Source organism: Moschus berezovskii, chromosome Y, assembly GCF_049115385.1.
Source record: "Moschus berezovskii isolate FMDL1 chromosome Y, NW_MosBer_1.0, whole genome shotgun sequence".
NCBI lineage: Eukaryota > Metazoa > Chordata > Mammalia > Artiodactyla > Moschidae > Moschus > Moschus berezovskii.
The window spans coordinates 3,258,610-3,330,698 of record NC_142489.1 but is presented as its reverse complement, the minus strand read 5'-3'; positions in this window follow the sequence as shown (position 1 = coordinate 3,330,698).

Sequence of the window (72,089 nt, the reverse complement as noted above, 5' to 3'; positions counted from 1 at the left end):
AGGATAAGGAGCGTCACAGTATCGCCCCCAGCAGCCCTCACAGTTTTTCTCTGCCTTCTCTGCAGGTCCCAACCACGGTGGCATTGCCGGGTCCACGCACACCTGGGTTTTTTGTCCTCCAGCCTGTTTTAAGAACGCAGCCTTATCTTTGCAACCATCCCCCCTCCAGCAGCCTCAGGAAGTAGGGAAGCGGAAAGCAAGAGAGGGAAGCTTCGGATTTCCCCAGCAGAGGGCATGCCACGAACGCGCATCCGGGTTTCCTGACCGTCGTGCGGAAGCTGACCCAGCGTGCATAGGCGACCGCTTCCAGGGCCTGGGAACCTGGCTCTGAGCTCAAGGACAAAAACCACAGTCTCTCTATTGAAATAAAAAGAATGAAGGCATTGCTGCATTCCCCAACGTCCACAAGCAGCCAGGTCATCAACTTCCCAAAGTTCTGAGATGCTGTCTGCAAAGATGATAAAAAAAATGAAATGAATAAGCAAAGTCTGTTAAATTTGTACTGTCATGGAGACCTGAGACAGTGAGCCAGGATTCCCAGGCTCAGATGTTAACACTCACAGGCGGTTCTGAATGATGACTAGTGCAGGAATTTCGGTGGGGGCATCAGAGTGTCTGGGCATGAGGTCTCTAGAACCACAGGGCTTCTTGGAAGTGTTGTGGTTGGTGGTTTAGTCATTGTCATGTCCAACTATTGCGACCCCCACGGACTGCAGTCCACCAGGCTCCTCTGTCCATGGGATTCTCCAGGCAAGAATACCAGAGTGGGTTGCTATTGTCTTCTGCAGGGGATCTTCATGACCCAGGGATCGAACCCTGGGCTCCTGCATTGCAGGTGGATTCTTTCCTGACTGAGGCATCGGGGAAGTCCCAAGATGACTCAGCTTTGCAGCTTGGAGAGCCACATGGCAGCTGAGGCTTGTGCTCCAAATGCATGGAGATGGTCGTCGTCCTGTGGTTGCGCTGGGGACGACGGTGGGGGCGGTGACGGTGGTGACGACGGTGGTGAGGATGAAGGTGGTGGTGACGGTGGTGACAGGGATGACGGCGGTGAGGATGCTGGGGAAAATAATGATGATGATGCTGGTGATAATTCATAATGCTAACGGTGGCGATGGTAATGCTGGTGAACGTGATGGTGGTGGCGATGGGGATGCTGACGATGGTGGTGATGGTGATAATTAAGAATGGTGATGGTGACGAGCTGCTGATGGTGGTGCGAGTGATGGTGATGATGCTATGATGGTGCTGACGGCGATGATGCTGACGGTGGAGGTGATGGTGGAGGTGATGGTGGAGGTGATGGTGGAGGTGATGGTGGTTCTGATGGTGGAGGTGACGGCCGTGCTGGGGAACATGATGGTGATGCTGCTAATGGTGGAGGTGATGGTGGAGGTGACGGGGGAGGTGATGGTGGAGGTGATGGTGGTGCTGACGGTGGTGATGCTGCTAACAGTGGAGGTGATGGTGGTGCTGGGGAACATGATGGTGATGCTGTTGATGGTGGTGCGAGTGATGGTGATGATGCTATGATGGTGCTGACGGCGATGATGCTGACAGTGGAGGTGATGGTGGAGGCGATGGTGGTGCTGACGGTGGTTCTGGGGAACATGATGGTGGTGCTTCTAACAGTGGAGGTGATGGTGGAGGTGATGGTGGTGCTGGGGAACATGATGGTGCTGTCGGCGATGATGCTGACGGTGGAGGTGACGGTGGAGGTGATGGTGGAGGTGATGGTGGAGGTGATGGTGGTGCTGATGGTGGTACTGGGGAACATGATGGTGGTGCTTCTAACAGTGGAGGTGATGGTGGAGGTGATGGTGGTGCTGGGGAACATGATGGTGCTGTCGGCGATGATGCTGACGGTGGAGGTGACGGTGGAGGTGATGGTGGAGGTGATGGTGGAGGTGATGGTGGAGGTGATGGTGGTGCTGATGGTGGTACTGGGGAACATGATGGTGGTGCTTCTAACAGTGGAGGTGATGGTGGAGGTGATGGTGGTGCTGGGGAACATGATGGTGCTGTCAGCGATGATGCTGACGGTGGAGGTGATGGTGGAGGTGATGGTGGTGCTGGGGAACATGATGGAGAAGCTGCTGATGGTGGTGCGAGTGATGGACTCATGGTGCAGACGGTGGAGGTGACGGTGGAGGTGATGGTGGAGGTGATGGTGGTGCTGATGGTGGTGCTGGGGAACATGATGAAGAAGCTGCTGATGGTGATGTGAGTGATGGACTCATGGTGCAGACGGTGGAGGTGATGGTGGAGGTGATGGTGGAGGTGATGGTGGTGCTGATGGTGGTACTGGGGAACATGATGGAGAAGCTGCTGATGGTGGTGCGAGTGATGGACTCATGGTGCAGACGGTGGAGGTGACGGTGGAGGTGACGGTGGAGGTGATGGTGGAGGTGATGGTGGAGCTGATGGTGGAGGTGATGGTGGTGCTGATGGTGGAGGTGATGGTGGTGCTGATGGTGGTGCTGGGGAACATGATGAAGAAGCTGCTGATGGTGGTGTGAGTGATGGACTCATGGTGCAGACGGTGGAGGTGACGGTGGAGGTGATGGTGGAGGTGATGGTGGAGGTGACGGTGGAGGTGATGGTGGAGGTGATGGTGGTGCTGATGGTGGTGCTGGGGAACATGATGAAGAAGCTGCTGATGGTGGTGTGAGTGATGGACTCATGGTGCAGACGGTGGAGGTGACGGTGGAGGTGATGGTGGAGGTGATGGTGGAGGTGACGGTGGAGGTGATGGTGGAGGTGATGGTGGTGCTGATGGTGGTGCTGGGGAACATGATGAAGAAGCTGCTGATGGTGGTGTGAGTGATGGACTCATGGTGCAGACGGTGGAGGTGATGGTGGAGGTGATGGTGGAGGTGATGGTGGAGGTGATGGTGGTGCTGATGGTGGTACTGGGGAACATGATGAAGAAGCTGCTGATGGTGGTGTGAGTGATGGACTCATGGTGCAGACGGTGGAGGTGACGGTGGAGGTGATGGTGGAGGTGATGGTGGAGGTGATGGTGGAGGTGATGGTGGTGCTGATGATGGAGGTGACGGTGGAGGTGATGGTGGAGGTGATGGTGGAGCTGATGGTGGAGGTGATGGTGGTGCTGATGGTGGAGGTGATGGTGGAGGTGATGGTGGTGCTGGGGAACATGATGAAGAAGCTGCTGATGGTGGTGCGAGTGATGGTGATGATGCTATAATGGTGCAGATGGCGTTGATGCAGACAGTGGAGGTGATGGTGGAGGTGACGGTCGAGGTGATGGTGGTGCCGGTGGTGATGGTGACGAATGTGTTGAAGATGCTGGTGGTGGTGACAATGGTTTTGGTGACGGAGTTGCGGCTGATGGTGGTGAAGATGCTGGTGGTGCTGGTGGTGGTGATGATGGCGTTGGGGCTGATACTGATGATGATGAAGGCGGGATGGTCCTGGAAGACTTGTATCTCCACGAGCTGTCCCATTAGTTTACTTCTTCTCCTACTGCTGCTTCCCTTGCGCTAAAGGACATAATTTCCATCTTTATCCCTCACTTTTTTCAACACTCTGTCTTAGGGCTCACGCATCTTCCCTAGTCAGAAGAAAAGTATCCACAGAGAATGTCCAATGGGTCAGCTCATCCACATGAAATGAAAAAAAACAAGACATGCCTTCTTGTACCACGGTTAGGAAAACTTCACTTGCCAACACTGTGTTGGGAATTAGGAGCAAAGAGGGAAGCAAGCCCAGAGCAGGAGGAAGAAAAAGAGACAGGAGGGGAGAGACAGAGAAAAGAAGGAAGGAAGGAACAGAGAAAGAAGAAAGAAAAAAGAAGGAGGGAAGCGAAAAAAAAAATAAATACACAGAAAGCAAGCAAGCAAAAACTCAGGCTGAATGCAGGAACAACGCTGAAGGGAAGTCATAAAACCCAAAGTTATAAAACAGCAGAGCTTTTATCAAGGCGTCCAACAAAATCTCACAAGAAAATATTATGAAGCCAGAACGAACATGAAAACTCATCCCAGACTCTCTCATCCTCACACACTGAAGAAATCAACAGAATATCAGATCTGCAAGAGGGAGAGAGAGAGGGAAAAAAAATAGCCATGGTACTTAAAGAAAGAGAGAGACAGCGATCCAGGAGGGGAAATGTTTATTTTTATTACCTAATATCCAATTTTAAGCATTAACGGTTACGCTCCCATCAAACAGCACGGCTGAAGCCTCTTTCGAGACTGGGGTGAGCGCGGGGAGAATCACTGCAGCCGTTTCCGAGTGGCTTCTTGCACAGCCCGAGCGTGGTTCGGTCTCTCTGCGTGTGCAAAGAATATTTCACTAGTGTCATTTTGAAACCCACAGACAAGCTCGCTTTTCTTCACCTATCCCCGGAATTGGGCAATCTGTTTTGGTGGCAAGGGAGAACACGGTATCCATGTCCTACAGCCTTCCGTAATCCGGAGAAACTTAAAGTTAACCTGATAGCTATTTAGGTTAGTCAAAGACAGAGTACTCCGGGCCCTTTTAATTACACTTCTGCCACCTTCATTCCTTAGGAGATAAAGTAACATCAGCACTTTGGCTGGAAGAGCCCTATTTTTAGGAGCTTTATCTCTCAGCCGTGCAAACTGCTGAAGGCTGAAATGAGGCGTAGAATTTCAGCCCGGGAGCAAAAGACACAATTAAACAAAAATCAAGGCGGTGTACAGAAAAATAAATGTAGTCATTCCGAGGGCCCATCACAGTGAATTTCCAGGGCGTTTCGACTGGGAGGAGTTGGAGTTTCATCGTCTGGGGGCTGGATGCGTTTTCTGGCGGCCGTCATTCTGGACAACCGAACAAGGTACCGTTGTCTGGGATTGTGTGTCCTGGGTCGCAGGATAAGAATGTCGTGTGACCAGAGGCTCGTGGATGTAACCACTGAGGTGCTAATCTGGCCAGACCGCTGTCTTCCTGGGTCACCCAAAGGCTGGGTTCAGAAGCTGTGTCCTCTCCAGTCCCCATCATGGCAGCTCCTCCTTTTATAAAGTCTCTCAGCTTCCAAGGGTAGCAAATCTCAAGCTTCTTTAGACAAAACCCTGTGAGATGCTTGAAAAGTCGAACCTCCTCTTAGAAAGACACACGTAAAAAATATCCCCCCTTATAACGTCAGGGCTTCCCTTGTAGCTCAGTTGCTACAGAATCTGCCTGCAGTGCAGGAGACCCAGGTTCGATTCCTGGGTTGGGAAGATCCCCTGGAGAAGGAAATGGCAACCCACTCCAGTATCCTTGCCTGGAAAATCTCATGGACAGAGGAGCCTGATGGGCTGCAGTCCGCGGGGTTGCAAAGAGTCGGGCACGGCTGAGTGACTAACACTCACTTATAACATCAGGATGCCCTTGATGTTTCTGGGCAATGCTGGACTCGGGTGAAGACCCCCCACGTTTAAGGCATTCCTTTCAGAAGATTCTCTACCCATGAAGCTTTCCAACTAATGACACACTGGGGATTGGGTCAGCTAGGGGACCAGTAGGAGCAGACGTGCCCTTTGGGTCCACGTGTCGGGGCCAGTTATGGGACCATCCCAAGGAAATGTGCCCACTGCGTCTACGTGGTTGGGTCACTATCAGCTGTGGGACCACCCCAAGCAGATGTGTCCACTGGGTCTGTATGGTTGGGGTCAGCTAGGGGACTACCCTGTGAGGTTGTGTCTTACCTGTGCTCCTGATCGGGTTCAATTCTGGTGTCACCCTGGTCTGTTGTGTGGCCCCCACTCCCCACCTGGCGAGCTGGAGTAAGATAGAGTTGTCTGGATGGCCTGTGCATTGGACATTCTCAGCCTACACGAATTCACATTGACTTCAGGAGTGTTTTAGTCCAGGGCTATTTCGAACCCAAGGTACAAGGATTGACCATCACCTGCAGACTGACTTTTGTCCTTCACCAAGGTCTGCTTGTCTCCTCCCAGCTCCATCCTCCTGGCTGCATTGCCACCATCAATGTTGACTCTCCATGGCCAAGCAACAAGGGAGTCAGAGATGGGAGGGAGGTGGCCACAAGCCCAGGGACACACTTGGAGCCCCCAGAAGCTGGAAGGGGCGGGAAGGACCCTCTCCTGGAACCTCTGGAGGGAGCCCAGCCTCGCCAACAACTTGATTTCCAAGTTCTAGTCTCCAGAAACGGCAAAAAACAAATTTTTGTTTTCCAAAGATCTCCTGGCCATCCACCCCACCTGATAAATAACCAACTAAAGCCACACAACTGTCTTAGGACATTGATTCGACATGGGCTTCCCTGGTGGCTCAGATGATAAGAGAATCCACCTGCAACGCAAGAGACTTGGGTTTGATCCCTGGGTTGGGAAGATCCCCAGGAGGAGGGCATGGCAACCCACTCCAGTCTTCTTGCCTGGAGAATCCCACAGACAGAGGAGCCTGGCGGGCTACAGTCCGTGGGGTCGCAAAGAGTCAGACGCGACTGCGTGACTTATCACAACACACAGCACGCACAATGGAAGAACTCTTTCATCTCCAGTTGTCCAGAAGAGCATGTTCAGAGACTTTTAAAAATGACCCTGAATTTTATTTTTTACTATGTTTTGGGGTTAAGCTCTCATCACGCCCAGTGATATACAGGCCATTTTGTCAAATGCCATTTCAAAGACGCCTTCAGTCACACAGCTGTTGTACACTTCAAATGGCTTTTGATTACCTTTCGATTTCTGGATAAAGAAAGTAGAAAAGTATTCGTTGCTCAGTCATGTCCCGCTCTTTGCGACCCCCTGGACTGTAGCCCGCCAGGCTCCTTTGTCCATGGGATTCTCCAGGCAAGAATGCTGGAGTGGATTTGCCACGTCCTTCTCCAGGGAAACTTCTTGACCAAGGGATTGAACCCAGGTCCCCCTCATCGTAGGCAGATTCTTTACCATCTGAGCCACCAGGGAAGCCCCCATTTCTGGATGATCTTCCCCAAAATCCACTTTTGGTGCTGCCATTTCACGACACCCTCCTAACTGCTTTAAACAGGGAGTTAAAAGCAAGTCGGGGACGTCCCTGGTTGTCCAGAGGTTAAGACTTCACCTTTCAATGCAAGGAATGTGGATTCGATCCCTGGTCAGGGAGCTAAGAGTCCCACATGCCTCATGGCCAAAAAAATCAAAGCATAAAGCAGAAATAATACTGTAGTAAATTCAAGAAAGGCTTTTAAAACAGTCCACATCAAAAAAAAAAAAAAAACACCTTAAAAAAAAAAAAAGCAAATCAGTATTTGTGAGCATTCAGGGTTTAACACGAGGCCCTACATTTCAATCCCATGCCAACAAGTTCGGTCTGCAGGGATTCTGGTTGCATGTCCGCCAACCTTCACTCCAGCACACAGAAGTCCATTGAAATATCCCCTCAACTTCCAAAGACCCCATCTCTCATCACCCTAACCATCTCACAGCAGGGGCTGTTCTCTTCCTGGTCTCCCAGAGTTGCTTCCTGAGAAAACTGCGGGCAGGACAAATAGCAACAGTTAGAACCGTACCCGGAACAAAGGACTGGTTCAAAATCGGGAGAGGAGGACGTGAAGGCTGTGTATTGTCACCCTGCTTATTTAACTTGTATGCAGAGTACATCATGAGAAAGGCTGGGCTGGAAGAAGCACAAGCTGGAATCAAGATTGCCGGGAGAAATATCAACCACCTCAGATACGCAGATGACACCACCCTTATGGCAGAAAGTGAAGAGGAACTAAAGAGCCTCTTGATGAAAGTGAAAGAGGAGAGTGAAAAGGTTGGCTTAAAGCTCAACATTCAGAAAACTGAGATCATGGCACCTGGTCCCATCACTTCATGGGAAATAGATGGGGAAACAGTGGAAACAGTGTCAGACTATTTTTTTGGACTCCAAAATCACTGCGGATGCTGATTGCAGCCATGAAATTAAAAAACGCTTGCCACTTGGAAGAAAAGTTATGGCCAACCTAGACAGCATATTTGGAGAAGGCAATGGCACCCCACTCCAGTACTCTTGCCTGGAAAATCCCGTGGATGGAGGAGCCTGGTGGGCTACAGTCCAGGGGTCGCTAAGAGTCGGACACGACTGAGCAACTTCACTTTCACTTTTCACTTTCATGCATTGGAGAAGGAAATGGCAACCCACTCCAGTGTTCTTGCCTGGAGAATCCCAGGGACGAGGGAGCTGGGTGGGCTGCCGTCTATGGGGTCGCTCAGAGTCAGACACGACTGAAGTGACGTAGCAGACAGCACATTAAAAAGCAGAGACATTACTTTGCTGACAGAGGTATGTCTAGTCAAGGCTATGGTTCTTCTAGTAGTCATTATGGATGTGAGAGTTGGACCATAAAGAAAGCTGAGCTACGAAGAATTGATGCTTTTGAACTGCAGTGTTGGAGAAGACTCTTGAGAGTCCCTTGGACAGCAAGGAGATCCGACCAGTTCATCCTAAAGGAGATCCGTTCTGAGTGTTCATTGCAGGGACTGATGTTGAAGCTGAAGCTCCAATACTTTGACCACCTGAAATGAAGAGCTGACACACTGGAAAAGAGCCTGATGTTGGGAAAGATTGAAGGCGGGAGGAGAAGGGGACGACAGGGGATGCGATGGTTGGATGGCATCCCCAGCTCGATGGACATGAGTTTGAGCAAGCTCTGGGAGTTGACGATGGACAGGGAGGCCTGGCGTGCTGCAGTCCACGGGGTCGCAAAGAGTCGGACACGACTGAACCACTGGAGAAGCACACAGTTGCTTTCTAGTTCTGCTTAGATTGCACAGTCCGCTGACGGATCCTGCGAATTTGGCGCCTCAACCTCAAAAATCATTGGGAGGCGGCCCTGACTTGCAGGTTTGAGGGTGCACGCTCGGGTCTGGAGGTAACAGGTGGACGCCTCGCCCGGCGACTCTAGCACTCGAATCCCAGTCGTTACCGACACTTCATAGAGCAACGGTGCGTTTTCTGGGAAGGAACCTCATTTTCTTCTCTGGTTGATGAGCTGGTGGTGGTGGGGAGGAGTCTATTTGTTATTGCAGGGTTTTATACTTTATTCCCTCTCTCTTCCCCATTCCACCCCCCCGTCTGTCTCCATGTTCCTCTTTAATCGCCGTCTCTGCTTGTTGAGTTTCAAATTGAAATATCCTGAACAGATGTAAAAACACATGCGGGGCTGCAGACGCAAGCTGTGGTTGCCTTTGTTTCATCTGCTGATGATCTGAGCCTAAAGGAGATGTTTTTAAAATTTCATCACTATTCAAAAGGATAATTAATACGTACCCTGAGGCTTTGATTATGCTGTGCTCGGTTAGCGATGCCGTTACACAGATAATGAGGCTCCTCCGGCCCGGTTTCAATATGTGCGGAGCGCCGCTCGGATGCGCCGGGCCATTGAACATGCAGAGGAGGTACCGTGTAGGTGGCTTAATCTAATTTTAATTTGTAACACAATACAATGGATAAGATCATTTGTTTGTCACCGGCACAGGCATTTTTGTTTACACGCAACCCGCCCCCCCTGCACCGTCATCGGTCGGCAGATGGTCTTTTTTTTTTTTTTTTTGGAAAGGCTTAATTGAAGTTTTCTAATTTAACCTCGCCACGATGCTCTCTATTATGGACGAGAAAATAGCTCACGCGCGCGCACGCACACACACACGCATGCAAGCCTCTTTTCTTGGACTCCCAGAAGGGCCTCACCTCCCCCCCACCCCCCACACCCCGGGATGGAGGGAGGGGGTCTGCCTTTGTCAGGACCCCCGACTCCCCGCACCCTCCTGGGGCAGGTCAACCTGTCAGAGTTCCCGGGGTGGGGTGGCGGCCTGCCCTGATGCCCAACAGGGCAGCCTGGAAGGCTTCCAGCTGGAGCCGGAGATGACAGCCCTTCGGAAATGCGGAAACCCGGCTGCTCCTCCAGACGCAGGTGGGTTTCCCACAAAAGGAAATACGAGATTTTCTGTTGTTGCTGTTGTTTTTGTGTAAACAGAGGTCGCAGAAGGCACACGGCCCCTTCCAGCCCTGCATTTGGAGGCTGGCTGCCTCCTGCTTTCAGGCTTCTGCTTGAAATAAGCAACCCCCTCGAAGGGCCATGGTGTCACTGTCCACAGGGTGGTGTCCCTTGAGCCACGTGCCTGCTCCCCTGGGCGGTTGTCATAACAGTCACTTGGTTATGTTCAACTCTGCGACCCACGGACCGCAGCCTTACAGGCCTCCCTGTCCATCACCAACTCCCGGAGCTCGCTCAGACTCACCTCCGTCGAGTCAGTGATGCCATCCAACCATCTCGTCCTCTGTCGTCCCCTTCTTCTCCCGCCTTCAATCTTTCCCAGCATCAGGGTTTCTTCCAGTGAGTCAGCTCTTCGCATCAGGTGGCCAAAGGTTTGGAATGAAGACTCACTGGGCAGATAATGCTGGCCGGACGCTTGGCACCGCCAGGAACGTGGCTGGCACTCTGCCCGTGGCCCCTGCGCAACAAGGCTGCAGGCCACCTTTGAGAGGGAATCTCTTGCCTTGAAAGCAAGGAGGCGCTCTTGGTCATCAGCTCCCTCAGCCCCCTTCCGCCCGTCCCTTCATTCACGCTGGGTCAGCCTGGCTCCAAATGAATCCGAGTGGCCCAACCTCCGCTGTGACAGCGACGTTAAAAGCCAAAGCACAACCCCCAGGCGGGAGGGCCACAGCGTGCAGACGATGAACCAGGGGACTAACAGCGCGTTTCCTCTGCTTGGGGAATCGGCGTGCTCGCTGGGTTCTAACTGCTGACAGGTAACGGCCTCAACAGGCTTCCCAGGTGGCTCAGTGGTAAAGAAATCGCCTGCCAACGTAGGCAATGCAGATTCTACCCCTGGGTGGGGAAGATCCCCTGGAGGAGGGCATGGCAACCCACTCCAGTGTTCTTGCCTGGAGAATCCCATGGACACAGCAGCCTGGCGGGCTACAGTCCACCGGGTTGCAGAGACCCAGACGAGACTGAGCTGTTAACATTTTTATTTCTCCCTGGTGGCTCAGTGGTAAAGCACCCGCCTGCCAATACAGGAGACAAAAGTTTCATCCCTGTGTTGGGAAGATCCCCTGGAGGAGAGCATGGCAACCCACTCCAATATTCTTGCCTGGAGAATCCCACGGACAGAGGAGCCTGGCGGTCTACAGTCCTTGGACTCGCAAAAGAGTCAGACACAGCTTAGCGACTAAAAATCAACAACAAGATTGTCTTCAGTTCACGCGCTTGCTGAAGTCAGACAAGACTTTACTGCAGTCCCGCTGTAACACACACCTAGGCAAAGACTGTGTCCCTCAGAAATTCTTGCCTTTGTGGGTTGCATGAAAATCGCTCAGCTGTGTCCGACTCTGCAGCGCTGTGGACTGCAGCCTGCCAGGTCCTCGGTCCACGGGATTCTCCAGGGGAGAACACTGGAGTGGGTTGCCGTGCCCTCCTCCAGGGGAATTGCCGGACCCAGGGATCGAACCCAGACTCTTGCATCACAGGCGGATTCTTTGACCATCTGAGCCACTGGGGAAGCCCGTGGCTTCCTGGCTTTCTGGAGCCTTCCTGGAGGAGGCGGGGGAAGCACAGTTTCCAAATAGCCAGGTGCTTGGGGCTGCTCGAGGATTTTCCTCCACTGCAGCCCGCTCACACTCTGCGTTTGTCACAGCTTACCCACTTATGCAAATCGACACCAGCGGGGCAGCTTCAGACATAGATGTTGATTCATTTATGCAACACCTTCAACTCTGTGGATTCAACAAATCGGAACGGCAGAAGTTACTGATGAGATCGTTTCTGCTCTGGCTGCCACCCCTGTGTTTATGGAACAGGCAGGAGGAGTGGGTTATTAATGCAGTCAAGTCAGGGGGTGTGCCTGGGCGCTCAGTCGTGTCCAACCCTTTGGAACCCCATGGACTGTAGCCCTGCCAGGCTCCTCTGTCCGTGGGATTCTCCAGGCAAGAACACTGGAGTGGGTTGCCATGCCCTCCTCCAGAGGATCTTCCCAACGCAGGGATCAAACCCAGGTCTCCTGCATTGGCAGGTGGGTTCTTAACCCCTGAGCGACCTGGGCAACCCTAGTCAAGCCAGCCGGTTTCTCTAAAACTGATCCATCCACTTGGCACTCTGGAGTCAGCTGGCCATGCCTCCCCAGGGTCCACACAGGGAGGTGCCCGTGGTGGTCTCAAGTCTCTTTTTCTGCACATATGAACAGAAACAGCTTCTCCAAGGCCATTTCTCTGTGAACAGCCCTCCGTCTAGAAGGATCAGAGTTTTGCAGGAAAGTCTCAGGGAGTCTTATCACAGATGGGGTCCCAGGATCTCCCTCCTTCAGTGGCCCCTTGATCTGGCAGGGTGTTCCTGGTTCCCCCACTGGAGACGACCTGCTTCACTCTTATTTTTCAGACTTTAAACTTTTTGTGCTGTGTCGGGATACAGCTGATTAACGGCCTTCCCAGATGGCTCTGGTGGCAAAGAACCCGCCTGCCGATACAGGAGACGCAAGAGACGTGGGTTCCACCTCTGGGCCGATAAGACCTCCTGGAGGATGGAATGTCAGCCCCCTCCAGTATTCTTGCATGGAGACTCCCAAGGACAGAGGAGCCTGGCGGGCTACAGCCCGTGGGTTCGCGAATGACTGAAGACACAGCACACACACAGCTTCAGTTTTATATCCATCTGTATATCTGTACCATATGGACATCCACATGTGCTCACCTGTATATCTGTACCATCTATAATCTATTTACCCAGTCTATATCATGATATGTCTGTACCATCTATAATCTATTTATCAAGTCTATATCATCATATCTGTGTACCATCTATAATCTATTTATCAAGTCTATATCATCATATCTGTGTACCATCTATAATATATTTATCATGTCTATATCATCATATATCTCTACCATCTATAATATATTTATCATGTCTATATCATCATATATCTCTACCATCTATAATGTATTTATCATGTCTATATCATCATATATCTCTACCATCTATAATGTATTTATCATGTCTATATCATCATATATCTCTACCATCTATAATGTATTTATCATGTCTATATCATCATATATCTCTACCATCTATAATGTATTTATCATGTCTATATCATCATATATCTCTACCATCTATAATATATTTATCATGTCTACATCATCATATATCTCTACCATCTACAATCTATTTATCATGTCAACATCATCATATATCTATACCATCTATAATCTATTTATCATCTCTGGTATTAGTATTAGTCGCTCAGTTGTGTCTGACTCTTTGCGACCCCATGGACTGTAGCCCGCCAGGCTCCCCTGTCCATGGAATTTTCCAGGCGAGAAAACTGGAGTGGGTTGCCATTCCCTTCTCCATCTATAATCTATTTATCATGTCTATATACTTACATGCAGACTACATCATGAGAAACGCTGGGCTGAATGAACCACATGCTGGAATCAAGATTGCCGGGAGAAATATCAATAACCTCAGATACGCAGATGACACCACCCTCATGGCAGAAAGTGAAGAGGAACTAAAGAGCCTCTTGATGAAAGTGAAAGAGGAGAGTGAAAGAGTTGGCTTAAAGCTCAACATTCAGAAAACTAAACTCGTGGCATCTGGTCCCATCACTTCATGGCAAATAGATGGGAAAACAGTGGAAGCAGTGAGAGATTTTATTTTTAGGGGGCTCCAAAATCACTGTGGATGGTGACTGCAGCCATGAAATTAACAGACGTTTGCTCCTTGGAAGAAAAGTTATGGCCGACCTAGACAGAATATTAAAAAGCAGAGACGTTACTTTGCTGACAAAGGTCCATCTAGTCAAGGCTATGGTTTTTCCCGTGGTCACGTATGGATGTGAGAGTTGGACTGTAAAGAAGGCTGAGCGCTGAAGAATTGATGCTTTTGAACTGTGGTGCTGGAGAAGACTCTTGAGAGTCCCGTGGACTGCAAGGAGATCCAACCAGTCCTGAATATTCACTGGAAGGACTGATGCTGAAGCTGAAACTCCAATCCTTTGTCCACCTGATGGGAAGAGCTGACTCATTAGAAAAGACCCTGATGCTGGGAAAGATTGAAGGTGGGAGGAGACGGGGACGACAGAGGGTGAGATGGTTGGATGGCATCACCGACTCGATGGACGTGAGTTTGACCAAGCTCTGGGAGTTGGTGATGGACAGGGAGGCCTGGCGTGCTGCTGTCCACGGGGTCGCAAAGAGTCGGACACGACTGAGCGCCTGAACTGAACTGAACATCCATATCATTCTTTTGGCGCTGAGCCACCTGGGAAGTCCTATAGCAGCTCCATCTGTCCCTAATCGGCTCCTTTTCCCCTCTGTCTCACCATCTCTAAGTCTCCACCTGAATCTCTTTCTCTGAATATCGCGTCTAACGTAACACACGCGTACAGCATGTGTGTGTGCTCAGTCGTATCCGACTCTCTGCGACCCCACAGACGGTAGCCCCCCAGGTGCCTCTGTCCGTGGGATGCTCCAGGAAAGAATATTGGAGTGGATTGCCCTTTCCTTCTGCAGGGCATCTTCCCGACGCAAGGACTGAACCTGAGTCTCTTTCATCTCTTGCATTGCCAGGCGGGTTCCTGGCCACAGTGCCACCATCTCTATCTGCATACCCCTATACGCTGTCTGCGAACAACTGCACTAACACCGACACCCCATCCCCCATGTCCATCTGTATCTACATCTAATCCACGCACCCCTGCGCCCAGGGTGCCTTCCCCGCTGGCCGCAGTCACACAGACAAACACACCGACTCTCACCACCCCATCCTTCCGTCTTTCTGCCTAGCCATCTCGTCCACAGCAGACGTGACGAACCTCCCACTTGGAAGGTGGAAGGCAGTGAGAAACGCTGAGATGCAATTATACCTTTGTAATTTAGGACACACTCCTGATAATGAATACAATTAATTTTAACCCAGGTCTAAAGCCTGTTTTTTTTTTTTTTTAAATCCACATTTCTAGGACCTTCCAGTGTTTTTTAAAAGTAGGAAAAATATGAATCGGTGTAATCCACAGATATCCTTTGTGGGGACAAACAAGCAATTTAGCTACTATAAGGCTAAGTGGGCGCTTGTTATTTTTCTTATAACTGACTAATTTCAGCCCAAGCAATTAGCGGGTTAAAGCAGTTAATTGCAGGGGCAGGTTTAATTTTATTTGGTTCTCATTTCTGATCTGAGGCTGTTTTCCCGGAGCGAGCTTCTGAAACGCTTCTCTGGGCTCCCTGTAAATGCTGTGTTCTCCTGCTGTGTGTCTCTGAGTCAGCGGTCAGGGTTGAACTCACCCGGCCCAGGCGCAGGTCACAGACCCTGCTGCACGTCACACCTAGCCCAGGTGGGCAGCATCAGCCACAAACATGTAACCTTGGTCCAGATACTGCAGCTCCCTGTTGATTTAATAATAAGGTTAGTCTCTCAGTCCTGTCTGCCTCTTGGCAACCCATGGACTGTAGCCCACCAGGCCCCTCTGTCCATGGGATTTCCTAGGGAAGAATACTGGGGTGGGTTGTCATTTCCTTCTCCTGGGGATTTTCCCGAACCGGGGATTGAACCTGGGTCTCCCGCACTGCAGGCAGATTCTTTACTGTTTGAGCTACCTGGGAAGCCCCCACAATTGACGCTCTCAGGGTCAGAAAAAATGACCTGTCTTGCTTTCACTGCTAACTGATTTTGGGCGGTTTTGTTTCTCAATACTAGGAACTTCTGTATTCGAGTCAGTTCCGTAAGTCATTTCATTATATCTGCAGTTCAAATGTGTGGTCAGTACACGCGTCAGCTGACAGCGAAAGGGTCAGTCACTCAGTCACGTCCGACTCTTTGCAACCCCATGGACTGCAGCATGCCAGGCCTCCCTGTCCATCACCATCTCCTGGAGTTCACCCAAACTCATGTCCATCGAGTCAGTGATGCCATCCTTGCTCAAAGTCACGCCCATTGAGTCGGTGATGCCATCCAACCATCTCATCCTCTGTCGTCCCCTTCTCGTCGTGCCTTCAATCTTTCCCAGCATCAGGGTCTTTTCCAGTGAGTTGACTCTTTGCATCAGGTGGCCAAAGAATTGGAGTTTCAGCTTCAGCCACAGTCCTTCCAATGAACACCCAGGACTGATCTCCCTTAGGATGGACTGGTTGGATCTCCTTGCAGTCCAAGGGACTCTCAAGAGTCTTCTCCAACACCCCAGTTCAAAAGCATTAATTCTTCAACTCTAGCTTTCTTTATAGGCCAGTAGATTGGCACAGTCGCTGCATTTTAAATGAGGCTTGCTGTTCCTGCGTCAAACTTGTAATTTCTTTTTCTTTTTTTGATGTGGACCATTTTAAAACAGTTTTTAGTGAATTTGTTACAATATTGCTTCTGTTGTCTGTACTTTGGCCACGAGGAATGTGGCATCTTAGCTGCCTGATCAGGGATTGAACCCATATACCCGGCATTGGAAGTCTTATACATATAAATTTACACACACACACACATGTGTACATATTATACGTGTGTGTGAATTTCTTCCATATGTGTCCACAGGAATTCCCTGGTGGTTCAGATGGTAAAGAGTCTGCCTGCAATGAGGGAGACCCGGCTTCAATCCCTGGTCAGGAAAATCCCCTGGAGGAGGGCATGGCAACCCACTCCAGTATTCCGGCCCGGAGAATCCCATGGATGGGGAAGCTTGGAGGGCTACAGTTCAGGGGGTCGCAAAGAGTCGGACGCGCCTTAGCCACGAACACTTACTGGTCCACCTGCACAACGTCGTCTATGGGCGTACCACCACCACCCTGGGCGTACCCGATCTTGTTCCATCTTGGAAGCTAAGCAGGGTCGGGCCTGGTTAGTACTTGGATGGGAGGCTGCACACACACAAGATAAAATCCACCATCCATACACACACATACAAATGCCGCTCTATCTGCATAGAGGGCGTATATGTCTCAATCTCTCCCATTCTGTACAGAAACACAGAATATATATGGCAAATATGTGCTCATTAAAATATATATATAGACATTATTAAGTGTGTAGTATAGAGATACATAAAATATGTTATACATATGAACATGCTTATAATATATATAAATGTTACATACATACATTATACTTTATATAATGTACATAAAATGTTATATATGTGAACACACACACACACACATATATATATATACACTGTTTATATTATATAGTAGTAGTGGTTTATTGACTAATAGTGTACGACTCTTGCAACCCCACGGGCTGCAGCCCACCAGGCTCCTGTATCCATGGGATTCTCCAGGCAAGAGTGGGTTGTCATGCCCTCCTCCAGGGGACCTTCTCCAGTATATGCTGCTGCTGCTAAGTCACTTCAGTCGTGTCCGACTCTTTGCGACCCCAAGGACTGCAGCCCACCAGGCTCCTCCGTCCATGGGATTTTCCAGGCAAGAGGACTGGAGTGGGGTGCCATCGCCTTCTCCACCAGTTTATACTATATATGTATTATATTTATTGTGTACGTATAATGCATATGTACATCAAAAGGAAACCTACCCTGAATATTCATTGGAAGGGCTGATGCTGAAACTGAAACTCCAATCCTTTGGCCACCTGATGCGAAGAGCTGACTCATTTGAAAAGACCCTGATGCTGGGAAAGATTGAAGGCGGGAGGAGAAGGGGACAACAGAGGATGGGATGGTTGGATGGCATCACCGACTCGATGGACATGAGTTTGGGTGAACTCCAGGAGATGGTGATGGACAGGGAGGCCTGGCATGCTGCGGTCCATGGGGTCGCAGAGAGTCGGACATGAGTGAGCAACTTTCATTTTGTCAATGTCTGGCAGGGACAGGAAACAGGGCAGAAAGAGGGTGTGAGGGGAGACGGGGTGAAAGGCAGTAAGCACGGACAAGGGAGGGCTCACGCCGCGCCCCCACCATCATCCCCTCCCCCATCCCCATCCCATGCATGCGCTTGCACACACCCACCCACCCCCCACCCCCCACACACAGAGGAAGAACCTGTGTCAGGGCAGCCCGGACATTGTTGGCGGCCAAAACCTTGCCTTTCTCTGTCCAACCAAGGCCAAACAAAAAAATACGGAGACAGAGTTTGGAGGAAATAGAAAGGGGGCATTCATTCTCAGCTGGCAGGCAGGGGAACCCGGAAGGCTCCTGCCTCAAGGACGGTGTAACCCCTCTCCGTGGGGAGTCTTGTTCAGTCGCTCAGTCCTGTCCGACTCTTTGCGACCCCGTGGACTGCAGTACGCCAGGCCTCCCTGTCCATCACCAACTCCCGGAGTTTATTCAAACTCATGTCCATGGAGTCCATGATGCCATCCAGCCATCTCATCCTCTGTCTTCCCCTTCTCCTCCCGCCCCCAGTCCCTCCCAGCATCAGGGTCTTTCTTAATGAGTCGGCTCTTTGCATCATGGGGCCAAAGAACTGGAGCTTCCGCTTCAGTCCTTCCGATGAATACTCAGGGTTGATTTCCTTTAGGATTGATGAGAAGTCTAGGGGCTTATAGAAAATGAGGGCTTGCAGTCAGGAGTGGCTGATGAGGGACAAAGGTGTCAGAATCTTGTCAACGAAAGTCATAGTAACCCACTGATTGAGTCTGGCAGTTTTGCTGCTCTGCAAAGGGGAAGGGTGTTGTAAGGGTTAACAGCAGCCAGGGGGTGTATAAAATATATAGAAATAGGGCTTCCCTGTTGGCTCAGAATCTAAAGAATCTTCCTGCAATGCTGGAGACCCGGGTTCGATCCCTGCCTCTGGTAGATCCCCTGCAGGAGGGCAAGGCAACCCACTCCAGTGTTCTTGCCTGGAGAATGCCACAGATAGAGGAGCCTGGGAGGCTACGTCCATGGGGTCATAAAGAGTCGGACACCACTGAGCGACTAATACGCTCACTTTCAGGGGATGTATTTAGCATACAGTCAAAGGAAAACAGGTGTGAACTGTAACTCCTGCAGAGAAGCCAATGGCACCCCACTCCAGTACTCATGCCTGGAAAATCCCACGGGCGGAGGAGCCTGGTGGGCTGCAGTCCATGGAGTCGCTAAGAGTCGGACACGACTGAGAGGCTTCACTTTCATTTTTCACTTTTCATGCATTGGGGAAGGAAATGGCAACCCACTCCAGTGTTCTTGCCTGGAGAATCCCAGAGACGGGGGAGCCATGTGGGCTGCCGTCTATGGGGTCGCAGAGCGTCGGATACGACTGAAGCGACTTAGCAGCAGCAGCAGAGTTAGGCGGCAGAAAAGCAAACAGTTACAGACATGCAGAAGTAGGAGTAGTTAAAGTGAAAAATAAAACAGACTAGGAAGGTTGAGGTCTGCTCACTGTTCTGTTTACCTTGTTTATTCCCAGGAAACTGAAAGAAAAAAAAAAAAACAAAACAACTCATTCCTCTTTTTTTCCTTCACCTCAATAGAAGCAAAGTTGATTGTCCCCCCCTGGCAAACCCAGGAGGGCAGCGTGGTGGAGGCGGCCTGCCATTCTGGGGACATGTCTTTACAGAGCCCAAGGCATGGCCACCTCGCACAAAAACAGTTCCATGACGCCTGGGCACCAAAGAGGGAGGCCCCTGAACACGTAGGACATGGATCATTGAATCGCCAAGCAGAGGGGACTTGATTACCCTTCATTCCCCCATGTGTTTGAACGGTTTTGTGCCTTCCTTGGCTAGCGACCAGGCACGTGTATGCACTGCCCTGCGTTTCTTGCTGAGAAGGGTCTGTGCTCTCTTGATGGGGTGTAGATCTCACTTCCTGCCAGTCAGGCGTGATTCCAGTTACGGCTTTTGCAGGCAGGCTGCAGACACAACTCCCCTTGTTCCACGCTGTGGACTCAGCTCTTGGGGGGTTAAGTGGTCCCGTCCAGAGTGAAGTCTTTTTGTCTCTCTGTCATTCTCTTTCTCTGCTCCTGTCTCTCTGTACTTTTTCCCCTCTTTGGATTTTGAGAGTACGGTGTGGACTGACGGAACTCTGAGACGGAGAAGGACAGTCTGAGGAAAATCCCAGCAAAGAAGTGGTGTCTGAAGGAATGCACAGGGCAAGCTCCGGGCGTCGGTGATGGACAGGGAAGCCTGGCGTGCTGCGGTCCACGGGGTCGCAGAGAATCGGACCCGACCGAGTGACAAGTGAGGGAAAATCTCAGGGCAGGCAGGAAGTCCTGAGGCAGAGAGGGAAAGACGGAGGTCCTGAGGGAGAAGTTACGGAAAGCAGGAGGTTTCGAGGGGAAAAGGGAGCGGCTCCTGGTGTATATAATATTTTCCTAGAGAGACATGTATGTATTGGTGGATGTGGGTGTGAAACCTTCATAGTTGAGGCCCAGTCAGGATAGCAAGACACTCTTGTCTTGCATTTCGTTGTGGTCCTTGGACAGAACCCTTGCCGGGTCTGCTGGGTTGAGAAGTGTGGAGCAGAAGTCTTCCTGTGCTACATCGCATTTGTGTATTTCCATACAGCGTTCGCTCATTACGGGATGATGTCTGAATAAACAATCCATCCCATCTTATCTGATCTGGGGGGCTTTAGAAATCCCTGACTCAACGGACCTGACTCTGAGCAAACCCTGACATATGGTGAAGGGCCCCGGGATATAGTGAAGGACAGGGGAGCCTGGCGTGCTACAGTCCGTGGGCTTGCAAAGAGTAGGACACGGCTGAGTGATTGAGCAACAGCAGCGAGGAATACATTTGGGATGGAATTCAAAGCAGCCAGATATCACCTGAAGTCGGCATGAAGATCGGTCACGGCGATCAAGCCATTTGAGTTATCAAAATCTGCAGACTTGGCCCCGAGAGCCAGAGCTGACCTCTGTACGTGTGTTTTGCTAATAAAGTTTTATTGAAACACCCACGTGTTCACTCCTTTACCTATTGTGGGTGGTGGCTTTTGTGTGTGAAGATGTCAGAGTCTTGTAGCAGAGTTTAGAATTTCTATAATGCTTACTCTTTTGCAGAAATAATTTGCGTACCTCGTCAGGAAATATTGAGTGCAAATGTGGAGCTTGTGCATTTTAAGGGGAGTTTCCTTAAAGAACAAAGGCAGCTGTGACTGTGCTGTCGCTATCCCTGAGCAGGTCCATAAAAGTCATTGCTTTGAAGTCCTTATAAGCCCAAGAAGGAAAAGAGAAAAAGATCTCAAAAATACGATTTCAAACGAAAGTGCAGCAGTTCTAAGGAACTGAGGAAGTCAACAACTCTTGCACTAGGAAAAAAAGTTGGATTAAAATCATACCCAAGCATTGTGTTGTATTTTGCCTTTCTGCTATTTTTTTTTTTTTTTTTTTTGCACAGATACGCATTTAAACAGAAGCAGGCACGGCAACCCACTCCGGTATTCTTGCCTGGAGAATCCCCATGGACAGAGGAGCCTGGCAGACGACAGTTCATGGGGTCGCAAAGAGTCAGACAGGAGTGAGCGGCTAAGCACAGCAAACAAGCTTTTAAAAGCTGTGAGTGTCCATGAGCCATCACCTCCAGAGTTTGGAAAGCTCATCTGAAAGTTTGGTCTAGTTACCTTTCACAAAGGAAAAAAAAAAAAGTCTCCTGTCTAAATCTCTGAAATTCTGGGACCATCTGTGCTCTTACAATTTATATCAGAACCGGCCGTGGACTTCACAGGCAGCCCACTCATGACATGCTGCCTCGGCAGGGAGTGACAAATAAAGCCAAGATGCCTGTCCAGGCCATTGAAGTATGTCCTGGACTCGATATTCGTGAGGCCTCGGGACCCGGGAGTCGGAACGTCTGCCCTGATTAAGGGAGCTGGCGACAGCCTCCTTGCTCCTCTTCTGGGATAATGGGAGGCCATTAAAATGGAATAGAAGTGCTGGTAATATAAATGGAATTCGATGCTTATCTCACTCAGCAAAGAGGACATTTGTGATGCATATTTGTGTGGGCAAGACATTTCCCTGTGCTGACGGGCATTCGGGGAAAAGGCAGGTAGACAGAAAAAAAAAAAGAGAGAGAGACTTGGGATGGTACAAAATCATTATTTCTAAATAGTCCTGCCTTTGATGGGAACCCGCTTCTGTGTGGGAAGTATTTGCAGACTTTTCAGAATGCATCAGAGAGTCACTTAAACAGACGCCTCCACACACACAGACACACAGACACACACACACACAGACACACACAGAGGTACCACTCCTCCCCGCGGTAATTATCACACAGTTAGCCAGCATGCGTCGGAACGCGCTGCTGTGATGACAAACCCAAACGGTTTTGATGAACGGGGCATCCGTGCGCCTCATTTATTACTGTAATCATTGTGACGGCTTAGAGGAGATAGATGGAACTCTATTAGGATTTAATGTAAAAAGCTGCAATTAGTTTGCTTTCGAGAGCTCCTAAGGGTTGGAGGAGGGTCAGAGCTGGGCTGCATAACGGCAGGACCCATTAAGCCAATTAAGATGGGCAAGGGGCAGAGAATACCCAGCCTTCCGGAACACACCCATGGCTTTCTCCCGACCGTAACCCTACGTGTGACGATTCATCTGTCACATCCTTCGTTAGTTTAATCAACACATCAAGGCCAGAGTCGGGACGACTCGTTAATCATCGTAATTAACGCACGTGTTCAGCTTGGGGTTTTGGGGCTGGGGGGAAAGAGATGGGAGAAGAAAAAAAAAACAACAACACTGAGCCTGCCGAGTCATTATCATGCAAACGATAAGACCACAGCAGCCTGTCTTGCAGCGCACATGGAATTATGATGCATGGATGGCTGGGTGTGTGTGTGTGGATCCGGGACTGGAAGAAAGGGCACAGTGTCAATAAGAAACTACCTCCACCCCCGCGCTTTCCCAGTTTTGTCCAGAAATGCAAAAAAAAAAAAACTCCTTATCTGCTGCAATTAAAAAACATATATTTAAACAAGGCGGTAACTGCGATCACCTATTTACTGTCAAATTAATTCAGCGGCTCTGAAGATGCCATCTGTATCAGCCTGGTAAGAGTGTCAGCGGCACTCGGATCGGGCAAGCAGCAGTGAGCCCGCCGGTGTGTTTGATGGCTCTGATAATGGAAACAAGAGCAGCAATTGCAACAGATATATCATAGATTTTCTCATAATTATCTGACCTGTTACGCGGTGTCAGTCTGCCGCCAAACACGGTGTTTTTTTTTTTTTTAATGTCAGTCTCTGTATGGGCATTCTCTCCTTTGATCATCCTGTACTCTGCACATGTCAGACTTACTGTATTTTAATTGACTCTGGGGTAGCATTCAAAAAAAAAAAAGTGCCTTCCTGACTCCCGGGTTGCCGGGCGCCCGATGAGGCTGACAAGCTGGCATCGACTCATATCGGGTCTGCTCGCCAGCCACATGCACCCCAAGTCTCCGAGGGCGTGACCAAGTGATGCCAGGAAACCTCTCCTGGTGGCTTTCCTGTCTGCCCCCCCCGCCACTACCACCTCCCCGCCATCAACACGACCCACCTTGCACATGAGCTATCTCCTCCGCCCGTCTCCCTGAGCATTTTGCAGGAAAGCGTGGGCTTCCCTGCTGGCGTGGCCGGGAATGAATCTGCCTGCAATGTGGGAGACCTGGGTTTGGTCCCTGGGCTGGGAAGATCCGCTGGAGAAGGGAATGATACCCCAGTCTAGTATTCTTGCCTGGAGAGTCCCATAGACAGACGTCCGTGTCTACAACGGAGGGGGCGGGTGTCGGTCCCTACTGCTGACTCTCTGGTGGACCCTTTTGCCCACACCCACCCCCAATAGAGACCCCTCGATCATCTGCACAGGACGTGACAGCCACCTCGGTAATGAGGAGCCAGGTGCGTGGATTTCGACAGAAGCTCTTATCGCCCGTGGCCGGAATATCTTGAGAAAAAAAAAAAATTTTTTTTCTCCTGGTTGGTTGAAAAATGCAGGCTGATCACCAACTGGAAACATTTCAACGCAGAGGTCAATTTATTTTGTCTTGACGTTTCACAGACAGGAAAATCTCCGGCCTTCCATCCGGGAGCACGCCGTTGTCATGCCGTGTTCTCGGCCTCGTTAACCCAGCCTGGCAGGGGAGACGCTGTCTTCATCAAGCCCTTGACAGACACGGCAGCCCCTGCTAGGGCCCCCCCCCCACAACCAGCCGTCCACCTCCCCACCCCCACCCCTCCAGGGACGGCTCATCACCTGCTGGTCTGTATAATTGCCACATTAAGTCCTCTGCTTTTGCAGAAACCCGAAGAAGGAGAGGGGACTCGGTGACGGGGAAAAGCGAGACATGCCACCCAAAGTACTCATCTGGAAGCTTTGAGAGGGAGCGTAACTGCAGCAACGCCCCGTGCTTCCCGGTGACAAAGTTTAATCGTCCTGATCAGGGCAAGACTGAAGTCAACGGGCTCACCAGTGAACAGAAGGCTCTTGGGAAAACCAGGCTGTCCCGTGAGCCACACGCTTCGCCTCTGTCTTCCACAGTTTGAAGCGGCTCAGACGGTAAAACCTGATGCGAAAAGCCTACTGCTTGGAAAAGACCCCGATGCTGGGAAAGATTGAGGGCAGGAGGAGAAGGGGATGACAGAGGATGAGATGGTTGGATGGCATCTCTGACCCAATGGACGTGAATTTTAGCAAGCTCCGGGAGTTGGTGACGGACAGGGAGGCCTGGCGTGCTGCAGTCCATGGGGCTGCAAAGAGTCGGGCACGACTGAATTACAGATGGTGCAGAGTCTACCCTCAACGTGGGAGACCCAGGTTCGATCCCTGGATCGAGAAGATGCCCTGGAGAAGGGAATAGCAGCCCACTCCAGTGATCTTGCTGGAGAATCCCATGCCCAGAGGACCCTGGTGGGCTACAGTCCATGGGGTTGCAGAGTCCGACGTGACGGACTAACTTTTTCACTTTTGCACTGTTGGCCCCCACGGTATGGGTAGCAGCCCTAAGGATTCCAGCCTTACAGATCCCAGTCTTATGGATCTCAGCTTTATGAATCGAACTCTTTGCATCTCAACCCTATGGACCCCCAAATACGAAAGCTAGCTCCCACCTCTATCTGTCCCAAACTGATGGGTTCTGCCTCACGGTGGATCTGAACCCTCTGGGACCCAGCCCTGGGAAATCCATTGCTGTGGATGCAACCTTTCAGATTCCAGTCTTGTGAACCGCGGCTGTGTCAAGCTCCCACTCTATGGGTGCTAGCCTTATGGATCCTAAAACTACGGGTGGTAACCTTATAGATTCCAGCTCAATCTTTCCCAATCATAGAGGTGCTTGATGTGTGGGCATGCCCAGTGGCTCAGTCGTGTCCGACTCGTTGTGACCCCCTGGACTGTAGCCCGCCAGGCTCCACTGCTCGTGGGATTCTGCAGGCAAGATACGGGAGTTGGTTGCCAATTCCTCCTTTAGGGTCCTCCTCTTGGGTTCATCCTAAAAGCCGTACCGCCTCCCTGGAGCAGAACACGGGTCCGGCTGCCCTCTTTGGCTGAAAAGGAGCTTTTTCAGGGGCTTTCTCCACGGGCACCAGGAAGCCCACCACCGCCTCTGAGCTCCTCCGAGCTCTGTGCTGTCTGGAAGGCTTGGCCACACGCTGCCCGCTTCCTTCCCCGTGGTATCCACGTGGTCGCCGTGATGCTCACACAGCCCCGACGCCCTCGGCACAACCTTGGGTCTCCCATGACGCCTTGAGGCAAAATTCAAATTAAACTGGAAAGAACCCTGCGTCGGAGAAGCACTTCTGAATATCAAATAAATGAACATTTTAAAAAAAAAAGTCAAAGCCAAGGACGCGTCTCTGTAACGGAAAGACATCTCTGGGAGAGTTGTGTAGGGGAAGGATGTGGGTCTCTCATAAAATCCCAGAGCTGCTCGTAAAAATAACACAAAAAATAGGAGTCAAGTGCCCAACCGCTTTAGTGCTCTACGGAAAAAGAACGCCGGAGACAGAGGAGGGTCAAGTTTCCTACAGCGAGTCAGCATGCCTTTCTGGACGACCCGAAAGGAAGAACTCGGAGGAAAAGGTGCAGGAAAGCAGAGCGGCTGTAGTGCAAGGCGACTTGGAGCGAGGCGGGCTGGTCCAAGCTGTGCATAAGAAGCCTGGCCAGAGCTGACCATCTCCTGACACCTCTTTAACTTGCTTTTGACTTTTAAAAAAACTCTGGCAAAAAAAAACACCTCCTAAAATTTACCATCTTAACCATCTTTAAGCACGCAGCTCTGTGGAGTCAAACACGTTCACAGCGTCATATAACCGTTGCTAGCATCTACCTCCAGCGCGTGTTCATCTCCGCAAACCGAAAGTCTGTCTCTGTGAAACACTGACTTCCCATCCCATCTTTCCACTCTCTGGCCTCTGCGAACTAGACTCCGCTAGGGACCCCCTCATGAGTGGAATCACACAGTGTTTATCTTCCTGTGACTTTCTGATTTCACTCAGCGTCACGCCTTCAGGGTTTGCACGCAATACAGCCTCTGTCTCCACTTCCTTCCTTTTTCAAGGCTGAATAATATTCCACTCCAAGCTTCCCACCTGATGCTGGTGGTTAAGAACTAACCTGCTGATGCAGGAGACTATAGAGATGCAGGTTCGATTCCTGGGTCAGGAAGATCCCCTGGAGGAGGAAATGGCAACCCACTCCAGGCTTCTTGCCTGGAGAATCCCCTGGACAGAGGAGCCTGGTGGGCTACCCTCCACAGGGTGGCAGAGAACTGGATGTGACTGAAGCGACTTAGCACAATATTCCATATTCCATTCCATATCCATCACTGATTTGTGAACACTTAGGTTGCTTCAGCCCTTTCACTCTTCAGAATAACGCTGCCATGAACATAGATGTCCACACGGTCTTTTCAGGACCCCGCTTTGGATTCTTCTGGATCCATGCCCAGAACTGGCATTCCTGGATCCTACACTAGATGGAAGTTGAGTTTTTTTCTGAGGAACCTCCGTAGCATTTTCCTCAGCGGGCTTTGATATCCGTGTTGCCTTCCCAGCAGCAGGGCAGAAAGATGCCAGCTTCTCCACGTTCTTCACAAGCAACGCTTGTTATTCTCCATTTGTTGGTGGCGGCCATTCTAATGCATTTGGCGTTCATCTGTGTGATGAATGAAGTCACCTAGGACTTAACCTGAGGGCTCCAACTCTGAGCCTGCATGCGTGCTCAGTCGTATCCGACTCTTTGCAGCCCCGTGGACGGTAGCCCACCAGGCTACTCTGTCCATGGGGACTCTCCAGGCAAGAGGAAGCGGAGTGGGTTGCCATGCCCTCCACCCAGGGATGGAACCCGGGTCTCCTGCACTAGCAGGGGGGTTCTGGGTCACCAGCGCCACCTGGGAAGCCTGGTTGGATGACAGCGAATCGCTGCCTCCTTCTGAAGCTGCCTTCTAAGTGGAAAACAGGTGGAAGAGCCCAGAACTCAGCACTCGTTGGAGAAGGCTCCCGTCTGCCAACTCTGTAGCGTCGACCTGCCGTCCTCCGAGATGAAAGCCTACTGCTTCCGCTGACTTGTCTGATCCTCCCGCCCCCGCCCCGTAAGTTTCTTGCACACTCACCGCCGTGGAGCTCTCCTTTCAAAGGCACCCCTCAGCTGTCATCCCAGGAAGGTGGGGGTTGACGCTTCTCATTTTTTCCCTTGGACTCTCCATCCCCACAGCTGAGACCTTCACCCCCCCACCCCCCACACACACACCTGCATTTGATCTCTGCTCTCTAAAAAAAAGGAAAAAAAAATGCCATCTGAGTTGACACCCGGCTTCCACGAAACCAACCGCCCAGGAAGTCTTATCAAAGCCTGCCTGCAGTCCTTCTGCTCCTCGCAAAGCTCTCTTCTCTGACTCTTTCTTTGAAAAACAAAACAAAACAAAACAAAACACCAAGAAAGCAAACGTTTTGAAAGCCTTCCTTTTATTCATACAAAAACCCTATCTGAAATGCACCCCCTCTGAGCAAACAGCTGGGAAGGAAGGAGCTTCCCATTAGAAAACCTCCCCTTCCATCTAGACGCCCCGGGGGAAAACCCACCGCCTCTGTGAGACGGGCTTGCCCAGCCCGTGAGGCCAGCTGTGGACTGTGCGGTCCCACGTGGCTTCGGTGACTTTCAGTCTGAACCCGACGCTTGGTGTAACATTCCCCTCGACGCACCCGGAAATGAAGAGCTGACGTTGCTCAGTGATACGGATGTGGAAGGGCAGAAGGGTCTGTGTTTGAGGTATTTCGTCAGAGCCAAGTGGCCTCCATCCATCATCCACCTACCCACTTATCCAAGTGATCAGCTGCTCTGTCAACCCGCCCACCCAGGCTTAGCCTGGGAAGTAGCCATGAGAGGGACGCCCCTGTTACAGGCAGAAAGGACTCTCAGCTTCACCAGGAGAGGAGAAAGAAATAAAGAAAAAAAAAGAGAGAGAATTAGTCGCTCAGTCCTGTCCGACTCTTTGCAACCCCATGGACTGCAACCTGCCAGGCTCCTCTGTCCATGGGGATTCCCCAGGCAAGAATCCTGGAGTGGGTTGCCATGCCCTCCTCCAGGGAGCTCAAGGGATTGAACGTGGGTCTCCAGGCAGAATTGCAGGCAGATTCTTTACCGTCTGAGCTACCAGGGAAGCCCTAGGCAGGGTTTAAGCTTTAGCTTCATACATCCTGGTCTCTGCATTCACACAGTTGCTTACTATTTTTAATTTCTATTCTGGCAAAATTTCACACAGCACATAATTCGACCTTGTGGACGGCACAGTTCAGTGGAGACTTGGCACATTCGTAATGTGGTGTAGCCACCACCCCATCAAGCTCCAGATCTCTGAAGTTCCTCATCTCCCGAAGGAGATGCGGTCCTCATGAGCTGCCCCTCCCCCTCCCCCTCCCCCCGGACCACGAACCCACTTCCTGTCTCTGTGGACTTGCCTGTTCTGGACGTTTCCTATCCATGGACTCACACACTGTGGGTCCTTCTGTGTCTGCCTGTCTCACTGAGCAGCGTGTGTTCAGCATCCATCCACGCTGCAGCCAGTCAGGGCGTCACTCCTTTTCAGGGCTGCATAATATTCCACCGTGTGGACGGATCACGTGCTGTTTATCCATCAGCCATCCATGCACCCAGCCATCCATCTTTTGTCATCCATCCATCCACGTACTCACTTACCCATCCGTCCATCCATCCACCTACCCACATAACCATCCATCCATCCACCTACCCACTTACCCGTCCATCCGTCTATCCACATACTCACTGATCCATCCATCCACCCACCTATATATGGATGAAGAAGGCAATGGCAAGCCACTCCAGTACTCTTGCCTAGAAAATCCCATGGATGGAGGAGCCTGGTAGGCTGCAGTCCGTGGGGTCGCTAAGGGTCGGACACGGCTGAGCGACTTCACTTTCACACATTGGAGAAGGCAATGGCAACCCACTCCAGTGTTCTTGCCTGGAGAATCTCAGGGACGGGGGAGCCTGGTGGGCTTCCGTCTATGGGGTCACACAGAGTCGGACACGACTGAAGTGACTTAGCAGCAGTAGCAGCAGAGGAACATAACACAATCTAGTTTGGAACAAAACACAGGTTAACCCACCCATATCTATGGGTGTCATATCCATAGGAGCCAGACCTCTGTCTCTGCATCTCAGAATTCAACCAATCTCAGAATGCATGGCCTGTAACATTTACTCTTCAAAACTATTTATGTATAAGTGGAACCACACAGTATCAGCTATATTGTTCTAAGGTCTAACCACAGAATAAGATACACATTAGAGAGTTATCTATAAGACATTATTATATATATATTAACCTTATGTTATGAGACAGAACTGTGTAGCTCTTCACTATAAGACCTCCCACATGCTTTTCTTTGTTCTGTTTTTCTTTTTTATTTTGGTCATGTGTCTGTAGGACCTTAGGACTCCCTGACCAAGGGTTGAACCCACATTCCCTGCAGCAAGAATGTGGAGTCCTAACCACTGGGCAACTGGGGAAGGCCTCCCTCATGTTTTAAAGCATTTCTATTGGATTGGCCAGAAAGGGGTGTGAGTGTCTCAGCTGCTGTCATCTCTGACTCTTTGCGACCCAGTGGACTGTAGCCCACCAGACTGCTCTGTCCATGGGATTGTCCAAGACAAGAATACGGTAGTGGGTTGCCATTTCTTCCTCCAGGGGATCTTCCCGACCCAGGGATCGAGCCCACACACACTCACATGTTTTAAAGCATTGCTCTTGGGGTTGGCCAGTTAGTTTGGGTTTTCTCTGCAAGACAGCATGGACACACCTGAACGAAGGTTTCAGCCAGCACAGTATTGTCCATTTGAAAGTCTTTTAAGTTAAAGAAAAAGCAGTTGGGAGGGGGGAGTCCACTTTTCAAAAGCACAGCCCACCTCCCGTAAACACCCAGTTGCCTCACTCAAGGACCTTAGCGCACGGAAGGGAGCAGGACGGGTCGCCTCTGACGACTCCACGTCGTGTGAACTCAGGGGGAAAGTCAGGCGCGCAAGCCCGTCACTCCTCAAATTGTCACCCTGCACGCACATCAGCTCTGGCCCTTTAATATTCAACAGTGAGCCCGTCGGTCGCCTACAAATTTCTATTATAATGAAAAAGGAGATCTCCGCATCGGTAAATACAATAGGTGTCAGGGTAAATGTTTGTCAGGACGAGCGTGCTCGCGACAGACCCGCATCTACATACTAACGGGAGCCTCTCAGAAGGGTGCTCACTGCCTCCCCACTTGGAGGACGGCACAGATGCTCCGCCGCTCCTCGAAACGCGCTTTATTTATTCAGCGCTTCGGCGGTCTAAAGCGGGGTGGGGGGGGGGGGAGGAAAGCGCCCCTGGCAAGTCGGGTGTCTCAAACCCCACGTGCATTTTAAAATGCCTGCATCCACTTAGCAAGCGCGACGACTCCCGGACGTATGATTTACTACAAATCGAGTTTCCATACCTGCGCTGCCGAGGAGCCACATTTTCATCAAGGACGAGGACGCGTACTCAGGGGAGGAGACTCTTGGTTGGATGAGATCCCCTGGAGGGGGGTAATTGTCCTGATGGACGCGGTCACTGCCTGAGAAGAGGGATGGAGGCCCGCCTAAGTTACTGCCGGGAAGACGAAGCTCTCTGCAACCAGGGAGGCTGAGGGTGAAGGCCTGGGGTTCGGGTGCTCGGAAATGAGCAAAACGAGAGGCACGTTGCATCTGTCGCTCCCCAGCGTCTGGGGGCATGTAATAAATCGTCGGTGCTACTGATTACCTCCGTTCCTATCACGGGAGTGGCGGCTGCACCTCTCAAAAGCTTCCCCAGATCCAACCCACAAGTTAGAAGGCGTTCATGCTCGTGCTCAGCCGTGTCCGACTCTGTGACCCCCTGGACTCCAGTGCTCATGGCGTTCCCAGGTGGTGCTAATGGTAAAGAATCCCCCTGCCAATGCAGGATACATAAGAGAAATGGGTTTGATTCCTGATATTTACATAGGGGCTTCCCTGGTGGCTCGGATGGTAAAAGAACATGCCTGTGATGCTGGAGACCTGGGTTCAATCCCTAGGGGGTGGGGAGATCCCCTGGAGAAGGGAACGGCAACTCACTCCAGTTTTCCTGCCTGGAGAATCCCATGGACAGAAGAGCCTGGCGGGCTAGAGTGGTACACGGGGTTCACGAAGAGTCAGACCCTACTGCAGCAGCTCAGCCTGCACACACACACTGTTCATAGCAGCACCGTTTACAAGAGTCAAGACATAGAAGCAAGCTAAATGTCCACCAAAGAAAATTAATTGAAAACATATTTCCTTAATTATAAAAAAAAAAGAATGAACAGAGAGGGTGTGATACACACACACACACACACACACACACACACACACAGAGGAATATTATGCAGCCACAAAAAAGAATGAAGGTGCCACTTATAGGGATGACCATCCTCAGTGTGGTACGTCAGACGGAGAAAGACTCATCTCTTTGGTTGACCAACCTCCCGTGTTTCATGTCTGGGGTACAGCAGGCGGGGGCTGACTACCAGCTTATGGGTGGGGCTCAAGGAGCGGGGGTTGTGAAGATCAAGCCCAGCACCAAAAGGCAGACTGTAAGGGCTGGAGGAAGGGGTGAAGGGGCAGCCTGGGGCTGGGATGGATGGAACACGTAGAGACGAACACGTAGCAAGCTCTGGCGGGAGGCAGCGACTCGTTAGGGCAGTGGGGCAAAAGGAAATGAGACAGCTGGGCTGGAGGGGTCTGCCCAAAGGGTCCCTGTGTTAGAGGGCCACACATAGGTCTTTGCCATTGTATGCTGACTGCACCCGCCCTCACTGAACCAACACAGTCGGTTCTTGCAGAGCTGCTGCTGTTCAGCCGCTCAGTCGTGTCCGACTCTTTGCGACCCCATGGACTGCAGCACGCCAGGCTTCCCTGTCCATCACCATCTCCCGGAGCTTGCTTAGACTCATGTCCATCCAGTCGGTGGTGCCATCCAACCATCCCATCCTCTGTCGTCCCCTTCTCCTCCAACCTTCAATCTTTCCCAGCATCAGGGTCTTTTCCAGTGGGTCAGCTCTTTGCATCGGGTGGCTTAAAGCAATGGAGCTTCAGCTTCAGCATCAGTCCTTCCCATGGATATTCACGACTGGTTTCCTTTAAGATGGGCTGGTTGGCTCTCCTTGCAGTCCAAGGGACTCTCAAGAGTCTTCCCCAACACCACAGTTTAAAGGCATCAATTCGTCAGCGCTCAGCCTTGGTGACTGTCTGATTCTCACATTTGTACTCGCAGAGCTGAGGGTATGCCAGGCACCTCCTGTGGGGCACACGCGTGTTTGATAAAACGGACAGAAGACGCTGTCCTGCAGGCATCAGAGGGGGCATCACCCCGGGACAGAGGGCCTTCGTGCAAGCATGGAAAGCAGCCAGTCTCCTGGACCCTGGGCACTGCCATCCTGCCCCAGGCTCCCAACGCCCTTTCGGAGGATCCCACAAGTCTCTGGATGCCCCTGCCCACAGCAGAGACTTGCTGGGAAACGTGTCTGTTATTGTCCTTTGTCCCGTCCAAGTCTCCACTCCCTAAGACTGCTCGTGCTTTCCTGGAGCCACTTTTCAGACTGATGGCGCCGTGGACCTCACACGGTAAAACAAGATGAAATCCGAAGTGGTGTGCTCGGAACCACAGCCCCGAGCCTCATCTGTGGCTCTGCCTGGGGGCGTGTGGGCAAGAGGTCATACAGCCCGGGCCTCAGACCCTTGGCCTGACCCTCCTCAGGGATTGGGGGCTCCACAGTCTGCGTGCCCCTCAAAAGTGCTGTCTCTGCTCCGCCTGGTTACGTGCACAGCAGTCGGACTCTAAACGTGCTGCCGAGTCTGGCTTCTTTTTTCAGTCGGCCAGTCGTGTCTGACTCTGTAACCGCGTGGACTGTACTCTCAAGGCTCCTCTGTCCATGGGATTCTGCAGCCGAGAATACGAGTGGGCTGCCATTTCCTCCTCCAGGGGATCTTCCCCACCCAGGGGTTAAACCCACATCTCGTGCAGTGGCGGAAGGAATCTTGACCACCATCAAGAATGAAACAACACCATTAACTGCCTGGGGCCAAAGTTGCCATCCACACAGTTTTGGAGGCAGTTGGCAAGGCGTGGAGGTGGCCAACCTCTTCTTGAGGGGAGTTTGCAGCACTGGGATGGGTGAGCCAGGAAGAAGCACCCCGCTGGAGACAAGTGGCCGGTGAAGCAGCAGCACAGTGGAATTTGGTTCTCAGAGGGTTGTGTTTTCCGATTCCCGGGGGAGAGGTGGGGAAGGATGGGAAAACCATGGATAATGTGGTTGGAATAACATGGAGAACCAGCAAAGACCTGCTGGACAGCACGGGGACCTCTGCTCAATCCTCTGTAATAACCTTATGGTCACCGGGGGGAAGGATGGGGGAAGGGATAGTCGGGGAGGCTGGGGTGGACATGGACACACTGCTGTGTTTAACACGGATAAACAGCAAGGACCTGCTGGACAGCACAGGGGACTCTGCTCAATCCTCTGTAATAACCTTATGGTTCCCAGGGGAAAGGATGGGGGAAGGGATAGTCAGGGAGTCTGGGATGGACATGGACACACTGCTGTGTTTAACACGGATATCCAGCAAGGACCTGCTGGACAGCACAGGGGACTGTGCTCAATCCTGTGTAATAACCTTATGGTCACCGGGGGAAGGATGGGGGAAGGGATAGTCGGGGAGTCTGGGATGGACATGGACACACTGCTGTGTTTACCATGGAGAAGCAGCAAGGACCTGCTGGACAGCACAGGGAACTCTGCTCAATGTCATGTGGCAGCCTGGATGGGAGGGGAGTTTAGGGGAGAATGGATACACGTGTATGTACGGCTGAGTCCGTGTGATGTCCGCCTAAAACTATCACATCATTTCTAATCGGCTGGACTCCAATACAAAACAAAAACAGTACCTTTTTTTTTTCTTTTTTTAAAGCACTGTGCTTTCAGGCACAGAACATACAGAGGCAAGAACCTTTAAAACCAGGTCACACCTATGTCCGAGCATCAGCGTTTTGCTAGTGGGTGGGCATACATCCGTGGCAGAGGATCACGATATACCTCTTCACAGTGCCGGCTAAGTTTAGGTCTGCTCTTGTCTTTTAAGGGGCTTCCCTGGTGGCTCAGACAGTCAAGAATCCGCTTGCAATGGGGGAGACCTGGGTTCGTTCCCTGGGTCGGGAAGATCCCCTGGAGGACATCATGGCGACCCACTCCAGTCTTGTCGCCTGGAGAATCCCATGGACAGAGGAGCCTGACGGGCTACAGTCCATGGGGTCACAGAGACCCTGACGGACTAACACTTAGACACTCACTTGCTTGGCTCTGTTTCAGTTCCCTGGGGGTCCCCATTTGTGCCCCCTCCCGAGATAAACATAATTACAGACTCGTCTCTCCTCCTGAGCTGCCGGGACAAGAACACAGTTACAACAGGCTCGATTTGGATGCAAACTTGGAGTCAGGGTCTCCCATCTCCTCTGCGAGGTCATCTGCAATTCAACTTCTCCGTTTTGCTTGAACGTTAAAAAAAAAAAAGAAAAGAAAAAAAATATTACAACCCCACTCTACTAGGCGTTTAATGAAAACAGAACCGCTCGCTCAGCTAGGCAGCCCCGTGCAGGCAACGTGCTAATAAGGAGCAGATGCCCGCCATGACCCAAACCCTCTTTTTTTTTTTTTTTATTATTGAAAAAACGGGACCCACAAAGGCACTCTGTAAGTTGTTTCATAAGGACTTAATTTTGCTCAGCAATAACAGGGCCATTAAATCTGCTTAGAGTGGGGATTACAAGAAAACAGGAATCGCTTATTCCCCGTTCCCCCTTGCCTTGCTGGCAGCACAAACTCCCACTGCCCTGCAAAGAGGGTGGGAGGCAGAGAAGGGCAGGGAACCAGTGCCCCTCAGCAGCGCTACAGTCTTAGCCGTCCCGTTCCCCAGCATGAGCCTGAAGTCAGGCTCTCTGGGGTGCTGTTCAGTCGCTCAGTCATGTCGAAATCTTTGCAACCCCGTGGACTGCAGCACGCCAGGTTTCCCCGTCCGTCACCAACTCTTGGAGCTTGCTCAAACTCATGTCTGTCGAGTCAGTGATGCCATCCAAGCATCTCATCCTCTGTCGTCCCTTCTACTCCTGCCCTCATTCTTTCCAGCATTAGGGTCTTCTCCTATGAGTCAGCTCTTTGCACGAGGTGGCCAAAGTATTGGAGCTTCATTATAGTTTAAGGACAACAAAATGGACCACAGAAAACAAACATCACAGATCATAAAAAAAAAAAAGTGGGTCATTGATTTGAAAATAAAATTTTCAACTTATATTTGTGTGTGTGTGTGTGTGTGTAGAATTCAACCGAGTAACTGAACTCATGTAGGAGAAACATTTGCTAAGTGAAGTTGGACATGTGTGTCACCAGCTCTCCGTTTACAGTTAAAGGGCAAGATGAGAAAAGTTTGTCCTGATACGTGAAAGGGCTTCCCCGGTGACTCAGATGGTGAAGAGCCGACCTGCCAGCGCAGGAGACTCTGCTTTGATCCCTGGGTCGGGAAAGATCCCCCGGAGGAGGGCAGGGTAACCCACTCCAGGGTTCCTGCCTGGAGAATCCCAAGGACAGAGGAGCCTGGCGGGCTACAGTCCGTGGCTCCGCACAGACTTGGACACGCCTGGGCGACCAACAGCAGTAACAGCCGCAGATGGACTGAGTCGTTAGCGTGCTCCCAGGTGGATCCTCGGGTGCTGGGGCAGCCCACGCCGGTGTTCATTTCTGTTTTCCTGATGACTACCGATGCTGGCCGTCTTTGCACGGACTCATTTGCCATCCATGCATGGGTCTTCTCGGATGAAGGATCTCCTCCCATCACTTGCCTTTGCTTTTTCGGAACGGAGTTATTCGCGTTGGGGTTGTCATCCCGGGGATGAAGCTGTCATTGGTCCCACGTGTTGCAAACAGCTGAAGACCGTGTCTTGCCTTTTCGTTGCCTCAACTGTGACTTGCAAAGGCCAAAAAGATTATATTCTTGATGACGTCACCTTGATCACCTCTAAACAGAAATAGGGATTGCGTCTTCTGGGGTCTACCGAAGAAATCACTGCTGAAACCAGGGTCAAGAGGGTGTGAGGAGCCGGGGGGCGACTGAGGATGGGATGGTGGGATGGCGTCGCTGACTCGATGGACGTGAGTTTGAGCAAGCTCCAGGAGCTGGTGATGGACAGGGAGGCCTGGCGTGCTGCAGTCCGTGGGGTCACAAAGAGTCGGACATGACAGAGCAACTGAGCAACAGCAAAACAGGGTCATCAAGAGTTTTGCCTTTTCTTCTCCGTTCTATCTGCGTTTCAGGGTTGGTTTTTTTTTTTTTTTGAATACACAAAATTTAAAATTTTCTCTCATCAGACAGTCCTGTTTCTTTTTAGAGAACCAGATTTCTTTCATTTTGTGTTGCTGACACCCTTGAGGGCAGAGGTTCGTCAATGTGTGCTCTATAGAATCCTAGTGGGCGGGGGCTTCCCTGGTGGCTCAGTGGTAAAGACTCCGCCTGCTCACGCAGGGGACGTGGGTTCGATCCCTGGTCCGGGAACCTGTAAACAAATAAAGTTATTTGGGACAGTCCATGGGGTCCCAGTGAGTTGGACACGACTAAAGAGGCAGCATGACGCACAGACGCACGTGTTAAGTCACCTTGCTGTGATCATCATGGTGATGAATATATGCCTATGTTAAATCACCGTGTGACTGATCCAATATTATATGTCAATGATACCCTAAGAAAGCTAGAAAGAGACGAATCAGAACGTTTAAAGAGCAAAGATGAGGCACCCCAGACGGCTGCTGGGTGCAGTGCTATTCCGTACGAGTTCTTTGCAGACAACTCTATATACCCGCCTCCCACTTCACCAAGACAGTGGGCTGCTCGAGAAAAAAACTCCCTCTGGGACCCCTCCTGCGCTGTCGGTGGAAGTACACACTGGCCCAGCCACTATGGAGAACAGTTTGGAGTTTCCTTGAGAAACCGAAAGATAAAGCTACCGTAGGACCTAGCGATCCCACTCCTGGGCGTACACCTAGGAGAAAAGCATAATTTCAAAAGACACACACACCCCTGTGCCTCATCGCAGCACTGCAGACGAGAGCCAGCACATGGATGCAAAGGGAAGTGTCCGTCAAGAGAGCAAAGGATGAGGAAGACGAGGTGGTCCTTATATACCGTGGAATATTACTCAGCCGTAAAAAAGAAGGGAATCACGCCATTTTCAGCAACATGAATGGACCTGGAGATGACCGCTCTAAGGGAGATGAGCCAGGCAAAGACAAATACCATATGAAATCAGACACTTGTGGGATGTGAAGAAATATGATACCGGGGAATTCTGGCCGCGGTCCAGCGGTTAGGACTCTGTGCTTCTGTAGCCGGGGGCATGGGCTTGATGGCTGGGTGGGGGACTAAGATCCTTCACGCTGTGTGGCACAGCCAAATTAAAAATAAATGCAATGAAAAAAAATTGAAATGGTACACATGAACTTATTTACAAAACAGAAATAGACTCCCAGGCATAGAGAACAAATTTAGGATTACCAAAGAGGAGGGAGATGGGGAGGGGCCAAGGAGACAGGGGTTAACAGATACAAACTCCTATCACGTAAACTAGAGAAGCAACAAGGACCTTCTCTACAGCACAGGGCACCGATATTCAACGTGTCTTGTAGACCTGTAATGGAAAAAAAAAAATCTGTTAAAAAAATATATATGTATGAAAAAGCGAAAAAAAAATATATGCGTGAATAACCAAATCACTTCGCTTTATATCTGAAACTAACACACCCTTGTAAAGTAAAAATTAAAAATAAATACAGAAGAGAAAGACGTCCCTTTGGTAGGAAAGGGAGTCTCGAAACACTCAAGCTCTCTGCAGATCAGACCAGCTGCTTCGGAAAATCGGCCCCCCGGTCTCCTGACCCCTCTGTGGTCCGGGGCTGGACCGGATAAACCGTCCAGTGCGGCTTCGCTTCCCGCACCCCTCCCAGGCCGTGAAACCTCTCCCGGCCCGCGTTTATAGCGTCCTCCTGGTTTAGGGGCAATTACATAAAAACGTTTACAAGCCCTCCATAAAGCATTTAAAAGTCTTGGAGAAAAGCCTGTGAATTAATCCACGCTCCCCTTGGCGGGAAAGGCAGGGAGAGGAGGCGGGGTGGGGGGTGGCAAAGGACTTCAGGCGGCCCCTGAAACCACCCTGCGAGCCGGGAACAGCCCCGCTCGGAACCCCGACCAGCCGGCGACCACCTGGACGGCAGCGCCCAGCTCGGGGGAGGTGCTGCTGTTTCTTCCACCCCACGAGAGGAGACCCCGCTGCTTCTCCAAGACGCTGGCACCCTCAACGTGGGGAGCCCATTCACGCCACCTCCTCACTAAGCGCCAGAACTCTTTATTTCATTTTTCTTTTTTTTTAAACCATTTGCCAAGCTCCTTCCTGTTTCAAAAAGGTTGTCTCGCGCTGAGGTCTTGACCTGCCCATCGGGAACTACATGCGGAAATATTTGTAGCAGCCCTGCCCTAAAATGGCAACTACTTTGCGGTTCGACAGCTTCTCTTCTGCGTATTTATCAGAAAAAAGAAAGAGGAAAGACAATAATTCAAAAAGATACGTGTGCCCTGACGTTCACCGCAGGATTATTTAATGGAAGCCGAGGCGCGGTAGCGTCTTAGGCGGGCGGGTGTGCTCGGTCGTGTCTGACTCTTTGTGACCCCGTGGACTGTAGCCCCGCCAGGCCCCTCTGTCCATGGGATTCTCCCAGCAAGAACACTGCAGTGGGTTGCCGTGGGTTGTCATTTCCTCCTCCAGGGGATCTTCCCCACCCAGGGATCCAACCCACGTCTCCTGCAATGGCAGGCAGAATTTTGTTTTTAACCACTGAGCCACCAGGGAAACCTGGAAGCTTGTGAAGTGTCCATCAATAGATGAATAGCTACAGAAGATAAACAGGTAGATGGAAATAGATAATTCATATAAGATTTATAATAACATAAATAGCTACTATACGTAGTCACCTTGTGTAGAAGCAAATACATTAGATAAATACAAGTGTATATTAGCTATTCCTTCCTATATATCATGTAGAAAGAAATATGTTATATATAGTATACATAAAAGAATAGTATATATATAGTGTAGTATATACTTTCCCCCTTCTGTTTTACTATATAAACTATACTTCTAGTGTATGGATATATATATATATATATATATATATATATATATATATATATATATACATATATGTACATATGTATAAGTGAGAGACATTACTTTGCTGAAAAAGGTCAGTCTAGTCAAGGCTATGGTTTTTCCAGTGGTCGTGTATGGATGTGAGAGTTGGACCATAAAGAAAGCTGAGCACCAAAGAATTGATGCTTTTGCACTGTGGTGCTGGAGAAGACTCTTGAGAGTCCCTTGGACTGCAAGGAGATCCATCCAGTCCATCCTAAAGGAAATCAGTCCTGAATATTCATGGGAAGGACTGATGCTGAAGCTGAAGCTTCAATCCTTTGGCCACTTGATGCAAAGAGCCGACTCACTGGAAAAGACCCTGCTGCTGGGAAAGATTGAAGGCGGGAGGAGAAGGGGACGACAGAGGATGAGATGGTTGGATGGCATCACTGACTCAATGGACAGGACTTTGAGCAAGCTCTGGGAGGTGGTGATGGACAGGGAGGCCTGGCGTGCTGCAGTCCATGGGGTTGGAACGACAACAAAATGTGTTCAAGAGGCAGGAAAAAATTGATAGGACTGGTGTGTGCGTGTAGACGCTCAGTTGTGTCCGACTGTTTGCAACCCCCTGGAGTGCCTCCCCACGGGCCCCTCTGTCCATGGGATTCTGCAGGCGGGAATCCTGGAGTGGGTTGCCGTTTCCTTCTCCAGGGGATCTTCTCAACCCAGGAATTGAATCCAGGTCTCCCTCTTTGCAGGCAGATTCTTTACCAGCTGAGCCACCTCAGAAGCCCAAGAGTTGCTTAAATTTTACCCTCAACCGTTTGACCAAATCCTGGAAGAGACACCAGGGTGCGTGAATACTTTCACCAACAGCTCTGCAAACACCCGGGAGAGACAAGGAGACTCCAAAATGTTTGGGAACATTCCAGCAACCCAGCCAAGCACGAAGGGTGTCAGTGACTTCCCACTGTCTCTCTCTTTTCCTTCACTAAAATTGAGATTTCTGTTACAGCCTTCCAGAAACGAACATCAGGGCCCCTGCAACCTCTCAGACTCTTAATTGGGCCAAAATAAAAACCCTCATTCCGGCCGGTGATTACAGCCCTGCAGTTCATTTCGTTTCGTTATTATGTTGTCAGTGGGTCCTTACTGGAAACCGCACGCGTGGGGACATTCTCTTAAAGCGCAGGCGTAAATAAGATCTGTTTCAGGTTAGCGAGAATATTGAGTCAGCTTGAAGCCGCCCCCCGCCTTCAGGAACCCTCGCTCAGGATTATAACAAAAAGGAGCCCAAAGAAATGGGAAGGCCGGCATTCTTTTTAAGAGTTTACTTCAGCAGCCACGTAAATCTTGCTGGGTGCAAAGGCAGGTAAATAAAAATCAAAGTCCAAGTATATGAAATCGGGCACGTTTTATAAGAGGCAACTGCAGCCAGTGTTGGCTCCTAGTTCGAATTCCTTAAGAAAAAAATAAATAAAGAGCGAGAAGGATTGTGGCAGGTGGAAGGACATGTGACATTTTCTTCTGACCTTTCCTGCTCTCTTCCTGCCGTTGTGCTGTGTGCTGAGTCACTTCAGTTGTGTCCAACCCTGCAACTGCACGGACTGCACCCCGCCAGGCTCCTCTATCCGTGGGATTCTCCAGGCAAGGATACTGGAGTGGGTTGCCATGCCCTCCTCCAGGGGATCTTCCCCACCCAGGGATCGAAGCCAGGTCTCCCGCGTTGCAGGCCGATTCTTTCCCATATTCATTCCGTCCTTACCAGGACCGCTTGTTCTAAGGTATCACATGCAAATCAGAGTGGGCGGTTTCACTGAGAGTGTTTCCCTAACTATCGGGCGTCCCTGGTGGCTCAGCGGTAAAGAACCCGCCCGCCAATGCAGCATTTGTGGGTTTGATCCCTGAGTGGGGAAGATCCCCTGGAGGAGGGCATGGCAACCCTCCAGTGTTCTTGCCTGGAGAATCCCACGGACAGCGGAGCCTGGTGGGCTGCCGTCCACGGGGTCGCAGAGTTGGACACGACTGAAGCAACTTAGCACACATACGTGTTATTAAATGTCTCGTAGTTAAAAGAAAAAATAGGAAAGGTAATGACAAAGATAAATCTTCGCACAATTTCCTTTATTTTTTTTTTTTTTCATTCAGAAAGCAGCCTTCATCTTTAATTATCTCTGTCTGACTCTTTTGTACAATGGAATTCTTGCAAACAGGTTTGCGCTTCTAACATGCAAGGTGGAACAAAGGGCTTTGTGTCCAAGAAAAGAACAGTGGGGAGGGCAAAAAAAAAAAGATCATAACGCGGCCAAGCATTCTAGAGGAAAAAAAGGCAGTCGCAGATCCACTGCAAATGACATCGGAGAACGCTGAGAACAGCGGCTCCAGGTTGGAGGAGCTGGCGGGCGGCTGGAACCGATCTTGTGTTTCCCGTGATTGTAAACACGTGTCCTGGGAGCGGGAGGAAGGGGCTGGAGCGGGGCGGGCGGGGGGCGCAGGACGTGGCGGGGATCGAAGGCCCGGGCCAGCGGACGCCGCGCGCTTTATCCGCAGCTGCTCCGAGACTTGAAAGGGTTTCTGAGGCGCTGCTTAAGTGGGTAGCTGACAGCTGAGTGATTGAGAAAGGACTCCGTGCCCCCAGAAACTGGAGAGCAAGACAGGCATGGAGAACAAGGCACGTGTGGTTTCGGCACTGCGGCTGCCTATGAACAGGTTAATTTATGGGCCTCGTAATAAAACCGAAGACAGGGCGTCTCTTCTCTGGCGGAAAAGAAAGTCAGTGAGGGTTCTTACAACACCTCATTGGGGCTTGGGCGGAGAGGAATGAACGCACTGGGTGTCCTTTCTTTAGGAGACGTGTTTGGCGGTTTAAGTTTTGGAAAAGGGCATCCTGTGCGGACATGTATGATCTTCTGCCTGAATCTCACTCAAGACACACAAGTCCCCCTTCCAGCTAGAAATGCACGGAGCCAGGTGGGATGACTATAAGAAATGCCCATGGACCGAGTCAGACCCCCCACACCATCAGCCAAGTCTGCTGCGCTCTGACAAGGAAAATGTCTCCAAGGGGATGTGGATCCATGTCAGAGTGGCACAAATGGCTGCAGAGAATCAGACACATCCAAGCTGTGATCCTTCTGCCTGCTGTCAGAGCCCCATGAACCATCCACGGCAGTGACGCAGGCTGGGGATATTCAAGTTATACACACACATTAAAAAAAAAAAACCCAACAAAAAAACACCTGAAGGGTGAGCACAGGTAATGCCATCCAGCATGTTGAGGGGGGGATTGTCTAACCTCATTGACACAAAGTGGCTGCTGAAGCGCCACACATCACACCCTCAAGATACAATTCCTAACAAGAAGGATGGGCATGGCACCAAGGAGGAAGTTTCTCCCTGTGCCTCTGTTGTTTGTGTTAGAGACTCTCCCAAGTCTCAAATTCACTTTGCTGTACAGCACCTCCAGTATTCTTGCCGGGAGAAGCCCATGGATGGAGGAGCCTGGTGGGCTGTGTAGTCCATGGGGTTGCAGAGTCAGACACGACTTAGTGACTAAGCACACATCCATGCATCGGGTCATTATAGCATCATACAGAGTATGCTCTTTGTCCTAAAATCCTCCATGCTCCACTGATTCACCCCTCCCTTTCCACGCTGACAACCACTGAGAATTCTTCTGTCTCCGTGGTTTTGCATTTCCCAGAACATCACAGAGTTGGACTCACACAGTCTGTAACCTTTTCAGACTGGTTTCTTTCACCTTCATTAAATGTGTTTAAAGTTCCTCCTTGTCCTCTCATGGCTTGACAGATCATTTCTTTTTTAGTGCTGAATAATATTCCATTAGCTGGATGGACCACAGCTTATGCCTCACCTACTGAAGGGCATCTTGGTTGCTTCTGAGTCTTGGCAATTAGGAACAGAGCTGCTTTAAACATCCATGTGCAGAGTTTTGTGTCAACAAAGCTTTCAACTCCTTTGTGGAAATACTAAGAAACTTGATGGCTGGATTGCTGCTGTTGTTCAGTCTCTCAGTCGTGTCCAACTCTGTGAGACCCCATGGACTGCAGCATGCCAGGCCTCCCTGTCCATCACCAACTCCCACAGCTTGCTCAAACTCACGTCCATTGAGTCGGTGATGCCATCCAACCATCTCATCCTCTGTCGTCCCCTTCTCCTCCTGCCCTCAATCTTTCCCAGCATCTGGGTCTTTTCTAATGAGTCAGCTCTTCACATCCAAAGTATTGGAGCTCCAGCTTTAGCATCAGTTCTTGCAATGAATATTCAAGGTTGATTTCCTTTAGGATGGACAGGTTGGATCTCCTTGCAGTCCAAGGGACTCTCAAGAGTCTTCTCCAACACCACAGTGTGAAAGCATCAATCCTTTGGCGCTCAGCTTTCTTTATGGTCCAACTCTCACAGCCATACATGACCACTACAAGAACCTTACCTTTGACTATATGGACCTTTGTCAGCAAAGTGATGTCTCTGCTTTTTAATATGCTGTCTAGGTTGGTCATAGCTTTCCTTCCAAGGAGCAAGAGACTTTTGCTGGATTACAAAAGGTTTTTTTTTTTTTCCTACAAAAGAAAATGAATTTCATGAGACAGGCTCCAAACGGCTGTATCTTGACGTGCTGAGGGGCAATTTCAGATGACCTGCCGGCGCATTTTAGTGTTGAAAACTCATTTTCTGTGAAAACTCTCCAATTCTCTCACCATCCACCTAATTTCCTGCTACACCTCAACCCACAAGCATAAGCTTGGAGAGAGAAGACTGGCGCTCTTAGTGGGGATGTTCACCAGGCTGGCTGACGAGGAGAAGGATTAAGTGTATAACCTGTTACCTTAAATACGAATGTTAGAGTTTTTAAAGCAAACGCTGAAAGCGGAGGGAGAGGAGGAATTCCTTCCAAACTGTTAAAGAGAGGATGAAGACGCAACTAAAGCAGAAGATGGCAAGACGCAAGAAGGAAAATTTAAAAAGCAGGAACACTGTGGAATACAGACTACAACTGCAGAAAAAAGAAGCAAGACAGCGCCTTCAGTTCAGCTCAGTCGCTCCGTCGTGTCCCTCTCTTTGCGACCCCGTGCAGCATGCCAGGCCTCCCTGTGATTCACCAACTCCCGGAGCCTGCTCAAACTCGTGTCCATCGAGTCGGTGATGCCATCCAAACATCTCCTCCTCTGTCGTCCCCGTCTCCTCCTGCCTTCAATCTTTGCCAGCATCAGGGTCTTTTCCAAGGAATCAGTTCCTTAAACTGACTGTAAACATATCGCTTTAAACGGACTAAAGTCTCCATTTGAGACTGTATTGAAGCTAAAACAATAAACCAGCTCAGTGCTGTTTGCAAACAGCATCCCTGAAACGTAAATACACTGAAAAGTGGAGAATTAAAAGGCTCCATCAAGAGGAGACGAAGCAGAATTTTTAAAGGGGAGAGAGAAATGCGTGAGAAGAGCTATAGTCACTGTGTGATTATCAACATTTCAATTAGGGTGAAGACGTGACAGTCCTGCACGCGTGTGGTCCTTAATGACACAGCTTTGCTCGCGCTTGTAAAGGAAGAAGAAAAAAAAAAATTCACAAATTGCCTTCCATGGTAGGAGATGCCCGCACACCTCAGTTTGTCACTGATCGTTGGAGCAGGCAAAAAAAGAATCAGGACGCTGCAAAATATGGAAACAACAGCATTAAAATCGCCACTTCAGACGCACACACAGAGAACAGATGCTCCCAGCAAATGGAAAATGCAGGTTCTCCCAGCCCCGCCAGGAACAATACCCTCTGGCTAAATGAGGGCCCATGAGCAGCTCCAGTAAGCCCGCATGGGGGGTTCGGGACAGGCTTTAACTTCACGTTGTTGTTCGGTCACTGAGTCTTGTCGGACTCCCTGTGACCCCACGGACTGCAGCACGCCAGGCCTCCCTGTCCGTCACCAGCTCCCGGAGCTTGCTCAAACTCATGTCCATTGAGGCGGTGATGCCATCCAGCCATCTCATCTTCTGTCGTCCCCTTCTCCTCCCGCCTTCCGTCGCTTCCAGCATCAGGGTCTTTTCCTAGGACTCAGGTCTTTACACCAGGTGGCCAAAGGACTGGACTTTCAGCTTCAGCATCGGTCCTTCCCGTGAACATTCAGGGTTGGTTTCCGCTAGGGCGGACTGGTTGGATCTGCTTGCTGTCCAAGTGCCCTGGAAGAGAGACCATGAAGTGCAGGAAATCTTGTGCCTACAACTGTCTACTCTGGTCTCTGCTTTTCAGCGCATTTTTAACGAGATGTCTCCCACTCTCAAGCCTGCCAGGGCAGTGCTGCGTTAGAGGGTGCCAGCATCAGAGCTCTTCACGGAAGCCTACCAAGGGTTTCGAGTTTCCGTTCTCCCTTGGAAAGGGGTTCTCATCCGCGCCGGTCTTGCCCACCTCCAGCCTGGCTTCCGTCTCTGGGTGTCGCCCGCAGAGCCCCCAGCCCCCGCTGAGAGGTCCCTGCGAGGTGGGAGTCTCTGTTCCCCGACGGGCTTCCTGCTGCCCCCACCCGATGTTTACTTTTCAACTCCGGGAGAAGAAAGCTCATGAAGCAAGGTTGCAAGTCCCCGCCCACAGCAAGGCCTTGGAAGCCGGGACCGCGTCCCCAGCAGGGCCGCCAGCTCTGGGTTCCAGCGGAGGTGTGATATCTCTGTGCAGGGCCAAGCGGTCGTGGGGTCCGCCGTTCCGATTGCCACGTGAAATATGAGACGGCGGTATCCCCCTGCTAGACCTCCCACGTCCAGCCTCTGGACGGCTCCCAGGACAGACCCCCAACCTCCCGGGGAAGCATTGGCTGGCTTGGCCGGAGCCGCCCAAAACCCTCAGCGTCTTGGCTCCGGGGCTAGATCTCTCAGCGGGCAGAGGATGAGCCCGCCCTCCCGCCTCAGAACTCTGCGCTCAGCTCGTCTCATCCTTAGTGACTTGGTTTCCATTTCTTCCACGGGAAGAGTCTTTGGGGCTGATGGAGACTCACGCTGGTGGAAAAGTGTGTGTGTGTGTGTCAGTCGCTCGGTCGTGTCTGACTCTTTGTGACCCCCACGGAGTGTAGCCCCGCCAGGCTCCTCTGTCCATGGGATTCTCCAGGCAATGATACTGGAGTGGGTGGCCATGCCCTCCTCCAGGGCATCTTCCCGACCCAGGGATCGAACCCGGGTCTCCTGCATTAGCAAGCAGATTCTTTATTGTCTGGGCCACCGGGGAAGCCCAGCTGAGAAAGGATCTGCCTGGCTTGGCCAAGCTGCCTGGAGCCGTCGATCGGCTCCTGCGGGGGAACCCACAACTTCGAAAGACGGAGCCTGCCCTCCTGTCTCCGGGTCTCAACTCTGCCCTCAGCCCATTTCATCCTTTTGTCTCGGTTTCCGTTTCTTTCACGGGAAGAGTATTTTGGGCTGATGGAAACAGAACCTGGTGGAAAAGGATCCAGTGGATAAAGAAAGAAACGAAAACATGGAGGCCATTAAAAGGTTCTGAGACTCGTCTGAGAAAACCACAAGACGGGGCAAGCAAAGCCAGTTCAGTTGAATTGGGGCTGAATTAATTATGAGAATTTGAAAACGCGGGTGGGGCTACGTGTATCGGAAGTTGGCTGCCTGTGTGCATGCTCAGTCGTGTCCGACTCTCTGTGACCCCATGGACTGCAGCCCGCCAGGCTCCTCTGTCCATGGGATTCTCCAGGCAAGAATGCTAGAGTGGGTTACCATTCCCTCCTCCAGGGCATCTTCCCCACCGGGGAATTGAACCTGGGTGTCCTGCACTGGCATGTGGGTTCTTTACCCACTGAGCCACCTGGGAAGCCCCATGGGAAATTGAGATTAAAGCATAAGAAGCGCTTTGGAAGCACCTTTTCTGCTACCCAGGTAAATTTCCTGCACACACGGGTACCAGGGTGCAGCTGAATTGACCGCGGTCTACTCTTCTGAAAACTGTCCCAGTGTAGTTATTGGATCAGCGGAAAAAATATTAATAAAGCAAACCATGCCTGGAAAAACAAACAACACAGAATAATTAGAAAAATCTCTAGAGGCAAGGACCCAGTGAGTGAATGATGCCTCCAACAGAGGATGGAGAGGAATTGAGAAATTAGGGGGTAACTTTGAGCTTCCTGGGGGCTCACATGGTAAAGAATCTGCAATGCAGGAGGCTCGGCGTCCTTGGAAGAAAGATCCCCTGGAGGAGGGCATGGTAACCCGCTCCAGCATTCTTGCCTGGAGAATCCCATGGACAGAGGTACCTGGCGGGCTGCAGTTCATGGGGTCACACAGAATCGGACACGACTGAGCGTCTAAGACTTAGAACATAACAAGAACTTCGGGGAAGGATGAGGTCACACGCTGAAAGTCTTCCCAGGGCGTGGGGGACGAGAGGGTGACAGGGACGCCACTGCTGGCGTGATGCGTACCCGTGCTGGAGACGCTTTGTAGGTAGGACCAAAGACCACAGCTGCTGGCATCCGATGACGTCAGCAGCCACATCTGAGATGACCAGAGAAGCAAGCCCCTGGAAGAAAGCCCGACATCAGCAAATGCTTAAGGAGGGAGGCTCCTGGCTGCAAAGCAAGCTGCCCCATCCTTGTGGATAGGCAGGAAGGACTTTGGCGACATCCGAGACAAGCTCCGGAATAAGGCAGCGGCTTGGAAATAGTTTATGTCATGACCTACCGAGTACAGGGCAGGAGAAACGGAGAGAGAGGTTGTCTTTCGGGAGAAAGCTGTCGTGTTTTTTTTTTTTTTTTAAGCACAGTCATCTCCAAGTTTCAGCTCACGGACAACTCAAATGTAGAATCCACCTTGGTCTTGAAAGCCATCCAACTATTTATTCGCAAGACCCTGAAGACTCAGAGCAAACGCTAGCACAGCACTCAGAGTCTTAATTGCACCAGGCCTCGTAGGTATTGTCCGGTCGCTCAGTTGTGTCCGACTCTTTGCAGCTCTATGGACCGCAGCACGCCAGCTTTCCCTGCCCTTCACTACCTCTAGGAGTTCCTGCAAACTCATATCCACTGAGTCAATGACGCCATCCAACCATCTCATCCTCTGTCGTCCCCTTCTCTCCTGCCTTCAATCTTTCCCAGCATCAGGGTCTTTTCCAATGAGTCAGTCCTTCCTATCAGGTGGCCACAGGACTGGAGTTTCCGCTTCAGCATCCGTCCTTCCAATGAACACCCAGGACTGATCTCCTTTAGGATGGACTGGTTGGATCTCCTTGCAGTCCAAGGGACTCTCAAGAGTCTTCTCCAGCACCACAGTTCAAAAGCATCCATTCTTTGGCGCTCAGCTTTCTTTATGGTCCAACTCTCACATCCATGCATGACTCCTGGAGAAACAACAGCTTTGACCAGACGGACTTTTGTCGGTAAAGCGATGTCTCTGCTTTCTAATCTGCTGTCTAGGTTTGTAGCAGCTTTTCCTCCAAGGAGCAAGCGTGCACCAGGCGTGGAGCTCACCAAGTCTCGGGATTGTGCGTCACGGCCCACCTTTCGCTCTCTGATCCCCCTGGAGGGCTACCGTGCACGGGGTCCGGAGAGTCGGACACGACTCACTGACTCAGCCGCCAGTCACCCTCCAGCGTTCTCATCAGCGTGAGGCGTCTCCGTCCCGTCTGCTCCAGGGGCAGCGGCCAGTGCAAGGGGCCGACCCGTGTCTCCACATCATAGCGTGCGTGCGTGTCAGTGTCTCTGCCGCAGGTCTTTGCCTGCGACAGACCCTCAGGCATTTGCATTTCTGTTGCCACCTCCTGCTCCTCCCTATGCATCGTCCAACAGACGCTCCCAGGAGTCCTCTGTGGGAGGCTTAGCTCACAATCAATCTCCCCACGCTGCACTCCTTGTAAGGCATTTTACGGCTCACGAGGTGTGAGCTCATCCGTGGTGGAAGTGCCTCTCTCTGTGCGGCTGCAAGGAGCTCAGGCTCGTGGACGCGTGAGCTGGGCTCTGGGTGGCCCGCAAGAAAGAGCTCAGGCCCTGCCCTCCCCCCGAGGCGTTCCTTTAACGAAACACGTGGTTCCTCGGAGGCCCGCAGAGGCGTCCCGGGCGGCGGGGCAGACGGCACAGGAAACCACAGGGCTCTTTGTTCTCTGGGGTAATTCGAGGTGCCGTGGACACAGGCTGGCTTCCGTCCGCACCAGCAGAAGCAGCTGTGATTTCCCTTCTGTGTTGTGCTGGCCAAGCCTCCTCCACCGCCCAAGACCGCGCTGATGGGTCTTCTTTGATGAAGAAAGACAAGCATGGTGTCGGTGTCCCTGGGAGCTCCGTCTCCTGCACGAGGCCCATGACTCACCGGGCGCAGACGGCCGTGGACTCTGAGGACGGCACGGTGCTGAGATCACCAGAGCCGCTCTTGTCGGGTCAAGTACCATCCTCCTACAGCGGAAGAGAAAGACTCTATTCCTATCTTTTCCTTTGCAAACTTTTCATTCTCTACTGGGGCATAGCCACTTGACAATGTTGTGATAATTTCGGGTGAACAGCGAAGGGCATGAGCCTTGTGTGCGATGTGTACCCATTCTCCCCCAAACTCCCCTCCCATCCGGGCTGCCACGTGAGATTGAGCAGAGCTGCCTGTGCTGTCCAGCAGGTCCTTGCTGGTTCTCCTATTACATACAGCAGTGTGTCCATGTCCATCCCAGACTCCCTGACTATCCCTTCCCCCATCTTTCCCCTGGTGACCATAAGGTTATTACAGAGCATTGAGCAGAGTTCCCTGTGCTGTCCAGCAGGTCCTTGTGGGTTCTCCATGATAAACACAGCAGTGTGTCCATGTCCATCCCAGACTCCCTGACTGTCCCTCCCCCATCCTTCCCCCTGGGAACCATAAGTTTATTACAGAGGATTGAGCAGAGTCCCCTGTGCTGTCCAGCAGGTCCTTGCTGCTTCTCCATGTTAAACACAGCAGTGTGTCCATGTCCATCCCAGACTCCCTGACTGTCCCTCCCCCATCCTTCCCCCTGGGAACCATAAGGTTATTACAGAGAATTGAGCAGAGTTCCCTGTGCTGTCCAGCAGGTCGTTGCTGGTTCTCCATGTTAAATACAACAGTGTGTCCATGTCCATCCCAGACTCCCTGACTGTCCCTCCCCCCATCCTCCTGCTCGGCAACCCTAAGCTTGTTCTCAGAGTCTGTGACTCTGTTTCTATTTCACGTGTCCCCAGGCTCACTGCAGCACTGCTTCCAGCAGCCGACACACGGAAGCAAACGATGCCCAATCTATCGCCTGATGGACGGATGGACAGAGAGGAGGTTCTGTCCGTATGGACACACTGCTGGTGCATACACACGATGGAATGCTACTCAGCCAAAGAAGAGACTGAAGTGAGGCCATTTGTCTCGACATGGCTGGACCTTGGATCATCATATGAAGGGACGTAAGTCACACAGAGAAGGAGAAATACGCTATGACGTCCCTCATGCGTGGAATCTAAGTAGAAAGGATGCAGACGAACCCTCTGTATTAACCAGTCTGGTGGCCAGCATCAACTCACTCTCCCAGGTGAACTGGGGGAGGTAGACCCACGCTCGCCGACCCTCAGTTCACGGGGAAAGTGAGGAGATGCAGGCAGAGCATTCTTGAGACGCTCAGTCGTGTCTGACTGTTTGGGACCCTGTGGATTGCGGCCCACCAGGCTCCTCTGTCCCTGGGATTCCCCAGGCAAGAGTACCGGAGTGGGTGGCCGTGTCCTCCTCCGGAGCATCTTCCTGACCCAGGGATTGAACTTGGGTCTCCTACACGGCAGGCAGGTTCTTCACCATCTGGGCCCTCAGGAGAGACCCTAGTCAAGACATGGAAGCCACTCAAGGATCCGTTGACAGAACAGCCTTGCTGCAGGCTTGTTCCCCACCCATTCCTCAACGCCACATAGCCTTGCCCCGAGTGCCCAAGCTGTCCATGGACTCTGGGTGGCTGAGCGAGTCTTGGACGGCCACGTTGGTATGCTACAGTTGCAGACATCATTCTCTGCAACCTGCTTTCCACTCTTGCCATTCTGAGCCTTCCTTGGGCTGTGCCTGCTGCTGTCTCAACCTAAGCCCCTAGGGTGTTGTACGTCTTTGCGGGCCTTGAGACTGTCAGGACACTTCACCCCAAAACGGGTGGCTCAAAACAGCAAATATTCATCCATGTTCCCCCGGTCTTGGAGACCAGATGTCTCAGGTCCAGGGGCCCCAGGGCTGAGCTCCTTCGCGAGGCTCCAGGGGAGGGTCCTTCCTGACTTTTCCAGCTTCTGGGGGCTCCGGGTGTCCGTCCCTGGGCTGGTGGCCGCCTCCCTCCCGTCCCTGCCTCCGTCTCCACGTGGCTTCTCCGCTGTGTCCGTGTCTCTTCTCTATCTTATAAGGACCAGTCATGGGGTTTAGGGCCACCCCATCCAGGAGGACCTCCTTTGAGACCCTTCACTCCATCACCTCTGCGGAGACCCTGTTTCCAGTGAGGTTCTATTTACAGGCGCCAGGGGTGAGGGCGTGGATGTCTGTCTTTGGGGACATCACGCAACCCACTGTCCCCTGCTCGGGGCCACCACGGCGGGAGCCATGCTGACATTGTCAAGGTCGCCGTCCTCAGCCAGGAAGCCTGGACGGCAGGGTTGCCGCTGCGCGATCGGCCGCCCTTGGCCCCGAGGGGGGTTAGTGTCGGACTGTGATTTACTGTAGGACGCGACGATAAATCTAGAGGAAGCCTCCTTTGATGTTGCAAATCGAACCACAGTAACCCGGGAGGTGTGTCTTGAAGGCCGATGGAATTGGATCTGGCGGCCAAATGTCTCACCGACGTCGATGTTTTCTATTGGGGGCGGGGGTTGGCGTGGGGGGTCAAGGCAGGAAACGAATTCTTAGAGGGCTGTGAAGCAGGCTGGGGGAGGGTCTCTCCATTCCTCCGTCCTCTCCCTGCATCGGGAAGATCCCCTGGAGGGGGGCATGGCAACCCACTCCAGGAGTCTCGCCCGGAGAATCCCACGGACAGGGGAGCCTGGCGGGCTGCAGTCCATGGGGTCGCAGAGTTGGACACAACTGAGCAACAGAAAGACAGTTGATTTATAGTTGATTTACAGTGTGATGCTCATTTGCACCGCATGGCAAAGTGACTCGGTTATACATATATAGAATTCTTTTTTAAAATGTATTTTCAATTGAAGGATAATAGCTTTACAAGTTGCGTTGGTTTCTGCTGCACAGCAACATGAATCAGCCACAAGTATTCATAGATCTCCTCCGTACTGAAGCTCCCTCCCTGCCCACCCGACGTCTCTGGGTCCTCGCAGAGCCTGGCACTCAACTGTCTGTGTCACTTAACAGCTTCCCGTCATCTATCTCTCGCACATGGTAATGTTCCTGTTTCAATGCTACTCTGGATACGTTCTTTTTAATATTCTTTCCCCCTGCGGTTTATCCCAGGAGAACTGGATGTACTTGTATGCGTCTGCGTACACATTTAGCTTCATCGTAACAAAAGCAACTTGACTACTTGGAACATTTTAAACTGAGTGCCCCTGATTCTGCATCCTCCTGAAACCCTGCAGTGTCCACGTTCATCTGACGTTTTTTTGGCCACAGAAGCATCTCCCCGGCCGACAGCTTCTTCAAGCCCCACCGTGGGATCTGGTCCCAACACCGAAGGATGATTATCAGCTCACCTTTCCTTTCAAGAGACAAAAAAATAAATAAAAAAGTAAAGGGGCTGTGGAGACTGTCTTTCCTGACAGCGCTTTCCAGCGAGCGGTGAGGCTCCTCCTGTGCCGTCTGAAGCCAACGTGATCACCAGCCTGTGGGTCTGACAGCCCCGAGGCTCTCACGCGTGTCGGAGACGCTCCTTGAAAGGCAGTGTGATGTCTGCACACACGGCGGGCCCCTCGCAGGGCTGACGGAGGCGTCGATTCAACGGGAGCAAATCTCAGGCGCGCGTCTTGTCTCTTTACAGAGTTAATCGCTAATGCGACGCCGTCGGGGCGGAGGAAGGAGGCGCGCCTGGGGCCCTGCCTCGCGAAGAGTGCTGTGCTCAGTCGCTCAGGCGAGTCCGGCTTTCTGCGGCCCCGTGGACTGCAGACCCCCCCGCCAGGCTGCTCTGTCCCTGGGATTCTCAGGATACCAGAGTGGGTTGCCCGGCCCTCCTCCAGGGGACCCTCCGCATCCAGAGATTGAAGCAGCTTCTCGTCTGTTTCCTGCACTGACAGGCAGGCTCTTTACCCGCAGTGGCACCGGGGAAACCCTAGCTTCCCGGTGACCACGCACTAAAAGACGCGAAGCTTCTATGTTTCAGCTTCCGTGCCAGACAGGACAGGAAACTGTCCACCACGGCTGCAAGTGCTGTTTCCAAGATGGTGTTATTTTTCAAATCATGCTAAAAAGCATTCCGTGCCATTAACTAAAATGCATCCCGTTCAAGTCATCATTAGAAGAGAATTGTGAAAGGTCATCTGAAAGAGACTCATAGACTTAGAGGATCAACTTAGGGTTCCCAGGGGGAAGGGCGGGGGAAGAGATAGTCGGGGAGTCTGGGATGGACATGGACACACGGCCGTCTTTAACATGGAGAACCAGCAAGGACCTGCTGTCCAGCACAGGGGACTCTGCTAACGTCACGGGGCAGCCTGGATGGGAGGGGAGTTTAGCGGAGAATGGGTACATGCGTATGGATGGCTGAGGCCCTGTGCTGTCCACCTGAAACCATCACAACACTGTTAATTGGTTATACCCCAATACAAAGCTTTTAAAAGAATAAAAGTGTCATCCTAAACTCTAATGATGAGCCCTGCCACTTGATTGAGAAATCAGTAGACCCTGCCGGATCTTGCTTGCATTTGACGTTCCCTGTTGTAATTTTGTTCCTGTTTATTCTGAAATTTCTTTCTTTTGTTTTACTGGAAAGGAAAGGTGGAACTCAGTTTAGAATGTTAAACGTACCGAAGTCGCTTGTTATAATCAAACTAAATGTGCATACCCACAGAGACATCCAGTTCTCCTAGGATACGCTGGGATGGAAAAGAATATAGAAACAACGCATGCAGATGGGATAGAAACACACGTTGCCATTAGCAAAGGAGCGAGCTAAGGGGAAGTTGTTGTAGAGCCCTAGGAGTTCACTGCAATGGCCCCTGAGGACCCAGAGGGGTGAGATTGGATGGCGGCTGGGCGGGAGGCTCAAGCCGCAGGAGATCTATGTATACTTATGCCTGATCCACGTTATCGTACAGCAGAAACCAACAGGACTTGTAAAGCAATTATCCTCCACTTAAAAACACATTAAAGAAAGAATTATATATATGTATAACCGAGTCACTTCGCCGTACGGCACAAATGAACACAAGGTTGTAAGCCAACGGTTGTTGCTGAGTTGCTCAGTGGTGTCTGATTCTACGACCCCGTGGACTGTAGCCTGGCCAGGCTCCTCTGTCCGTGGGATTCTCCAGGCACGAATTCTGGAGCGGGTTGCCATGCCCTCCTCCAGGGGATCTTCCCCACCCAGGGATGGAACCCAGGCCTCCTGTGTTGGCAGCTGGATTCTCTACTACAGAATCACCAGGGAAGCCCTCGTTAGCTCATCGAATCCGCATTGGAGTTTTGCTGTTAACTTCATTTTTTGGGGGGGCTTCCCAGGTGCTGCCTGCCGATGCAGGAGATGTAAGAGATGCAGGTTCGATCCCTGGGTCGGGAAGATCCCCTGGAGGAGGAAAGGGCAATCCGCTCCAGTGTTCTTGCCTGGAGAATCCCACGGACAGAGGAGCCTGGCGGGCTGCAGTCCAGGGGGTGGCAGAGTTGGACACGACTTTAGCGACTCAGCACAGCTGCGCCAGTTTTTGCAGGATGAGAAACTGCAGAACATGCACACCGAGGAACGGCTTTGGTCCGCACAGGTCTAACCATGAGGTGGCACCGCTCTGCTGGACGTACTTTAGGTCCTCAGTGAGGGCCCGTCCTGAGCACGCTGATAACGTGTCTCCGTGCCCATCCCACACGCTGCACCCCATCACCCTCAGCTGGCTGTTTTTCTCTGGGGCACTTACACCCCAAAGCTACACGATACCTGTCTCTCTCTCATCTACGTGCTGAATGTGTCACCTCCTTGAGGATAGGGCTGGGCACAGCTGCACACAGTAAGCGCTCAACAAATGCGTTCCGATTCAGTTCAGTTCAGTTCAGTCGCTCAGTCGTGTCCGACTCTCTGCGACCCCATGGACTGCAGCACGCCAGGCCTCCCTGTCCATCACCAACTCCCGGAGTTCACTCAGACTCGTGTCCATCGAGTCGGTGATGCCATCCAGAATTAATTTCCTATCGGCTTCCTCTGTGGCCCCCACAAGCATTTAAAAAATATCCCTAGAATGGAGGGCTGTTCAATACAGCATCAGCAGCTGTAGCCACCGGCCACATGTGGCTTTTAAATGTAAATGAAGTACAATTAATTAAAGTAAACATTCAATTCCTCCAGCGCCCCAGCCAGTTTCCCAGCACTCAGTAGCCATACAGCATATGTTCAATGGAAATTAATTGCGATTAATTAAATTAGACCGTCAATTCCTCGGTTGTCCCCGTCACAGGTGAGACTGAGTGGTTTCCCTTGCTGGACAAGGCAGGGTGCGAAGTGTCTGTGTTTGCAGAAAGCAGTACCGGGCAGGGTTTTGTGAGCTGAATTCGCTGCCGCCCCCAAAGGCGTGCAGAAGCCTTTAGCTCTACTCCTGCTTACCTGGAATTGTGATCTTATTTGGCACAGACTCTTCACAGATATAATCAAGTTAAGATAGATCCTAACCCAGCCCTGAAAGAACATTCAGGAAAGAATTCACTGGAAAGAATATTCCCTCTGTCACCCCCTTCTCCTCCCACACTCAATCTTTCCCAGCATCAGGCTCTTTTCCAATCAGTCAGCTCGTCGCATGAGGTGGCCAAAGTATTGGAGCTCCAGCTTCAGCATCAGTCCTTCCAATGAACACCCAGGACTGATCTCCTTTAGGATGGACTGGTTGGATCTCCTTGCAGTCCAAGGGACTCTCAAGAGTCTTCTCCAGCACGACAGTTCAAAAGCATCACTTCTTCAGCACTCTGCTTTGTTTACAGCCCAACTCTCACATCCATACGTGACCACTGGAAAAACCATAGTTTTGACTATATGGACCTTTGTTGGCAAAGTGATGTCTGTGCTTTTTAATATGCTCTAGGTTGATCATAGGAGAGGGAAATGACAACCCACTCCAGTGTTCTTGCCTGGACAATTCCATGGACAGAGGAACCTGGCAGGCTACAGTCCATGGGGTGGCACAGAGTCGGATACGACGGAGCGACTAACTCACACACAGATCGATCGTAGCTTTTCTTCCAAAGACGAAGCATCTTTTAATTTCATGGCTTCACTCACCATCTGCAGTGATTTTGGAGCCCAAGATAATAAAGTCTATCACTGCTTCCATTTTTCCCCCCCCGCCATCTATTTGCTATGAAGTGATGGGACCGGATGCCGTTGGGCATAGTTCAGCCTTGAAAGAAACAATTCCAACAATAGGGTTGAGCTGAGTGGGGCAAACACGGTCCCTTGTGACCTCTGGAGGGGCCAGCTTCCTGAAGACAAAGGAACTTCTCTTTCTGCAGTGGCTCCTGGTTTATCTCCATCACCGGGTTCACAGTCCCCATGGAATGTGATCCCCAGGGCAGGGAGAACTCCTGTTGGCATTAGGGAAAGGACCCCAGAGGAGCTTCTGAACACCCAGATATAAGGATACCTTGAACCCTAAATCCTTCAAATTTTCGTTTTTTATTTCCTTTATATTCAAATCCTAAGAAGCCTGAATGATTCATTAAACACACACTCGGAAATGTTAACTTAGGTGGATTTTTTTTTTCCCCATTGAGTGGATTTTTTTTTCCCCATTGAGTGTGAAACCTTAGCACTCATTGGTCAAAAAATATTGGTGACCGCTATGGGCGTGTAGTGGAAAAAAAGATGAAAACCTTGCTCCAGAGGATTGGGTACTTAGAAAGACGAGAGATTGAAACGTACAACTTAATCAAAGCGAAACGACTTCCTCTAAGGAAATTCCAGGGATGCCACGAGACCCACTTAGGAAGTTACAAGATAGAATGGAACGTGGAGGTTATGAAACGAAATCAGTTAGCAGATTTTTTTTTTTTTTTTACCAGATATCTGGGGAAATTGGTGAAAAGTAATTTGTGTGAACCTGAAATGTCAGAACCTCTTTGGATGTCAGGGAAATGATCATCTTCAAAGCTCTAGGAAGAACATTCTAGCTGGCATCACACAGTGTTGGGTGGTGTTGTTTAGCCACTAAGGTGTGTCCGACTCTGTGACCCCATGGACTGCAGCTCGCCAGGCCTGCCTGTCCATCACCATCTCCCGGAGTTTGCCGAATCTCATGTCCATCGAGTCGGTGATGCCATCCAACCATCTCATCCTCTGTCGTCCCCGTCTCCTCCTGCCTTCAATCTTTCCCAGCATCAGGGTCTTTTCCAGTGAGTCAGTTCTTTGCATCAGGTGGCCAAAGTGTTGGAGTTTCAGCTTCAACATCAGTGCTTGAAGTGAACACCCAGGACTGATCTCCTTTAGAATGGACTGGTTGGATCTCTTTGCAGTCCAAGGGACTCTCAAGAGTGTTCTCCAGCACCACAGTTCAAAAGCATCCATTCTTTAGGACTCAGCCTTGCTTACGGCCCAACTCTCACTTTCAAACACGACTACTGGGAAAACCATAGCTCTGAGTAGACGGACCTTCAAAATTATCATGCATTTAATTTGGAGCGTGCTGGCTCTTCTTTCCTGCACGTGGGCTTTCTCTAGCTGTGGTCAGCGGGGGCGGCTCTTCTCTGCGGTGGGTGAGTTTCTTGTCGCAGCGGTTTCTCTTGCTGTTTGTTGAGCAGAGACTCTAGGAGGTGCTGGCTTTAGGAGCTGCAGCACACGGGCTCAGGAATTGGGGCTCCCGGGCTAAGTCGCTCCCCGACATGTGGCATCTTCCAGGACCAGGAATCGAACCCGTGTCCCCTGCACTGGCGGGCGAGTTCTTTACCACGGAGCCACCAGGGAAGCCCTCCAATGGCTCCTCATACTCTTCTGAGAATTCCCCACCTGGTGACACACTCCTATGATGACGTGTTCCATATATTTTTTGATAACAAGGATGTTGAGCCCAGTTGAGCCTACAGGATGTCAATACCCCGACCTCATCAAAAAACCATTTACGGCATCTTCGATTTAAAATGTGTCTTGTTTCCCAGGGAATGAATACACATAGTTTTACAAGACAGCAGCAAAAATTCTGTAGTTTCCGTGGAGCTGGACACACACGGGTAGTTTATGGGGTCAACAGTGTTGGCGTCCACGAGTGAGTGATTTTAAGAAGCACTTGACCTTTCTTTGCCAAGAGATGAGTGCCCCTGGAAAGTCAAGCAGAGATGGAAAATGCTCAGAGAGAAGCTGGGAGGATACGAACCTCCTTTGGCAAGAGCTTTACGGAAAAAATGATATTTCAAGCAAACTTATATTTTTTTAATGACTTTTGTTGTAGGGTTTTTTTAAAAATACGGATGTACAGTCGATTAACAATATTGCAATAGCTTTAGATGTACAGCAAAGTTACTCAGATGTTCAGTGAAGAGATAACCTATTTGGAAAAGACCCTGATCCTGGGAAAGATTGAAGGCGGGAGGAGAAGGGGATGACAGAGGATGAGATGGTTGGATGGCATCACCGACTCGACAGACATGAGTCTGAGCAAGCTCCGGGAGTTGGTAATGGACAGCGAGGCCTGGCGTGCTGCGGTCCGTGGGGTCGCAGAGAGTCGGACAGGACAGAGCAAGTGAATGACACCAACAGAAGGGCTAACGGGCCGAGGGAGATGCCACCCCACAACACCCCGGCCGCAGCTCCGCCCAACCCTCCGCTCTTTCAACGGACCCGAGTTTTATTTCCTATAAACTGTTTATTTTCCGGTGAGATTGATGCTGTTAATATTAGCTTTCAAAATGACAGATTAGCATCACCAGTTAATCAGGCCTATTAGCAGATAAATATCTGTAATTCGATCAGCAGAGTAATTTCTTTTCCAATAATGCAATTTACAAATGCAAGTGATTAAGTCATTAGCTTACATCTCCATAGATAACCAGTCCTTGGAGCGGTCCCCGGTCGCTCTGCCTGTAGATGAGAGGTAATTAGAGGCACCCCGTTTGTAACCGGCACCCCCAATGCTTCAAAGCACCCGAAACCCCCTTTCCACCATAGCCTCCTCTCTCCTCCGTGCAGAACCCTACGTGGGTTCTGAGCACAGCGTGGACGATGAAAAGTCCTGCAAAGTGGCCCTTTTCTCCCCAGAGACGGGTGCCCAGGGCCACCCACCCTTCCTCCTCATTATTCTATGCCCCGGAACGTGGTCTCTGAATTCTTCCTGGCGGGAAGCCTGTGGAGAAGCATGAGGAATATTGGAAGCGTGATTCGGAAAGCCACTCCACGAGGAAGAGCGCTATCGAGAGACACGGCATCTCTGGGGTAAACAGAGAGAGCAGCCTTGACATATACACACACCGCCACGTGTCAACTAGACAGCCAGTGGCAAGCTGCTGGGCAACACAGGGAGCTCAGCTCGCTGCTCTCTGACGCCCTGGAGGGGTGGGTCGGGGGTGGGAGGGAGGCTCAGGTCGGCGGGGATGCGTGTGTACATTTAGCTGATGCTTTGGCCACCTGGTGTAGAGAGCCGACTCACTGGAGAAGACCCTGATGCTGGGAAAGATTGAGGGCAGGAGGAGAAGGGGACGACAGAGGATGCGATGGTTAGATGGCATCACGGACTCGATGGACATGAGTTTGAGCAAGCTCCGGGAGTTGGTGATGGACGGGGAGGCCTGGCGCGCCGCAGTCCAGGGGGTCGCAAAGAGTCAGACAGGACTGAGCGACTGAACTGACTGAATTTGCTGCCACGTTCCTTCTGTTTTATATTATATTTTGGTTTCTTCATCCCTGAGGCGTGTGGGGTCTTAGCTCTGTGACCAGGGATCGAACCTGCTCCCTCTGTGTTGGAAGGCAAAGTCCTAACCAGCGGACCGCCGGGGAACTCCCCACCCCGTTCAGTTCAGTTCAGTCTCTCAGTCGTGTCCTACTCTTTGCGACCCCGTGAATCACAGCACGCCACGCCTCCCTAACCCCACCCCACAGCATCTTTAAAAAAAGTTTTTATTACTTTAGGAACAGACGTGGACAGACATCTTCTACTAAGCAAGCCACTGTGACATTTGGTGGGCGGGAGGGGGTGGCGGGGGGCGCGGCTTGCCTTTCTAAACCCAACAGGGTCTGCATCCACATTCTCTTTAAGGCGTTTCTGTCTCCCTGTTTTGTGTGTTTCCACTTTGGAGGAGTTCTTGGTATCTGGTTGCACGGCGGCTCTGTGCTGGTGAACTCTAGCCATCCTCCTGACCCGGCTGAGAGGTGTCTCGAGAGCTGCTTAAACGTGACTCTGGGCGTGTCTGCAGCGTGTCTCTAGATGAGTCGAGTGTTTGAGTGAGCGAAGCGGATGGTCCTCGACGGGGTGGGTGGGGGCGAGGGTGAGCCTTGTCTAATCAGTTGACGGTCTGACGTGCCCAGGACGCAGAGAAAGGGAGATGTCTCTCCTCCCTGCGTGACTGCTTGAACAAGCTTCCTGATGACGAGCAGACAACACTCCCGGCTCCAGCTGTCCACACGCTGCTTCATCCAGCTGGGACAGGAAGGACCCATGAGCAAAAAAGCTCCTGAAACGTGTGTATGTGCGGTAAGGACCCCCGGGGAAATCCCAGAGAGCAAAAGACACGTGTTCCGCAGGGACGGTGTAAGCCAAGCCAGGACACTTCCTCCTCCTCTGAGTCATCCTGGGCTGTCGCGGATAACAAGAGGCTGTGTCCCCTGCATAGATGCTGAGTGGCTTCAGTTGCGTCCGACCCTTTCTGATCCCAGGCTCCTCTGTCCGTGGGAGCCTCCAGGCAAGAATACTGGAGTGGGTGGCCTTTCCCTTCTCCAGCGTACCTTCCCAACCCAACGATAGTACCCAGGTCTCCCACATGTTTATCAGCTGAGCCGCCAGGGAAGCCCAAGAATATTGGAGTGGGTAGCTTTTCCCTTCTCCAGGGGAATCTTCCCGACCCAAGGATCGAACCCAGGTCTCCCGCATTGCAGTTGGGTTCTTTATTAGCTGAGCCACAAGGGAAGCTCAAGAATACTGGAGTGGGGAAAATCCCATGGATGGAGGAGCCTGGTGGGCTGCAGTCCATGGGGTCGCTGGGGGTCGGACACGACTGAGTGACTTCACTTTCACTTCTCACTTTCACACCTTGGAGAAGGAAATGGCAACCCACCCCAGTGTTCTTGCCTGGAGAATCCCAGGGACAGGGGAGCCTGGTGGGCTTCCGTCTATGGGGTCACACAGAGTCGGACACGACTGAAGTGACTTAGCAGCAGCAGCAGCAGCAGCAGCCTATCCCTTCTCCAGGGGATCTTCGCAACCCAGGGATGAAACCCGGGTCTCCCGCATTGCAGGCGGGTTCTTTACCAGCTGAGCCACCTGGGAAGCCCAACAAGATGCTCGGAGGTGCCAGCTCTGTGAGACCCCCAGGTACCAACACTCCCGTTGCCCCGCCTGGAACCGTGCAACTGGGAAACACTTGGGTTTTTTTTTTTTGTCCTCCCCCCGCAAGATCAGAGAGTGCTTTAAACTGGAGGGCGTCCAGACGGAAATCGGTTCCCTCGCAGGGGAGGTGAGGACCCACTTCACAACAGCAAGGAGGGCACGTGTCAGCTTCGACCGGACGTCCCCGGGGTCCTGCCAGGCGGAGAGCATCCTTTCGGGCAGGCGGGCCCCCCACCCCCCGAGGTCCCCTGATTAACAGGGGCCTCCACGTGCGTTCCGAGGGCTCTGCCGCCTCCGGTTGCCCCGGCAACCACCTCTGGCTCGTCTCCGCCCCTCCTGCTGCCGCAGCCAGGGGACCAGGGGGGCCTCGCCGGCATCTCCCGCGCCTCCGCTGTCAGCTCGGCCGAGGCTCCGTTTGATCACGCCGGCCGCCCCCGCGCCCCACCACGACCACGTGCTGGCTGATGACAGCGTCGCGCTAATTTAGGCAGCTAGCAAGACCCTGGGGGAGCCGAACCCCGAGATCCGCCAGCTCTTGTCTGATTTTCATCTCCGAAGAGAGCAGGCTCGAGCTGGGCAGGGTGGACGGAATCACAGGATCTCTTCCTTTGCAGCAGGAACGGAGCCTTGCGTGGACAGCTGGACACGTTGTGCACCATCAGCCTGAGTGACGGGGCACTCTCTGCGGCTGCACTTCTGAGCTCCCCAGGAAAGCCGCGGCGTAGAACCTACCCCTGTTCTGGGCTGAAGGTGCGTCCTAAGTCACTCAGTCCAGTCGGACTCTCTGCGACCCCGTGGACTGTAGCCTGCCAGGCTCCTCTCTCTGTCCATGGCAAGAATACTGGAGTGGGTGGCCATGCCCTCCTCCCGGAGATCTTCCCCACCCAGGGATCGAACTCGAGTCTCATGTCTCCTGCACTGGCAGGCGAGCTGTCTACAAGGAGCGCCACCGAACGGCGTCCGTGTCCGCCCCCCACCCCAGGTCCTGTGTTGAGTCTCTAACTGCCAGGACCTCAGAATGCAAGCAGATTTGGAGGCAGAGGTCTTTACAGAGGGGAGGATGGTAAATTAGGTCATTAGCGTGGGTTCTGCTGTTCCATCCCTTGGGACCACCTGTGGGCTTCCCTGGTGGCTCAGACGGTAGAGTCTTCCTGCAATGCGGGAGACCTGGGCTCAATCCCTGGTTCAGGAAGATGCCCTGGAGGAGGGCATGGCACCCCACTCCAGTCTTCTCGCCTGGAGACTCCCATGGACAGAGGAGCCAGGTGGGTTACAGTCCATACGGTCGCAAAGAGTCGGACACGAGTGTGAGCAAGCTCCGGGAGATGGTGACGGACAGGGAAGCCTGGCATGCTGCAGTCTAGGGGGTGGCACGGCGTTGGACTGAGCGACTGGACAGCAAATTGGTCAATGGATAGGTTGCTGGGGCGAGTGAGGCTTGAGGAAGCTGGCCGGAGGTCTCAGTGTCTGGCCCTGCCTTTTAGTTTCCGGGGTCTTTGTGGGTAAGAAGCCTGTGATAACAGTGAACGGTTCCTGTGTAGGAAAAACTGTGTCTTTTATGACCACCAACCAACTGGGACTCAGAGGTTCCGTCAGGGCACTGTGATGCTTAGTATTAAATATTCCTTCTCATAAAACACACATCAGACAGGCACCAATGGCTCACATTCCATGGTGACCTGGGTGTCGTCCGGACTCTTTGTGACCCCATGGACTGTAGCCCGCCAGCCTCCTCTGTCCACGGGATTCTCCAGGCAAGAGTACTAGAGTGAGTTGCCATGCCCTCCTCCAGGGGATCTTCCCCATTCAGGGGTTGAAACCAGGTATCCTGCATTTCAGGTGGATTCCTTACCATCTGAGCCACCAGGAAAGCCCGGAAGGTTAGAAAAACATGCCTCAGACAAACAGAGACACAGCCTCTCCCTTGGGGCAAACTCTGGTGTCGCCGCATGCCAGGTAGCCTCTCGTGCTGTTAACACGTGGTGTCTGCACCTTTGCAGAAATCCTGGCCTGCACGGGGCCCGTCGTGGAGAGGGGCCACGTTGATTTTGACAACGGAGGGTACCTCCGTAAATGAGCCTCTGAGTGGAAAAACCAGGCTGTGTTTGTGTGTCGGGGGCACTAACTGCCTGGGTTCTTTATTCACCATCCTTCCAACCTCCTCCAACCCCTGCCTTGGTTCTCTGGGGTTCTCGGGCACCGGGAGGAGAAAGCTCCACAGACCCGACGTCCAGCGAGACGTCCAGTGATGTCCTCGGCTCACCTGGCAGGGGGTTCCCCGCAACCCAGGATTTCCCACATCTCAACCCCGCTCCGGCCACAGACTCTGCCACGGCGTGTCCTTCAGATCCACCTCCATCATCAATTGGCCAATTGTCTTTGCAGGCCCGGGTGTGGGAGAAGGCCACGAAGAACCCCCCTGCCCCAACCCACCCACCGCTCGCCGGCTTACCGTGAGTGCCCTGGAAATAAATTCCCGGGTTGCATAATTAAAGCATTAACTCAACAGACCCAGAGCGTTCCTGTTTTTTTTTTCAACACGGTTTCCCATGCTCACCGCCCCCAGCTCCCCGGGCGCTTAGTCATCTTAATAAAAGCCCGATGCCAAATCTGCGACGCGGATGGGCGGGTTGCTGAGTTTTATGGCCCTTCCAGCCGGCGCTCTGTGTGGCCTCGCGGAACGACGGGTCTGCCCGTGGTCCAGATGAACCCCGGGGAGGACCGCCCGCCGCGCCGCCCAGCCCGCAGGCCGCCTCGGGGCCTTCCAAGCCCTCGTCTTCCGAGAGAGGCCGGACCGCACCCACGGAGAGACTCAGCCTGGCTCAGGATGCGACCCGCTGCATCCGGAGGGCAGGCCCGAATCTCCACGTCCTGCTCAGCCCCAGAGCCCGGCGTCCCCACGTCCCTGGCCGAAAGCGCTCCAGACTCAACCTGCGGGAAACTGCGTCTAAGACCCTTTTCTGCACCCCGCCACTCCCTCACCCCCACCCTGCCCGTCTCATCCCTTTCCCAAGATGCAGGTCTTCCTTCTGCTCGCCAGGCAGAGTGTTTTGTGTTTTTTTTTTAATTTTTGATATACAGACACACATTGTGACATGATTATCACACTCAAGTTAATTAACACGGCCTTCCACCCCCACATCCACTCCTCTAGGTCATCACAGAGCCCGGAGCTGAGCTCCCTGGATGATACAGCAGCTTCCCACCATCTGTCTGTTTCACACAAGGTCATGCATAGGTGTAAGTGCTGCCCTCTGGCTTCATTGCCCCCCACCCTCCCCCTGAGGTGCCCATTCCCTATGTCTATGTCTCTGATCCTGCCCTGCAAATAGGTTCATCTCTACCATTTTTTTTTTAAGATTCCAAATATATATTCCAAATATATGTGCTAATATATGATAGTTCTTTTTCTCTTTCTGACTTACTGCACTCTGTACAACGGGCTGTAGCTGCATCCACATCACTGCAGAGGACCCGGTTGTTCCTTTTTCATGGGTGAGTAATATTCCACTGTGTCTATTGACCGCATCTATTTTATCCATCCCCCTGTCGATGGACACCTAGGTTGCCTCCATGTCTCGGCCATTGTGAATACTGCCACAGTGAACATCGGGGTGCACGTGGCCTTTGGAATTATGGTTTTGCCAGGGTAGACACCCAGGGGTGGGATTGCTGGGTCACATGGCAGTTCTTCGGTGCGGGGGTGGGTCGGCACATGCCTGTAGCCAACGCTTCAACAGGCAAGAGTGGAAAGAAACATGTTCTTACTTTTCCAGACATCTTTGTCCCTGAATCACACATACCTGAAATACTTTTTTTTAAAGTTGTTTTTCAAATATCTTGGCCTTATTTATTATTATTACGTTTTAAACTTTTAATTTTATATGGGAGTATAGCCGATTAAAAATGTTCTGAAGATTTCAGGTGGACAGTGAAGGGACTCAGCCATACATACACGTGTATCCAGTCTGCCCCAAACTCCCCTCCCATCCAGGCTGCCATGAGACATAGAGCAGAGTTCCCTGTGCTGTCCAGCAGGTCCTTGCTGGTTCTCCATGTTAAATACGCAGTGTGTCCATGTCCATCCCAGACTCCCTGACTGTCCCTTCCCCCATCCTTCCCCCTGGGAACCATAAGGTTATTACAGAGGATTGAGCAGAGTTCCCCGTGCTGTCCAGCAGGTCCTTGCTGGTTCTCCATGTGAAACACAGCAGTGTGTCCATGTCCATCCCAGACTCCCTGACCATCCCTTCCCCCATCCTTCCCCCTGGGAACCATAAGGTTATTACAGAGGATTGAGCAGAGTTCCCCGTGCTGTCCAGCAGGTCCTTGCTGGTTCTCCATGATAAACACAGCAGTGTGTCCATGTCCATCCCAGACTCCCTGACCATCCCTTCCCCCATCCTTCCCCCTGGGAACCATAAGGTTATTACAGAGGATTGAGCAGAGTTCCCCGTGCTGTCCAGCAGGTCCTTGCTGGTTCTCCATGTGAAATACAGCAGTGTGTCCATGTCCATCCCAGACTCCCTGACTGTCCCTTCCCCCATCCTTCCCCCTGGGAGCCATAAGATTTTTACAGAGGATTGAGCAGAGTTCCCCGTGCTGTCCAGCAGGTCCTTGCTGGTTCTCCATGTGAAATACAGCAGTGTGTCCATGTCCATCCCAGACTCCCTGACTGTCCCTTCCCCCATCCTTCCCCCTGGGAACCATAAGGTTATTACAGAGGATTGAGCAGAGTTCCCCGTGCTGTCCGGCAGGTCCCTGCTGGTTCTCTGTAAATCGCTGATGTTTGTTCGTCACAGATTTTCCTTTGACATTTAGTTTGTTTAGAACAATTGCATTAAAAGGGTTTCCTGGTTGGCTTAGTGGTAAAGAATCCGCCTGCAAGGCAAGAGATGTGGGTTCGATCCCTGGGTCAGGAAGATTCCCTAGAGGAGGGAACGGCAACCCACCCCAGTAGTCTTGCCTGAGAACCCCATGGACAGGGGAGCCTGGACGGGCTACAGTCCTTGGAGTCACAGAAGAGCTGGGCGTGCCTTAGCGACAGAACAGCAACAACATGCCATTAAAATGCCTGTGTTGAGTGAATTTTTGGAGCCCCCGGTAAATTTCTTTCCTGAGGCAAAGCCTCACTTGCCTGGCCTTAGGTCCTGTCCTGAGTGACCACCATAGCTGGACATCTACTGGCCAGAAGGAACGCTGACCCTGGGTGACCCCCTGTGTTTAAGAGGGGACGTTCACACCTGTGGTTGCCCCCTGGAGTCCGAGTACCTGTTAGCCCCACTGCCGTGAGGGTCCATCGGAACTCATCTGACACTGAGGGGTCGATCCTAATCAGATATCTTGATGGCTAAATAATGGACAGAGTCCAGCCTCAATATCGACTCGTCAGATAACTTATGAACCTATTAATTGCTCGTTAGGTCATCTATCACGTTGTCTCCGGGACGACAAGAGTAACGTTGCCTATTTTGCTAATGAACCAACCAGGACTCTAAAGATTTCAATTTGCACCTGGCAAGTGAGTCCCTTTAGAGGCCCTCACGGTCATTGACCTCCGTGGGTCGTTACGGCCGAGGCGTTTTTAGACTCGTCCTCCACGTGTCGACTTGTCCGTGGAGAAGACAGAGGCTCATGAAGGCTGGGTCTCAAAACCCACCACGTTGCTTCAAGTGGACCCGACCAGCAGAGGCTTCCCTGGGGGCTCAAATAGTAAAGAAACCGCCAACCAATGCGGGAGACCCCAGTGCAATCCCTGGGTCAGGAAGATTCCCTGGAGGAGAAAATGGCAACCCACTCCAATATTCTTTGCCTGGAGAATCCCATGGACAGAGGAGCCTGGTGGGCTACAGTCCACGGGGTTGCGGAGAGTCAGACGTGACTCGGAGACTAAACCACCACCATTGTGTTAACTTGGCCCCGAAGATAATGGCACATGGTGCATGTAACTGGAAATCCCCAAAGTAAACTTTCGGAGCTCATCCTTGGCATCCATTGGAGAAGTATCTCTTAAGGGTGATAGAATTTCCTGAGGTGATGGCGTGTTCATTCAACCCTGGAAGAAGCTTGAAAAACGTGATTTGGGAAAACAGTGTCACGTCTGACTCTGCGACCCCATGGACTGTAGCCCACCAGGCCCCTCCGTCCCTGGGATTCTCCAGGCAAGAACGCTGGAGTGGATTGCCATGCCCTTCCTCCGGGGGATCTCCCTCAATCAGGGATCGAACCGGGGTCTCCCGCATTGCAGTCGGATTCTTTACCATCGAAGCCACAAGGGAAGCCCAGCAGTGTCTTTAAATATATATTAAATGATGCTTAAGGGGTTTTTCTACCTAATTTTTTTTTTTTTTGGAAGGGGGGCGGGAGGAGGCATCAGCTTACCACTTTTAATTCTGAAAAATATCCTTTGCTGTCCGATGTGGCCTGTCTTCTGAAGACTTAGTTTCTTTATTTATAATTGTTTAAAGAAAAGTGTTTATTTTTGTGTGTGCTGGGTCCTCATTGCTGCATTCCGCCTTTCTCTGGGTACAGTGAGGGGGCCTACTCTCCACTGGGGGTGCCCAGGCTGCTCACGGCGGTGGCGTCTCTTGTTTTGGAGACAGGCTCCGCAGTACCGGGTCAGCAGTTGTGGTTCACGGGCTTGCTCTCTGTGCAGTATGTGGGATCTTCCCGGACCAGGGATCGAACTGCGTCCCCTGCTCCGGCAGGCTGGATTTTTAACCAGGGGATCAGCAGGGCCGTCCCTGAGACCTGGTGTCACGCGTCAGATCCCGCCGGGCTGTCAAGAGGCGAGAGAGGAGAAGTCCTTCTGAACTGCTGAGAAGCGAGGCGTGTTTAGAGACAGCCGCTCCTTTCGCAAGGCAAGGTTTCACGCTGAGGTCCTGCAGGTGAGCGCCGGAGTTTCCCACCCCCCGCCCGGCCACCGAGCCTTGGAGATGGCTCCTCCCCGCCCCGGTCAAAGACAGTCAGTCCTGCCACTGAGCTTCTCAGGCCTCCTTCCTTGGGATCCGTGGGCCACGGGCTACACCGGACGGCAGCCACATCACCCGTCCCCCAGCCCCGGACCACAGCCGCCAGCCCCCTCTCTCTGCAAATTGCTCCCTGCAAATAAAGACCAGATGTCACACGGTCTTTATCTTAACAAGCACAGATTCCGATTAACCCGGAATTTGTACTTCTCCTGAATTAGTTTGATTTAGCTCCGTCTCAGCAACTAAGCCCAGGAAAGGGGGGTGGGGGCGGGGGCGAGAGGGGTTAAAAAAAAAAAAAGGTTTAAAAATTACATGCAGAGGAACAGAGAGGGAGGGGGTTGGAATTTGTAACACATGGCCCAGCCTTATTTGTAGAGCAGACAGAAACATCCATTAGAATTACATTGATTTGCCAGACGATCGGCGAGCCTTTGAAAAGCGTTAGTGACGGCTGATTTCGGCACCCCCGTTCGTTTGTTTCTTCAAGCCCCCCGCCCCCCGGGTCTCGGGCTCTCCACGGGCGACGCACGAGATGGATCTGTCATTCTGCGAGCGGTACCCGTTAGCAGACAGGACAACAGAGTCTCCAGAAACACGAGCGGAAATTTGAGAACATAGGCACGTCCACAAGGAGGAAATGGTAGATACAATGCAAAAACAATAAGCTTCCCCCCCAACCACCACCACCAATCCCCGGGTGACTAGAATAGATACAGACATTCTTGGAAAGGCCCCTCCGTGATTAAAGGCTTCCTGGAAGAATTTAGAACAGAAGGAGGCAAAAAAAAGAAAAAAAAAAATCAAGGGACTGTCTGCACCCCGTAGAACTTTCACGTCCGAGGTGGGATGACGTGCTTGTCAGTGACGTGCTGATAACGACCGCGGAGCTGCAAACACGCAACACGGTTCCTCGGCTCACAAAAAGCCAAGTTCCGGCATTTTGCAGGGCGAGACCTGTTTGCACTGATCACGCTCGGTTCACGAGCTTAAGGGTTTCCCAGGTGGCGCTAGTGGTAAGGAACCCGCCTGCCAACGCAGGAGACTTAAGAGACGCTGGTTCGATCCCTGGGTGGGGAAGATCCCCCGGAGGAGGGCATGGCAGCCCACTCCAGTATTCCTGCCTGGAGCATCCCATGGACAGAGGAGCCTGGCGGGCTACACTCCGTGGGGTTGCAAAGGGTCAGACATGACTGAGTGACTGACACTTCTTCAGGTGGGTCAGTGGTAAAGCATTTGCCCATCCATGCAGGAGACGCTGGTTCAATCCCTGGGTTGGGAAGATCCCCCGGAGGAGGGCATGGCAGCCCACTTCCAGTATTCTTGCCTGGAGACTCCCCATGGACAGGGGAGCCTGGTGGGCTACACTCCGTGGGGTCGCAGAGAGTTGGACACGACTGAAGTCACTCAGCACGCACGAGCAGAAAGGAAACGTTCCGCGAGGAGCATTAATAAAATAAACAGGCATCTTGTGATAGGATTACAACGTTCAGCATGCCTGGAGTCCACATGCCATCATATGTCTTCGAAATGTGAAAACGGGGCTTCCTCCTGTGTGTCGGGGTGAGGCGGGCCTCCGAGGGGCTCGGTGAGGGAGCCGCCAGCCAGACCCTTGCGATGAGGCCGTTTCTCCTTCATAAAGAACTTCTTTTAAACGGCTGAACCTTTTGATAGGTAATTACGGGCAGGAAGCCAGGCACATATGAATTCTATATTTATGGTCCAATCCGAGGTCACCACCGAAATTCCAAAAACCGCCTTCAGAAATACATCCGTGAGTCCTTCTCATTTTAATTGCATTTCCTCCCCTCTGGTAAGACATGGGCTGCTGGAGGGAGGAAAAAAAAAAAAAAACAACCTACAGAACAGATGTGGCGGTGGATGCATGGAGCATCTGACAGTGTCTTGATCTACGTCTGCCATTTCTAAACATGCAGCCTGGGGGCCAGCCAGTCCAGGTGAGGAAGGGCCGTGGTCTAACGTGTCACCCACTTCCCTGCAACACTGGTGATCACCGTCCAGTCGCTCAGTCGTGTCTGACGCCACGGACGGCAGCACGCCAGGCCTCCCTATCCATCACCGACTTCCGGAGCTTGCTCAGACTCGTGTCCGTGGAGTCGGTGATGCCATCCAACCGTCTCGACCTCTGTCGTCCCCTCCTCCTCCCGCCTTCAGACTTTCCCATCATCGGGGTCTTTTCCAAGAAGTCGGTTCTTTGCATCAGGTGGCCAGAGTATCGGAGTTTCCGCTTCAGCATCAGCCCTTCCAGCGCATACTTAGGGTTGATTTCCCTTAAAATGGACTGGTTTGATCTCCTTGCTGTCCAAGGGACTAAGAGTCTAATGTTTACTGGACTTGAACATTTTCTTTTGATTACCAGCCAATTGTCTCACGTCCTTTGGCTCTCAGATTCGGGAACATAACTTTTTATTCGAAACAGCCGCTTATGAATTAATGATGTTTTCTGGTCCATAATGTACTTTCCAAATGTTCCCCCCCATGTACCCTTTAATTTTGCATATATTTTGTGACGCACAGAAGTCTTGGATACTTTTTATGGAATGAATTAGAGAAACCACCTTCGTCACGTCATAAACCCTCGATATATTTCTCAACTGTCACTGGTCTGTCTGTTTCTATGCCAGGAGGCTCCTGCTTTCATTTATTAGGTCTTTATAAAAGATTTTATTGTCTGCTAATGCATGTTCCTTCTTTCCACTCTTCTTCAGAAATGACTTGGGGTTTTTCCTTTCTTTTTTTTTTTTTCACCGAATTTATGCTTATGGCCACATTTTTTGAATCACTCGACTCTTTTCAAATCTTGAAAAAAAAATTCCTAGGGGATGAAGTCCATATTTTAATCTGGGAAATGGTGACATATTTACAATCGTAAACCTCTACCTCCAGAAAGGCAATAACGCGTCTCCATTTAATTCTTCTTTTATGTGCCTCTCAGTGA